The following is a 60,948-nucleotide window of genomic DNA, read 5'->3' on the forward strand; positions in this document are numbered from 1 at the left end:
AGTTTTGATGCGGGTTCTTGGTTTCTCTCGAGAATTCTGGGTTTGTGTTGGTGAATAAGTGAGGAGAGATGACGCGCCTCTGTTTATATCTCCAGGAATGGGATACGAGGAGTCCGCGTTTCAATTTCTCTTAAATACCCCACTAAGTAACCGTTAAACACACGACCTTGCGATTAAACTGCCCATTATCCGTCCAACTTCCACCATCATCCGCCTTAACCGTTGTTATCTCATTAATTACGGTTTAAATTCAAATTTTTGGATTAATTAAATAATTTACTTCCCTCCTTTTCTGAATTAAATCAAACCCGACCCGTCATCCTTCCAAATCGGGTCTGGGGGGCAAGTTGTTTGGGTCCAATTTAGTCCAATTGGGCCTAGGCATTAAATGATCCAATTAAAAGCCCAAGGTCAAGGTTCAACTCTCCAATTGTGCTAAAGTCAAAGGTCAGCCCTCAAAGCAAGCCAATTGGGCTAAGGCCCAACTTCTCCATGTGTGAAGAGGTATAAAAGCCATCAATATTCATACATTCATATATAGATTCATATATTCTCATATATTCAAGAAAAGCCTCAAGCAACTAATTCTCTTGCATAGTGTTCTCTTTCTACACATTGTACTGACTTTAGCATCGGAGGGGCCTTCCTCGGCAACACCCCCGAGGCTAGTTTACGTGTGTTTACTGTGCAGGAAACCTTCGGCCCAACATAACTTGGACCGAATCCAGTCTTCTCCGTTTCAGCGGACCTTCGGCAAGGTCCCATTGTTTTCACCCGAAACAGTAACGAATAAGAAAGGTAAACATAACATTCATCTTTATCATCCGCACCAACTTCAGCTTTGCTCCCTACAACACAAATCAATCATGATCGAGTCAATAACAATAATAACACGGGGATGCCCTAGTTTCTCATAGTTGTTTTTGACATTTTCGTAAATAAATCAACAATTTCATTCAATTGTGAAGCCCACAATAATGAAAAACTTGTTGATTTATTCCCGAGAAACATTAAATTTCCTTAACAATACACGATATCGATATGATACGATTGATATAGTAATAAATTTAATATATACAAACCTTGTGATGGTTATACTTATCGATTGCTTCACGGGCTAATTCGGCGTGAGATTCCACATCATCAACTGCCCCTAAACCACCACAAACTCTTTCATCGTAGTTGTACTTTATCGGATCATCAAAATTCTGAAAATTCATCAATTTATAGAATATCATCAATCATCAATCAATTAAATAAATAAATACAGGAATTGCAAGAAATTTAAATTTAAACATACCTCAAGGTTGTATTTGAGGTGACAATCAACAAAGAAGCCGGTGAGATTATAGTAAGCGAAGTGGTCTTTCAATTGTGAAATCAATTCAAGAGCATCAACTTGAATAGTGCAGGCGTCAGAAACATCAATCACAACATCTTTGAACTTGTTCATAATTTCAATGTAATTCAAGGCGTGCAATTCACGATTCTTGGTAGAGAGATTAATTTTCTGGAACAAATTCTTCAAGATCTTCAACTCATTGTCATAATCACTCTATTCCGCATTCGACAATTCATCATTATCATACGCGTATTTCCTCAGAAATTCATCGAATCCGTCTTCTTTACCTTCATCATTATCATCCACGTATTTCATCAAGAAATCATCAAATCCGTCTTCATATCTTTCAAATTCTTCGTATGTTCTACGCTCAACCTCCATTGATTCAGAATTTCCACACTTTCACCAAGCCCTAATTGTTTTTTCGATTGAAAATTGTATCCAGTCTAAACCTAATTTTTTGTGTTTTTGAAACCGTCTCGTCTAAACCAAATCTTATTCGCTTTCCTATTTTTATAGTACTCAGATGAAAATAGGTCGGTTATAAGGATATACAATTCTACAAGGATTACAGCTCTAGGATATGATTTACCGTTTTGTGAACTGCTAAACATCGCTCCTATTTTTACATGAATGGACAATTTTACCCTTTTTTTAAAGTGTAATATAAAATGGTCCATGACTATTATTATATCATACCGTCCCCTCTAATTTGTACCACGTGAATCCCGAACCCACCATATCGGTCCCCACGACATCCAACCCCACTTTTTTCGATCCACCACCAAAAAATCGCTTTTTTTATTAAAAAATTTGTCAAGTTTTTTTTTTTAATTTTTTATTTTCTGGAAATTTGAGATCTTCCCAAAAGAATAGGTGGATCCGCCTAAAATTTCCGGATCCACCTAGGCAGATTCGGAAATTTTAGGCGGATCTACCTAGGTGAATTCTAGTATTATTTTGGGCAAATGTTTGTTTTTCCATTATTTTTTTTTTTGAGTTTTCAATTAATTAAATTTATTAATTTGGTACTCTATATATATTAGAAAGATTACGTACTCCTTAATAATTCTTTCTTTTATGTTGTTGTCACTAATAACTAGGGGTGGGACTTCGGTCTGGCGGTTCGGTTTGACCTCGGTTTGAGTCGGTTTCGGTTTGGAGCGGTTTGGATTGAAACGGTTTAGTTTAGCTGGCGGGTCGGTTTGGTTCGGTTTGGGTTAGTCACGGCTCGGTTTGATTTCGGTTTATTTCTTTGCGGTTCAAATTCGGTTTGGGTCATAAGCGGGTCGGTTTATAAACGATTTGGATTATGTCGGTTCGGTTTGATACGGGTTGGTTTAGGGGCCGGGTTTACCCGGGTCAATGTCAGTTCGGTTTACAAACGGTTTGGATCAAGCCGGTTTGGTTTGAAGGTTTAGGGGCGGGTTTACCCGGGTCAATATCGGTTCGGTTTATAAACGGTGCGAATCATGTCGGTTCAGTTTGAAATGGGCCGGTTTAGTGGAGGGTTTACATAGTTCAATTGGTTCGGTTTATGAACGGTTTGGATCATGTCGGTTCGGTTTATAAGCGGTTTGGGTCATGAATTCATGATTGTTTTAAAGATCGCGTCATGACCATGATTTAATGAGTTGATACTTATAATACGATAAATCGATAATTAAGAATGTACAAGTATTCAATTAGATTGATCAACAAGTGTTTTAAACTTTTAAGTTTTAATAATCAGATATGTAAATATGTTTATCGATTGTAGTACATACCAATAATTCAATGAGGCAATGATACTTATGATAGTATGATAATGATACCAACCGTACATTCGTACGATATGATATACATAATAATTAATCTATAATTACATATACATTAACAATATTGTATTGAATCAATTTCCATTTCCAAACATTGCATTTCTTATAAATTATAACTTACACGAGATTAAATGGATTCGTTATTTAGTTTGTTACTTTATTTAGATTACTAACTCAAACAACTTAATAATTTAAATGGACGAAATCACGAAATCATGACCATGATTTCTTATAATACGACGAATGCCCATCAATGGTTAGATTTTCATTACTTTATTAGTTATTACTTATTAAGTTATTATTAGTTTATTATATATACTGATATACAGTCACAGACTCACAGATATATATAATATACATATAGAGATGTCAGATATTAATGTGCATTAACTCATTAAGTTATTAACTATGTCGTATTGAATCAATTTCAATTTTGAAACATTTGCGTTTCTTACAATTTATAACTTATAAGTAATAAACTACTACTAATAATAATAATAATAATAATAATAATAATAATAATAATAAATAATAATAATAATAGTAATAACAATAATAATTATAATAATATTATAATAATACTATAATAGTAGTACTGTAGTAGTAAACTAGTAATAATAATAATATTAACAAATAATTATACTAACAATAATAATAATAATAATCTTTCAAAATAATAATAATAATAAATAATTAAAAAACACGGTTAAAAAGACCTAGAAAAGCACAAAGAAAAATCTAGACCGTTAGATCTAGATGAAAATTCTGGAATCTACAAAAAAAAAAAAAATGAACGGTTAGATGTTGAGAATCCTTGAGATTGAATATGGACGGTTGATCAAATGAACAAGTAAAACCTAAACCTAGAATCTCAAGTCCACTCTATCAGCCATTCAGCCGTTTTACTCACTCTCAGTTTCTCTCTCTAACTTCTCAGTTTCTCAGTTCTCATCTCACTCATTCGTTCTGAAATTCTCAAGAATCTCAAGCTCAACTTCTCAACTTTTAAAAATCCTAATTAGGGTTTTTGTTTTCGTTTCATTTGTGTTTTGGATCTACATTTCTGATTTCTCGCTTTACATTCTCGTTTTTTTGTTTTTTCAAATCTTCCTCTCCTTCAATTTGAAGGCTTCAAGCCGTCAAAAGTTCAAAACTCAAGGTAATTTTTTGTTAATTTTTGTTGTTTTCGTTTTGATTTTTTTCGTTTTTGTTTCGGTTTGTTTATTTAGGGTTTTTGTTTTCGTTTCATTTTTGTTTTGGATCTAAGTTCTAATTTCTGACTTTTTCATTGTCGTTTTTTTGTTTTTGTCTTCCTCTCCTTCAAGCCGTCAAACCTCAAGGTAATTTTTTTGTTAATTTTTGTTGTTTTCGTTTTGATTTTTTTCGTTTTCGTTTCGGTTTTTTACTTTTTTTTATTTAGGGTTTTTATTTTCGTTTCATTTTTGTTTTGGATCTAAACTTCTTATTTCTGACTTTTCCATTCTCGTTTTTTTTTTTTCAATTCTTCCTCTCCTTCAAGCCGTCAAACCTCAAGGTAATTTTGTTGTTAATTTTTTCGATTTTTTCGTTTTCGTTTCGGTTTTTTTTTTACTTCAAGTTCTTGATTTTTTCTTTTGATCTCTAGTTCAGGCAGTTCTCCATCTTCAAATCTCCTTCAAGTCGTCAAAGACTACTCAAAGGTAATTACTTTTTCCTTTTCGTTTTTTTTAATACAGTTTTTCTGTTTTTGTATTTGATTATTGTTGTTGTTGTTCTAGTCTATGTTTGAGTTTACTTCTTATAAATCTTCATAGAGATTGCATATTTCCTTTGCTTTATATCTTCTATGAGAACTAGCTAAAGCCATTGTTTGCCTCTCTTATTTGCTTGTCTGTGGTGTCAAATTCATTTGATTGTCTAAGGTCCCAAAGTGATTGAGACCTTTCTTTTTTCTGTTTTCTTGTAGAGAGTCAATAGCAGTTATAAGCTGCAGGTATCTAGAACCAATAATGTACTGCATTTTCATGTATGCAACATGCATCTTGCTTGCAATGAGACAGCTCAATCTGAAAATTCTAATCGCACGTTGAGATCTCAAAATATTTTCACGGTATTTATGTTATACAATATACTCAATATTAATGGTAGTCTTCTATTTTTATTTGTAATGTCATAATTTAACTTTTATAATAAAAAATCTGTTTCAGTTGTGTGAGGTTGATGACGAATGTGATGATTCAACTAGATGCCCTCTGGCTGATCTTGAGGCATATTTGAATGGACCTCGTTCGCGATTAATTCAAGGGGAACATTTTGATGTTCTCAAGTATTGGGAATCTCAAGCTTCTTCTCTTCCTATTTTAGCTAATATGGCAAGGGATGTTTTGGCCATTCCTATTACATCGGTGGCCTCTGAATCTTCTTTTAGTTTGGGTGGTCGTATTTTGAACAAATATAGGGGTAAACTTTTGCCAAAGAATGTTGAGGCATTGGTTACCACCCAAAATTGGTGCCGTGGTTATCAAGCGGATGTTGAGGAAGACGTCCTCCTTATTGGTAAAGAGATTGAAGCCGAAAGTGCTTCATCTGCATAACTGGTATTTGTGTCTCATTGTGGTTTATTTTATCTTGAAAAATCGTTGCCCTTGTCTTTTATTTTCAGACTTGCTGGCAGCATTTTTCAAGACTTTTAAAATCGTTGCCCTTGTCATTTATTTTCAGACTTGCTGGCAGCATTTTTGACGACTTTTAAAATCGTTGCCCTTGTCATTTATGTTGAGACTTAAATAGTTAAATGTATTTTGGTACTTGCTGGCAGCATTTCTCAAGTTTTTGTTAAAACAACCATTGCTCAGTGATGTAAATCTGAGAGCAATTTTAAAAAACAAAAGCTATAATTTTGAAGTTGCTTGAACTTGTTATGAGCTGCTGCCTGCTGGTAGTGCTTTTGCCTTTTGGTTGATGTCTCTGCTGAGTTGTTGCTGCTGCTGTTTTGTTGCTGCTGTTTCTTATGCTTGCTGCTGTTTTGTTGCTGCTGTTTCTTATGCTTGCTGTTTTAATTTTTCTTGAATCATCGTTGCCCTTGTCATTTATGTTGAGACTTCAATGTATATGTACTTGCTGGCAGCATTTTTCAAGTTTTAAGTTAAAACAACCATTGCTCAGTGATGATACGATAAACGTAAATCTGAGAGCAATTTTGAAAAACAAAAATAAGTTCCTGCTGAGTCCCTTCTGCTTATTGTTCCTTGCTTCTGATAAGTTGTTGATCTGTTATTGCGTAAGCTGGTTCCTGCTTGTTGCTGCTATTTCCTCTGCTCTTGGGTGTTGTGCTGCTGCTTCAAGATTCTGCTGCCTTTTGTTTTTAGGATATAGTAGTATACTAGTATTCTAGTATGTTAGCTTTCCTTTTACCGTCTGTTAGGGGTGTAAAATTTTTTATCATGTAAAGGAAGGGAAAGTTTCCCATTTTCTTCTACCATAAATTTCAAATCTAGACATCTAGTTATTCTCATGCAGTTTTATAAACATTTTAGTCCTCCCCCTTTACAAAATACTTGTATAAGAAAGTTTTATAAAGTGATAATGTGAATGATTGTACATTTGTACGCCTTATTGACTAGTACAGTAATATTCTAATGCTTATGCCACTTTTGTAACGCAATCTCATACATGTCCAATCTTATGTTGCCTTTGAGTGTTATTGGATGATCATGAATATCTTTATGAAGGAACAATGAAGATAATTTGGGTGGACTAGCATTATTACTGGAATGAAAATGGTACAAATGATATATCTTGTAATTAAAATAAATAAGTAATCTAAAACGATATTAATAATGTCGTTGGACTAGATCTAGGTGATATAAACCTTTGTATAAACCTAAGCCGTTTGATTAGATCTACATTTATTAACATTAATTGTATTTACTATTTAGCCATTTAGGTTGTAAACAATTCAATTTGAATTAAGCAGTTTGTAATCGGATCAGTTTAAACAGGTTGCGATTCGAAAACAGTTCGATTTTAACGGTTTAACGGGTTATGGCAGTTCAGTTTAGACGGTTAGCGGATTATAACGGTTCGGTTTATATAGTTTTTCCAGCGGTTTAAACGGTTTCGGTTCATAAACGGGTCGGTTTAAACGGTTAGCGGGTTACAAATGGTTCGGTTTAAACGGTTTTTTTTTACGGTTTAAACGGTTTCGGTTTATAAACGGTTCGGGTCATTAACGGGTTTATAAACCATTCGGTTCGATTTTGTTTCGGTTCGGATTTGAGAAGTTTGGTTTGTTATCGGTTTACGGTCCGTAACGGGTTGACATTGAGCGATTCGATTCGGTTTCGGTTTGATATTGAACGGTTCAGTTCGGTTTTCGGTTTAAATTTATCGGTTTATAAACGGATCGGTCCGTGATGGTTCGGTTCGGTAACGGCCGGTTTCACGGTTCGGTTTGAAAAGTCCCACCCCTACTAATAACGTAATCAAATATTTGAAACTCTTTTGAATTGAATCACGTTCTATCAGATTTGTATCGGGATCGTCAAATGGAGGGTGAAAATGGATTAGTGTTTTATGTTGTATTAGTGTTGACAACACTAATCCAGTATCCTATTTTTACAAGTATTCTAGTCGTGAGTATTTATGTGCTATGGGTAAAAATGGAAATCTCTTAAAAAAAATGCGAACGTTCCCTTATAAAATGGGAGCGACGTTTAACAATTTTTTTGGTTTTTTTTTTTTTTTTTTACAAAATTACGGAGTAAGACTCAGGTGGAATACTAGATCTTCAAAAAAAATCTCAATTTCTCAACTCAGCATAAGTCATCAAATGTTTTTTTTTATACCACTGTAGTTTTAAGCCAAGTGCAAGTTACTGTACATAGCCTGTAAGCTTTTTAACTCGGTTTTTTTTTCTGCTTCTATTTATCAGCGATGATGTGACATTTGCTCTAGGGAAGTCTTACGAGTTACAGGGAACACAAATGTATCATTTGAGGTGTTATAGTGAAGTATAAAATTTGCTCCCTTGCCTTTGTAGATTTGCTTAAATAAAGGATTGTTATCAAAATATAGTAAAACGCTCATTTGTTTATTTCAAATCCCTTCATGATAACATCCCCATAAATTTCTAAGCTATTGGTGCGGATGAACATTTTCAGCGCAATATTATTATAATTAGTACGAGTAGTATTGGTAATATGAAATTTATATGGTACACTAGGGTGCTCTATGCTCATTAGTCATTATACATTCGGTGTGAAAACAGAGAGGTAGCTTTTAAAAAAAAAATAAAAAATCAGACAATTCACTTCAATTCATTTCATAGCTTTCAAAATTAAATATCTCCATGTTTGCAATTTACTAATTTTAATTAATTTTAGAGAGAAATTTAGTGTTTTTTAGACAGAAAGTTTCTAGAGAGTGAATTTGAGGAGCAAGAGAAATTTATAAAGCAATACTAACGGATCTTTTCTTACGTGTATGAGTTTTTTTTTATTTTTTATAATATGAATGAAGTATACCAGCATTTCATAGGACAAAGAAATTATAAATAAAAAAAAGAAGTGTAATGTGTTTTAAAAAAAAAAAAATTAAGTACAACTACTCGAGATTAGCTCAATTGAACACAGTAGAAAAACAGACATAATGTGTCAAGTCGAGCTACCCTAAGCAACTAAGCACTCCCTAGTCCCTAAGGCCCTTAGTAGTAGAATACTCCATAATTATCTATATAAGAAGTAAGAACCCATGCCACAATTTAAAAGACGCGCGCTAACTCTCTCTTATTTTTATTCAAAAACGAATAACTAACTCGGTATAATAACTAACTCTAAACAATTCAACTTCTCTCTCTAAAGTTCACTCAACTTCTCTCTAAAATCCACTCAACTTCTCTCCCTAAAATCAGCAACTCAAATACACTCAACCTCTATTTCTAAATTCAGCTGAACAATGGGGGAGAAAATACCAGCTAAATTCATTGCAATGGAGGACAAGACGGCAATTTCTCAAGAAAAAGAAGAGAATGTGGCAATTTCTCAAGAAAAAGAAGAGAATCAGAAGAAATCCTCTCAAGAAATTGCTGAAACGGAGGAGATGAAGATGATAGCTGACGAAAAAGAGGATGATCAGAAAACAGAAAAAACAGAGGAGAAGACAATTTCTCCCGGAGATGCTGCTAATATTCCAGAGAAGAGAAAGATGATCGCCAAAAGAAAAGCTCCAATGGAGGAAAGGAGACCTGATAGAGAAAGTAAGTTTTCTAAGTTGTTTTGATGATTAATATTATTAAGTTAGTAATTGAGTAAAATAACCTTTTCTTGATTATGATTTAATTAAACAACATAGGGTTCGTATGAAAGTGTATGATCAAAGATTATTATTGGTTAATAGAAAAAATCACAGTGTATTTTTGATGCAAACATGAATAAATTTGTTTTTGATATAATGCGCCAAATGAATTTATTTCCTATAATGTGTAATAAATTACATGTGCTACATTACATGTTATATGGACTTGAAAAAAAGTGTCAAATAGAATTCTAGTGTTCCGGCTTTTTTCATATTACGTACTCCGTATTAAGCAATAGAGATATGAAAAAGATCAGTATAATTACACGTTTAATATAATATTGCAGATCGGCTGCGTTACTTCAACTGGGAGCAGAGAGGAATTTTTTCATGTCATGAGCAGCAGTTACAACTTCTGTGCTGGTGTTATGCAATAACGGATTATTTGCAAGCACGATTTTTTCAGAAGTGTGGGGTATGAGGATTAAACTCTCTAAACAAGAACTCATAGACAATTTTGGTTGTGCAAAAGATTTTGGGAAATCTTATCCTTACCCAATTCTGCCTGCTTTCCTATGGATCCAACGAAATGGAATTGGTTTGGAAGAAAATTATAAGCGTTTTTCGGGTACTAAAGGAACTCCGTCAGCAAAAACCTATCCCAGAGTGATAATCAGTCCGGTGCAATCAGAATCCTATGAGGAAAATATAGTTGTCTCAAAATTATCCCAGCAACCTCTTCTTGCATTCATCGAAATTAATTCCGAGGAAGTCTATCAGTGCAACAGAAACAGAAAGCCCTATGCTGTAACGGGAGAGACAAATGCAATTGGTCATGCCGTGCTGTTAACCGGATGGAGTGAATTACCATCGAAGTGTTATTTGGTACGAGACCCTGACAAATTGATCAGGAAGATAAAAAGAGCAAACTTCGACAAAAACGAACATTCTGCAATTTCTGAATTTTTTTACATAAATGATATTTCTATGGTGTATGATTACGGTTAGCAGATGACACACCTTTGTAAATGACATTTTTCCTGTCTATATCATAGTTATCCCCAACTAGTAACAAGAATTCTAGTAAAGAATTGGTCATATCGATGTACCTAGGTATCCAGTTTATTGCTCTCCTTCCCATTTGCATACTGAATTATTGATTCTGCCTATTGATTTACTTGAATATCATATTTTTTTTATTACATCAAGATGAAATATATACTACTTGTAATACACTAATGAGTTTTTATGATGTAGTTATGTAAATGAATCATACTAAGTACAAAACAATCTTTACAGCATTATTAAACACATTCAATTTATTGACAGACATTGACCTTTACATAAACTATTGACAGAGTCACGAATGTATTTGTCCCTTTGATCTGTATATATGAACAAATTCAGCTTAAACAAGAAAGCTACAATCAATTTATATTATTAAAATGAAAATTATCAAAAATACTGAACAATCATCGCGGTATGGTCAATGTTCAGCCAAGTTATACATGGAGACTGGAAAGCCCTGTCAAAGGAGGTTAGAAAACCTGAAAATTGCTTTCATTTAATCAGAATTTACAAGGCAGCTGCTTTTAACAATAGCCAGCAACGTACAATGTATATACATTTCTCACCCTCAACCCTCACACATCTTACAGTTAAAAAAGATAAGGAAAAAAAAAAAAAAGGGAAGCTACAATCAAATTTTAGGGACTAGAGAAAGAATCAAAGAAAACAATCGAACCTCTGCATCTGGACTGTTAATATTAGTCCAAGATTCACAGCTTCATAAAGATCAGCACAAAATCGTGTGGAACAACATAATGCATAAGCTGTAGGAGCGAAACTTGTAAAATAAATCTCCAAGGCTACAAATTTCATTTATCGGTGATGAATGAGCCTAGGTCACTTTCAACACCAACACTCGACTTATCAGATGTACGAACATTGTAACGCTCGTATACTCTTTCTCGGTTTGCTGCCCACCACTGTTCTGCTTGCTTTTCACTAAACCTTTTCCGGCTGCAATAAACAGGGCAAAACAATTATATAAACTTTGACAGTCCAAATGCCCCTGTATGGCTGTATCTGACGAGCAAAGAAAAGTGGCCTACAGACTACTTAAGAGTATGAAATTAACAAATCTACAACTTAAAACACAATCTAAAATAGGACTACAGAAGAAAGAACTCACCTAAAACGAACTCTCTTTAGATCCTTGATACCTCCAGGTAAGGAGACAAATGTAATATATACACCCGGCTCATCCTGCTCAACCCATTCATTCTCTGGACGAGGCTCACCTTCTCGAGTTCTATTACCATTTCTTGTCGCCTCTGTACTAGCTACTCTACTTTGAACAGAACTACGGCTACTAGGGGTGCCTGACCCATTTGAAAACACAAGACCATTGAAACCATATGAGTCAAGGCTAGGTATCTGGTCATTACATTGGTTGATTGAGGGATTTGAGATGTCAGCAAAAGTAGGAGTGGAGGACAACGATGGAAATACAGGAGACTTGCTATTTCGCGTAGCTCCAACAGGTAGCCTTTCAGCCATCTCTTTGAGCTGTATGAAGAAAGATATATATTACTCATCAACGCAAAATCACATCAATGATCAGTAGACAGTTGCAACAAAATAACTATCATTAATTCCGGTGAATCAAAATCAAACTCATAACAGGTGCACCAAATTATAAGAGAAGACTTTATACTTTGTAATGAATTCAAAATAACGTGATAAGTTACAAGAGTCGAGAAAAGTATAGAAATATAGAGAAAGTGAAGAAAATCTAAAAGATACCTGGGCAGTTAGTGATTTGATCACTTCCTTGGCCGCTTTGCATTTTGCAGTCTCTTCACCTGCTATTGATATCGCTTCCTTTAATTGCTTGTTTGCTCTTTCCAATTCAACCTCTTGAACCTGAGCTTTGCGAGTGAGACTTTCAACCTACAAGAAAAGAACAGGATAATTATGACCATGTTGGCAACAGCATACTTCAAAAGTAATTAGACTAAAAATAACGGTTCACTCACAATTGAATCTAGAAATACCAAGTGACCATAAATTTGAACTCACAGATAATCATCCTCGTTTCCATAACAAACTTAATTAACAGATCTCCGCTATGAAATGTAATGGTTACAAATACACAGTAAACTTTCAAAAAGGTGTCTTATCATTCTAGCAAAGCCACTAATGTTTATGATACTTTATAGAAATGCTAAATTGTTCAATGTAAAGGGATAAATCAATAGTCACAGATGTAACATTACAAGTAGAAAATAAGTTCCATACCTGTGCTCTTAATCGGATAACCTCCTGGCTAAGGCTATCATTGGTCCCCTTGGCATCATCAACAGTCACTTTTGGGGACATAAGTCCTGAGAGGGTTGGGGTAGGTGTTGTTGAACGAGGTGGACTTGGCCGTCTAGAGATTGGTGAAGTTGCTCGAGAAACTATTCTGGATCCAGGAACTGAAGCGGAGAAAAATTTCTTTGATGACCCAAACATAGGATTGAAAGATTTGGATATATTAGCTCCCCATTGTGACCCTCCATTTGGTATAGGTGATACACGACTGCTATCATATTCAAACTTCTTGTTTTTCTTAGATCGACCTTCTGAGGAGTCCATTGAAGAGTATCTTGCAAGCTGACCACGGGATCCAGAATCAAGCTTTTCCTCTCTCTCATTAAGCTCAGTCCCTTGATTCACGATTCCTCTTCTACTAGCAGAGGAACGGGTTGAAGCCCCAGTTTCAACTGCTTTCCTAAGTTTAGTAAGGCAATTATCACAGACTCGATAAGGTTTGTTTGGATTAGGTGCCATGGAAGCCTTGAAAGACTTCTTACTACTACATGAATGACAAAATAAAAGCCCGCAATTGTAACAGTTATGTCGTTTTCTTTTGAAATTAAATGGCAAGCGACAGCCAGAACACATTGACTGATCAACACCTGAAACCCACTTATGTAGACATACAGCGGCAGTGAAGTTTGTACCACAAGCAATACTTCTCACTTGTTTATCTTTTAGAGCTTCTACTAATGTAGGGCCATTTCGATCTTCTGTATCCCCATGACCTAATCGTCCATTGGCACCCTTCCCCCAAGTGTAAACTTCAGTTCTTGAGGTCAAGGCAGCAACATGATAAGCACCACAAGCTATCTCCTCCACAAAACACTTTGAAAGCTTTCCTTCCACACGTGTCGGGAGCTTCCCATCACTATGAGGATTACCTAGTTGGCCATAAACAGGGCTGCCCATCGTATATACATGACCAGACGTTGTAAGTGCAACTGTTATGCTATATCCACAGGTAACCTGACAGAAATTAGGCTCTACAAGATCAGCAACACATGTGGGCACAAGTTTTGCCTCCTTATCACCATGCCCAAGTCGGCCTTTATCTCCATCACCCCAAGTAAATAGCTTACCTGAAGAGCAGTTGCTAGACCCTGAGCTGCCCACCATAACTTCTACAACTGCAGCAGTATGCCAAACACCACAAGCAGCTCGAACTGTGCGAAGACCCTTTAGGGACTCCACTTCTCTGGGTATGGAAACACTTTTACGGTCTCCATGGCCCAAAACACCAAAAGTGCCATCTCCAAAAGTAAATAATTGCCCAGCAGAAGTCACAACAGCTGTGTGCCAGGGTCCACAGGAGATGTATGAGACATGTATGCCCTCTAGCGGACCATTCACTCTTTTCGGGACCCAGTGGCTTACATCATTCCCATGCCCAAGAAGGCCAAAATTGAAAGCACCATCACCCCAGGTGTACAATTCACCAGAAAGGGTGACAGCACAAGTATGATGCTCCCCACATGCTACAAGCTCAATGTTGGTGGTGCTGAGGGCATCAATGAGCTTTGGATGTGATACATCAGCATCCACCCCATGCCCCAGTCTGCCACCTGTTTCCTCACCCCAAGAAAAAATCTCCCCTTGCTTGGTAACTAGAGCTGCATGCCATACGCCACAAGCTATGTTCTGGACATCCAACACTACAGCCGACTCTAATGCCTTAGGCAACAAAGAATCCATCTTGTTACCAAAACAACTACCTGTTCTACGCACTCCTCCACCCAACACACCATCTCCTGTACCTTCTCCCCAGATAAAAACATCACCCAGGGCATCCCCCTCATCAAGACCAGAACCTTGACTTGATGAGCTAACAGCACTTGATAGACTGACCCTAAAAGTATCTGCACCCATTCCTTTCATTTGACTATATACACTATCTGAACCTGAAGAAATGGAATGGACAGACATAGCAGCAGAATCTGAAGGGAAAAAACCCTTAGGGGGCGCAGTAAGCATCACATCTGAGACTGCTTTGTCCAAAGCATTTTTAGGGGGGCTGTCGTATGGACTATGAAGACGGAGGTGTTCACTGCTATCCTGATTTCATTTAAATAAAACTCAATCAAGCATGGAAGATAAAATTTCAACAAGGAAATGATACTTTTTTATTACTTCTGTTCCTTTTTTATTATGTAGTACCTTCTGCAAGCTATCTCCACTAGCAAAGGGAGAGTGTAAAGGAGAGCTTCTTCGTGTATAGGTCCTAGGACTATTTGCTTCAGATGGAATGCTATCACTCCTTGATTCTGTTCTCCACTTCCGTTGCTGAGTCCTTGAAATTAAAGCTTTGAGGCCACTAAACCATACTTCAGCTTCATCCTTATCCTTGCAAATCTGATGATATAAAGTAACTTTGAAAATTGCTTGAAGAGAAATAAAGAAACAAAAGGGCCGGAAGGAGAATTCCATATAATAAGGTAGAGTATAGAAAATTCATACCAAATCCAATGATCTATCATTATATATGAGAGAAAATGACTGGTATTCCTTCTCCGGCCGAGGATATCTTTGAAAAATTGGCTGTATGGAGAAGTAATTGATTAGTACAGATCCACTAAACGAATTCAGTCAAAATCGTTTAACACCATTAGGATAATTCCAAATTACCATCAAACAGCAGCTTACAATCCCTCATTCCTTCCCCTACCACCACCCCCAACTAAACTTTATTAAAAACACAAACAATATACCAAGTGAATCACACAAAACACACAGGATATATCGTTATTCAAAAAAACAAAAAATTTACACATTCAAAAATAACTAGATTTTTGGTTTTACCTTTCCTTTTAAGTAACAGAAAATATCATGTTACTCAGTAAGATCTTAAACAAATTGTGTAAGTGACTTACTGTGCGCTGGCCAGAAATAATTCTGGAAACATGGCTCAGCTTCAGGTGCTTCTCCTCTTTCCCCGAGAACCATATCAAAACAGATTCATCCTGTAATCAATATTTCAGTCATAAAGATACTAATGAAAGCATTCAGGGTACTATTACCCAGTCAAATATCTGAAGCAGGAAAGAACAACATAAACAAACAAGTTCATAAAAAAAGTGAAACTTACATTGGATAGCCGGAATGGACAGAACTTTGGTTTTCCTCTTCTTCCATACTTCAGCAGATATGCACCTTTTTTAAGGGCAGTAATCGCCTGAAATGAATCCAGCGAATAGCCTATAAATGATCAAAATGATCGTTGAAATGCTCAAAGGATATTATTATACTAACACAGTGACACCTTGTGTTTGACTCCTTGCAAAAAGTCTTTTCCGGGTGAGAGGACAAACTATACATGTTAACCATCTATTCTCATAACTATGATATCCAGGTGGCCTCTGTTTTGTTATAGAGGGGCAGCAGACAAGAACTACATGCAGAGTTACTGACAGGAGTAATCAAACACTAAGACAGAACCGCATCTAGGGAACTATGGTATGAGACTAAGTCCAACATATTTGAAATTGAAGATCAGCAATTTGAAAGATATGATTCCAAACTGGTGTCTCAAAATTGTCGGCAATGTAACTGTATCTAACTCTCTTTCCGCAATGTAGCCTTTCTAATGACTCCTAAACTTCCCTCTTTTTCTAATATATATTAGCAGTTCTCAATTTTATAAAGCTAATATTAGGCATTATTACAACGGTGGATCTTGCATTTGCGCTCAGTGTACTCTTAAAGACCATTACTATCAGAAACAAAACCATGAAGTAGCATAATTCCTAAGTATAAATCAAAGTGAAGTTGAGTTTAAATCGCAAACCCTTCATATAGGCCGACTGAACAAGATACCAAATGCATGGTTATATCGTCTATGAACATCAATGTTACTCGTATTCTTCATCACCAGAGCAATGTTGTCTAATTAAACCATGGTGATAACGAAACTACATACAGATTACAGACCAGACTCCTAATTGGATGATACACATAACAAATTAGCCTAATTTGAATTGGTCTCAAACAATTCCCATCAGTTAACAAATTCAGCTAATTTGTCCTCGGATTTACTACTAACTAACTCCTAGTTCCTCTTCGCAAAAAGAATGTCATCTAATTTCACACTTGAACACAAATGAACATTCAAAAATCTCTAATTAGCCTAAACACCTAACAAATTAAACCGAATTCGGCTTCAACTATTTCCATACATCTCAACTCCAATCAATCATATTATTCATGAATGATAAAATTATTCATACATTCAATTACATCAAATGCTCATAATAAGTTCAAATCATTTCAATTTCGCCTAAAAATAGCAATTACAACTCTACAATCAAAATTACAACATAATTAAGCATAAAAATTCGAAAAAAAAATAGTAAGAAATTAAGAATTTACCTGCTCAATATCTCTTTCAACAGGACCATTGCGAGTAAGATCTGTAGTCATTTTATCCATCTCCTCAAAAATTGAAGCTCAAACCAGAAATTTCCCCCAAAAATCAAACACATAAAATCCAAAGAAATTCAACTCAAACTCAACTTCAACTTCAACTCATCCATTCTCAAAGAAATGAAACCCTTCCATACATCAAATTCTCAATTAAAATCTTCAATTTCAACAACTTCCTCAAATCAAATTTCACTTCATCATCAAGTATTCCAGAAACCTCGGATTTCCGGCATTATTAACAGCTTAATTTCAGCTGAATTACACTAATAACTAACAAAAATCACACTCAAATACGAACAAATTCGAAATCACAAAATGCGAGAAACTAGTGGATTTTTTTTTTTTTTTTTGGTGAGGGTGTAAAGAAAGTCAAAGGTGGATTGACTAGCGCCGGAAAAAAGAGGAGAGAGAAAGAGGAAAATGGTCAGAAATGAATCAGCGAAAAGGTAGGAGAGAGAATCTGGGAGAGTAAATGATCTGAAAATTAGTTGCAGAGTTCAGAAGAAAGAGAGAGAAAGTGATAGAAAGAGAGAGAGAGAGAGATGAGTTTTGTTAGGAGAGAGAAACTTGAATCATTTACTAATTACTCTTCTTAATATTTAGAATTTGGTATGATAATTATTATTATAAATGAAAACAATAATTATAAAGTGATAAAGAAAAAGGGAAAAGGGGGAAAAAAATTAAAGTCGAAAATTGCTTCATCTATATCTATTTATCTAAATGCACGTAATTATAAACCTGAATGTAATTTATCTTGTTACCGGATATACTCAGAAGAGTGTGTTTAGGCACATTTGGAGAATTTAAACGAGTAAATTAAAACAATTAATGAATGAATAATAAGTTGAGAATTACCAATTTAAATTTTAAAACACTTTAAAAAGTTACTTTATATATCAATCATCTACTCGTTTTATGAAATTTGCATCATCTATATATAAAATTATTGAATAATTTATATCAAAATCACTTGCACTAAATTGAAAGATAACTTAAAATCAATCTAACAATATAAGTTTTATTTGCTCGACCAAGTTAGGTATAACACTATCACTTATAATTAATTTATGAAGTTAGGTTAGAAAAATTATGGCATCCAACATTTGCTAACTACAATCTATGTCATGTGCTATAGTTTTTCATGACATTATTGAGAAAGTAAATATTCAATATCATGAATGTAATCTCAAGGCTCCTTAGTCCCTATCAACAAGAATAATGTCCATGTGCAAAGAATAGATGGACTTTAAGGTCTTCCAAAATGCCCTTGTTAAGGTCCACTTTGATGCCACACAAACTTTAGACAGTAAATTTTATCAAGAAATATGGGGACAAGTCTCAAAATTTCGACAAACTTTTTGTTACATCAAACTGATCAAAATGGTCCTACCCTTTATGTTGCACGAATTATGTCATAATTGAATTGGGTAGTTTGGGTGTATAGCATCTGAACTTTAATTTTATAATTGCGTAAGGAAAACACTAAAATCAGATTTCGCCCCATCCGTTATGAGTGTCCACTGTATAAGTTTAAAGAGGTTTCATCTCAAAACTATATTGTAATGAGGGGAGTAGCCCCTCAGCCTTACAGAGTATACATGACTTTATTTTTTCTTCAATGTAGGATGCATATCCCAGTACTTCTCTTCACTTTTATACTCTTTCAATGTGTGACAACGCTTCCGCTCACACGTGAGTTTGTTCATGGGCTCAACAAAAAGGCACTATCTAAGATATTAAAGAACAGATTTAATTTTATTTGACAAACAAGTGTACACATTCTTTAAAGAGGAAGCTAAAGCACCTATACAAGGAGGAATTGAAAAGAAAGCATTAGAGTTTGCGTACACAACCCACCACATTATTTTCAATTTGAGAGTGAATCTTTGTTATTAGAAAACAACACAAAAACTAATACAATTCTCTTTCAAGTATACAGCTAACGTTAACAATAACCGGCTTTAAATACAATAAGCAATATTCAATCCCAAAAGGATGTATTGTATGTGCAAAAAAGTGGTCCAATCTAGACCAACCCTACTCTAACTAAAATTGACTATACTAGTTAGATTTGTAGTAATAAAAAGTGAAGAAACCTTTTTTTTGATTAAAAACCCCATAGGTTTGCATAATGGTACTATCCAATAATTTTATGAAATAGTTGGACCCAACTTTTTCATGCATCCAATCTACATTTAGAAACTTAGCAAACGTGGGGTGGCAACTTGTTAAGTAGCAAGATCCTACTAGCAAAATCCCCACATAATATAGTACTGTATATTGGGTCAAGTCTAGAATGAAGAAAATAGTGTCCTAAAGATGATAATCATTTAGTTGGATAGTACTGTTGGTTTGTTTGCTTTACAGTACAAGAATGTTAGATTTTCTCTTCATACATATGGTTCCTAGCTCAGTCTTGAAGTACTTCTACTAAGTACAATCATGAGCCGCGGTTTCACTGCAAATAAACTTTGTAAGCTCAGCGCAACGTGTGGATGCCGGTAGCTTAGTTGATCAAATATTATGGGTGTTTAATACAGATAATATGCAGACATGCGTGATGCAAACACAGATACATTCATACTCCACCATACACATACTTTTGAGATAAAGTGCAAGCAAGTCCTCGAAAAAAGATGGGTAGAGATATTTAATTAATTATCTTAGTCTTTTTATGTATTGTGTTAAATTACACTTAATCTAGTTTGTTATATGGGTAAGATGAGGTACATATTATGTACTATAGCTCATCAAAAAGATAATGTGGGTGAATGTTTCGCGGTATGTAAGGTGGTAGTGTACAACTTATGGTGGTATGACTGGTATCAGACTATAAGTTAGATGAACAAATTAAAAGCACCCATGAGATACACTGGAAAACAGATAGATTGATCAACAGTAACAAAAGAAACCTAAGCCGTGACATAGGCAAAACAGCACGTGCAACGTTACTTGCAGGTGCATAACAAAATTAGTTTCTAAACAAGAACAAATCAGATGATTTACACAATATATGACAGGGCCAGGATTGATTGAGTGATCAATCTCAACGACAAAAGTTGATCAAGCAATCTTGCCAAAACGGACATCGCTAAAGGAGCAGAAGGGGGAGGAAGAGAGTGACATGGTTTGGACTTTGATGGGGGGCATAGAGCAATGCTGTTCCATCTAACCAGCTGTACAACCCACCAATGTACTTTCTGAGGGTGCAAACACTTTCATCAAACCCTAACTGGAGCTCACTTGCATTTAATTTCTTTTCGGCCATGCCTGATCTGAAGTTTTACCATGTTTGACAATACATATTCTCAGTCCATAGAGGAGCTAGTTTCTGCAGTCTCATCTTCACTGAAACTCGATGGCATTTCTATTGGTCTGCAAGGAACAAAATTCCAGTTTTGGTAAACAAAGGAAGAAAAGAAAAACATTATATCTATGTTAGTTGCTTCCATACTGTCTGCGAGTTTATCAGGTCAACTAAGTAGTAAGTAACCCTTAGCAAATCTTACATGAACAGCAAATTTGCTAACATAGAAAGCAGGCAAGCAGCAGTGTGATGAGTGAAAAGTTCAGTTATGAATAGGGTCTAGTAGATACCATATCAGCTCTTTACAAATGACATAGAGACAATAATAAAACAATCATTACATACCCCCTCTGTTCAAACATATTAAGAACAAGACATGATTCGATGTTGTCCCCACACCCTCCACGACTCCATTACTTGTTCTAAGCAAGTTCATTTTAAAAAATCCAATCATAAATCATAAATTTCGTGTAGACCTTACGTATATATTATCATACATCTCAAGGTACAAAATTTTAACTTGATATTGGTACTATAACAAAACATAAAATCAAAAAAACGAAGGCAATGTTCAGACAAATACACAATTGTTTTAACTCACTCTCTAATCTGTCTTGACCACTGCGGTGGCTCTTGAGATGATGGTCTCATAGCAACATAACCTTCCTGCAGCAACTCTTCTCTCCCTCTTTTGACAGCCTTAAAATGCATACAAAAAACATCACAACCATATGCAAGAAAATACTTTGTAAGAAATTAACATAGAATTTTGTTGAAGGCAAAATCTCACCCTAAGCTCATTTGGACTCATTTTTGATCTGATTGAATCATGATGATTGACTATCGGTCTTCTCTCCGCATAAAATTCTTCATCCTGCCATCCCTTAAATTATTCTAAAATTCAATATAAAGCTCATCCCACCCACCGATTTAAAAGGCTAAAAAATAATAACATGAAAAGATGCGAATCTAAACACACCTTCATTATCCTGCTAGGTGGTACTCTGTCTTCTTTATCTATGGGGTCCTTATTCCTAATTGGTGCAGCAGACCTGGAATCTAATCGTTCCCTTGAACGGACAGCCACAGAATTCCCGTTGTCATAATCATTCCACCAGGGTTCCTCTGGTTCACTGGTAAATTTTCCGCCATAGGAATCAGATCCCATACCCGATGGTCCATGCTTACGCAGGATACTGTTGTTCATACTGCCATCATAATCTGAGCTTTCTCTAGCAGAATAGGAAGCCACACAAGATGATTTATGTGCTGGAAACACACGTCCTTGATTAGGATAAGTTGACTTCTGTTTAGGTTGGCGGTAAGAGAAACTGTCTGGGTCTGTCTTATGCAAGGATCTGTAATCAGCAGGAGCAACAAACTTGTCCTGATTTCGTATCTGCAACAATAGACAAGTCAGTTTGCAGATAGTATAAGAGCAAAGAAGTAACTATATTTCAATACACACAAAAACTTCCCAGTAAGGCAGTACCCGCCCACAGGCATACATGAAGCAAAAAAGAGGTTAAGCATTCATAATACATATATGATGGGACATTAAATATCACTAGTATTAATTTCTAAGCATTTGTTGCGAATACCACACTACCACATCATGGATATTCAGTTAAATGAGATATTCAATATCATAGAAATTATTTTCTAGGGGCAGAATAATAATTAATTAAAGGGGGGGGGGGGGGGCTAGAATGTAATTAAAGTACATCCTTGAGTACCAACAAAGGGAGTATAGAGGGGGCGGCGGGGGCAGGAAGGGAACAAAAGCACTGAGCTTTTCTTCCTTCCCCTCGATAGATGCTTTGAATTTCAACTTAACTAGAATGTAAATAACAGCAAAAACTTTGCATGAGAGATGTGGAAGAACATAACAATTATATACTCTTTAGCATTTCTTTTTATCTGACTTAACTAAAATATAGTAGAGCAGGTTGCTTGGTGATCAATCAACATCTTCTTTCCTGATTTTACCATATCACAAATACCCAGTTCATTACAGGTGATTGTTTATTTGTTTTCTTGTGTCCATTAACAGCCTTTCCTAGTATAATTCTTAAAACTGTTGCTACACCAGATCCTCTAAGCAGAATGAAGTAAAAACCTGAACCTAAACATGATTATAAAAATAAAAAAAACAAAAAAAAAAAATCGAAAATCCACTTACTGTGCTAAGGCTGGGTCGCTTGTGAATGGCACCAATGTCGAAAGAGCTAGAACCAACAGGTACTGAAACTCCATAAGCGTCTGTAGAACAAAACAAAAGAGCCAAGAACTTAAGAGTTGGTGATGAAATGCAATGTGATCATTCATCGGGATACATGTAATGATGAAAAATTACATAAGACCAGAAACAAATCTTAGACAAGTTAAACAAAGCAAAATACCACACTCAAGAAAACTTGTCCGGAAAAAGTGTCCCATGGTACAGCAACTACAATGAACATAAGGGTTTGGACCCTCGACAGAAAAATCCCATCAAAGCACTACATATTAAAGCGGAATAACTTTTTCTTATTCAACATACCATGAATTACTCATTCAATCATCAAGGATAAAATCACCTCCAGTGGAAGTTAAAGTCGGGACTCCACTCTCTTAAGTTTTAAGTAAAAAACAAGATCAAAATTCCAAATTCTTTTGCATTGATACATTTAAGTTCACAAAAGACATGATAAAAGACCATATGATGAGGAGAACAAACTTACCAGAATTAGCATTCTTGCTTGGTGATTCAAATGCACCTGGAGGAAGTGGATCAAATTCAATCCCAAGGGGAGGACCATCCTCTTGATATTGCCTTCCTAGTTGTCTCTTGACTGCAGTTACAGCAGCATTTTCCGTCTGACCCTTGATTTTCAAGTATCCTGAGGGTCCCACACGCCTCTTGTTTTGAGCTATAAATCCATTTGGTGCCCGATATTCTGTTGCTTCGACCTCCAAAGAACTCCTTTTATGGGGGTAAAAGCTACCCTGCAGAGCTGAATTACTTTCTGAAGATGTATCATCCATCTCAATTCCATCATCAAGCACCCTTTGTTCATAGTTTATCTCGGCGGCGGGAAAATCACTGTTACCAAACCTCCGACTCTCGACCTCCCTCAAATCAGCAAGCCTATAATCACCTTGTTTGGTACTACTGCATGAATCCTGTTTTAGCCCACTACCACGATCTTGTATAACACCACTTGAAAGTTCCTGTCTGCCAGGTGGGTTTAGCTCACCATTTATGATTCTCTTATCCTTCAATCTGCGGTGGCAAAACCATCCAGAAATCTGCTTCTCGGTCAGACCTATATTCTCTGCAAGCTCTGCCTTCATGGACTCAGTTGGGTACTTATGTTCTGGATAAAGATCAAAAAAGGCAAAAAAAAAAGACATCAATCATTTACACCACAATGATAGAGTGTTTTAATTTTGGGAAGGTCAAAAGACAAAAAGATATTAAACCATTATAAAAATCCTCCAAAGCTTGTAGTTGGTATGGTGTCTTGAACCGCCTTCTCTTGTTCTTCTCCGGAAGTGCTTTATTTTCTTCACATTGTACTTCGCTAGAATCTGAAACATTGAACATAATTATTAACAAGCTAGACAATAATCCTTTTTCACGAGATGGAAACCATGGGAAAGTGTGTTTTCAGTATAGACCAAGAGCACTCCAATTCGGATCTAAATAGTGCTTAATACATCTTTAACCAAAATGACACCAAACTAAAAGCATTAAGACAAATAAGCAAAATTTCAAGGAGAGTAATTTATGATGAATTTGATGGCATAACCAGGTTTCAGTTTTACATTGACACGAAGTATTAAAGATGATACTGCTCATTAAGATAATCATAACTTGCAAAAGTATTGAATCTCTAGTCTATACTATACATCCAAAAGACAACAACCAAGACATCGCAGTAGTATGACTAAAGCTTAATTGGAAAATCAGTAACAAGGTGTAACAATATCATCCAAACTCCAACAATTAAACTGACTTTCAATGAGGTCCCAATTTCACATTTCAATTACAATCAAATTTTAGGTTTTCCTCTACTAAACAATAAATCCTCAATATAATTACGCATTTAAGGAGCAAATCTAACAAGCTCGTTAGGTATATAAGTAAAAAGAACAAATAAAACACAATGCAGGTTCACTCCAATGTGTAGATCGAAATCGGAACAAACACGACGATAATCACCCATAAGCTTTCACATAATTTGCCCTTCCGTTAAAGGTATCACTCCTTGAACAACAAGCAATTTATTACACACAAAATGGGTTTTTTTTTCATCCAAAAAGGTGATACCAATTGAAATAGATTTCCAATTGACAAACAAAATAATCAGTAAACATGCCATCAACATACACATAATAACAAGATTAATTAAGCATTCTAAACAACAAAAATTAGCAGTTCATATACAAAAAAACAGCATAATAATAAGCAATAAAAACTGGCTTCCCTAAACATAAAAAACCCCCCAATTCCCAACAAAATTCAACAAAAATACATCAAGATTACATGAAAAACATGCAAACCCAGATCAAAAACAATAATTTTACACAAATTAAACTCATAAAATTGTATGAAAATTCATTAAAACTTCCTCCAAATTGACTAAACAGAATAAAATGCTGTAATAAAAATTAAAAAAAAAAAAAATCCAAATTTTAACGATCTAGGGTGGATACATAAAATTCCCATTACCTCCCATGTTGTGTATACAACTCCAAAATCCAATCAAACTTTTAGGGTCAATAAAAATTTCCAATCTTCTTTTTGTTCAAAAGTTATTTGTGGTTTTAATGGGGTCTTCGAATCTGGAATCCTAAATCAAGAGAAAAATAGAGGAGAGAGAAAGAGAGAAGAGGGGTCTTTGAGAACAAGGCAGATATAAAATAGCATCTTCTGAGTTTCCCATCAATTTATGGAATTAGTAGTATTTTTTCTTTTCCAGAATTTTGATTTCTGTTCTCGGATTTTGTTGTTTTAATCCAAATTAAGGTGCGACCCTTCACTATTCGTGTTTGTGTTAATTCTTTTTTTTTTCTTTTTTTTCAATAGTCGTTATACACAAGGAAAATTTGATTTTTGCTATCACTGAGTTACACCATTTTGACTTTTGTTACTCATTTAGGAACCGTTTGGTTAGGGTTAATCATCACAGGAAATGAGAATCAACTACCCTCAATTCATTTTGTTGTTGTTTGTTAAGCACTTTCTTTCACTCCCTTTACCCTCTTCATTCTCCCAAATCCCTCTAACTTCATTCCCCACCCCCTAGACTTTTCCATTCCCATTCCCTAGCCACTAATATCCACCATACCACCACCATCCCACCTACCCAAATCACCGGAAACCCGCACCACGGCCAGCCACCCCACCCCTCGTTGCACCTCCCTTCCTCTCGCCGTCAAACCACGCACTCTCGAGACCCTATCCCCATCCCTGTACAAACCTAAAAAAAGCTTTCTTTCTCACTGTAAAACGGTCGTTTGGCCCTCCACCACCATCGAAACCCTAGGCGCTAGGTTTCGAGGGTGGAGGAGGGTCGGGCGACGGGTTTTACGAGTTTTCGAGGCTATTTTATAGGGTTTTCTAGGCTAGGGATGTTTTTGCTTGAGGGGAGAGATGTGGGGGGCCGGGGAGGGGCGGAGGAGGGCCGACGAAGGGCGGCGAATGGTTGGGAAGGTGCGGCCGACGGTTTGACAAGGAGGGGAAGGGGTTTTTAGGGTTTTTCGCGGGTGGGTCAATGTTTTCAGGGGAGGGGGAGTGCTTTCCGGGGAGAGAGGATGGGCGGCGAAGGGTGGGAAATGGGCGGCGAGGGCCGGCGAGTGAGGCTGGGTGGTGGTTTGGTGGTGGGGTGGCTGGAAAAGGTTTCATAGTGAAGAAAATAGGTGGTTTCATAGTTGTGGTGTGGTGGTTTGATTGGTGGTTTGTTTCCTTGTGTTTTTGTAAAACAAACAACATTGTACTTGGAATGGTTTTGCTTTCCATTCTCCTTCTTTACCTTTGTTCATTCTATTCCGTTTACCCTCTTCGAACCAAACGACCCTTAATTTTTTTATAATATTTCACTACCACCTAAAAATAAGTGGCCCCAAAAAATCTCTTTGCGCCGGTGACCCCACTCCCTCTCCTTTCCCCCCTTCCCACTCTCGGCGCCGGAAGTTGCTCAGGGAGAACGCAAGAAAACCTTCAATCTACCGGCGAGAAAGCATCAATTGTACCCTCCTCCCAATTACTCACCCTTTCCCACTTTCATGTTATCTGTTACTGACTCTTTTCATCATTATCAAACCCTCCTTTCTTTATAAAATTCCAACTCCAGCTAAATTACCCGTATTTCTTCATCTTCCTACCTTTGCACCACCTCCACCACAACTACAACACTACCTGGTTTCTATTTTCAACATCCATTACATCAATTTTATAATCATCACTTAATTTATCCACCAAAAATAATGCATCCTCCTCCCAATTACTTTTACTTTCCAAAATCATATCTTATGTAGGAACAAAGACTGATTTGAGGCCATTGTTTCCAGTAATTGGAGCAAGAGTAGGAGAGAAAATCGGCGGTGGAGTAATGATGGAATCAAGGCGATGGAAGAATTCCTCATTAAAACAGACTAGAATTCCGTCGAGGCATGAGCGGTGTGGGTGGGGGAAAGGGAGGGGGAGGGGTTGCCGACATCGAGGATCATTCGAGCGCCGACAATCGTCACAATTATTACTGAAATGAGAATTATTTTATTTATAACAATGAGAAAATGATTTCATTTCACTAATTTATTTGGACTAACTATTATTATCTCCTAAAATCCACTCATTTAAGCTCAAGTAGGAATATTAGTCCTATTAGGATTAGGAAAACTCATTATCAACATTAAAGCCCTTGAACCCATTCCCTTAAATCCCCCACAAAGCCCACAAACTCTTTCTCTCTGATTTCACGCCTCTTGCCTCCCCTGTTTTCACGAACATCAACCAGAAAAAATATAATAAAAAATTCCTTCGACTGCTCAACTGCCTAAATCACCGTTGCTCTGTCGGAAACACCGTCGCCTGCTGCCACCGTCGCCTAGCCGGACGTTAGTTCTTTTTAACTTTTTTTTTCTTTCTTTTCAATACACTTCTCTTTATTAGTTTCAAAGATTTAAACTTTCTATGATTTAATCATGTTTATTAGAGTGTGATTATGTATATTAGTATATAGATGGTAAAAGATTGCAAATTTACTAGTTTATGTGCAATTGATTTTCAGATTTATGTATTTAAGACCTTGGTTTTTCATGGTTTAGGGCTTAAAACGTGATTAATTGAGATTTAATTAGTTACTTTATAGTTATGTAGCCGTGTAATTCTAATTGGATTTCCTAGTAATATTGTGAATTTGTAGTCTCTATAGCAAATTTTAGTATTTTTTCTTTTTCTTGTGCAAATACTATAACAATTTTGTTTCCTCAAAAAAAAAAAAAAAAAAAAAAAAACTATAGCAATTTTGTAGTTTTAACCTTTAGACTCTCTCCTCGAATTTACCTTCCACTAATCTCACTACCTCTGTATTTTATTGCTTTCTCAAATTTCTGGTAAAATTCAGCGCATAGAGAAATGAACCAAGTATTTAAAACGGGGCGGAGTATTAGGTAATTTAGTATGACATTTTTGATTCGAATGGCTCCTGACCTATGCGGATCAATATTTGAACCCAACCGCCACTTAATTAAACAAACCAAATGTTGCTATTCTAAATACTTGGAATTTTTTATATCTCGCAGATAATATTCCAAAGTTTTAGTTAACAAGTGATGGAGGTAGTATAACTCAACACTATATCTTAGCCTTGGACATTCCAGTTTTCATGGCATTTTATTTTATGTCTGATATTTGATATCTTCTCAGGTGCTTATTGGAAAAGCCGAAGCGGTAAGGACTTTTAAGTGGTTCATGGCCACTGAAAAAGATAGCTTTGGGCCCTTATGTAAGGACTTATTGCTTGATATATTTAGTAGACTTTCTGGGTGGGATCTAATCAAGTGCAAATGTGTTTCAAAAGAATGGTACCGAATCATCACCTATGTTTGTGTTCCTCAATTGTCAGCCAACACTCCTATTTCTGGAGTTTATTATCGTGTTTCTCGGGTCTCTGGAGAGTTGCTATGGGTTTTTTTTCATCATCGTCTTGAGAACTTAAAGACAAGCTCCTTCATCATGTGGCCTATTGTGGCTCTAGTCACTACATAGACTGTGATCTTTTGAAGTCGTTTTCCGATCCCTCTCCTGATCAAACTCGTTTACCTTGGAAACGGCCGGATCCCTCTCTTAAGAATGTCCCTGGCATGTCATATTCAAGTATTTTTCCATTTAAACACAGTGGACCTGATTTATTGGACTGTTGTAATGGCTTGCTTTTGTTTGTCCAGCGTCCCAAACCCCAATTCTATGTGTGTAACCCAACAATTAGACAGTGTGTCCCTGTTCCTCTTCCTCCACCTTCTGTCCATCTTTCTTCCCTTTATGCCTCACTAGCTTTTGATCCTTGTGAATCCATACACTACCGAGTTATTGTTTTATCCATTACTACTCAGCCGCAATGTTTGCATATTTTTTATTCCCAGTCTGGAGCATGGATGACACATGAGGTGCATATAGAGCTACCCTCTTCAGGGAAGTGTTTTCAGTTAATCAGACACTCTGTATACTTGAAGGGCATATTGTATAGGTTATCCTTGTTGAATAAAGTTATATTTTTTGACCTTAATCGGCTGACAATCCGTGTTATTAACAACCCATGTAAGACACCTCCACCTCAACCAGGATGCATTGCGGTTTCAAATGGACTTCTCTCCTATGTCAAGCGAGAAAAGGACTATGTGTGTGTGTGGTTGCTTGACGACCCCAATGAACCCAATGAATGGAGTTTGAAGTATAAACTCTGCTTCGATAACCTTCTGGATTGTGTGTTGGAAAAGAAAATGGGTGGTATTCTTGTTTGGTTACACCCCTGTGGATTTCATCCAACAGAGGACATATTATTTATGAGCTCTGCAAGTTCAATCTTGGCGTATCATATTGGAATCGGCCGTATTCAAGAAGTGCGGAGCTTTAGCTTTCTTGGTGAAGTCTCTGGTGGATACTTCTTTCCTGTCTTTATGCACAGAAACACCTTTGTCACATTAAAGAACTGGTGCAGGGGGACGACTACTGAAATCAATGTGAGTACTGATCTGATCAATTATGTAGTTTCTTGCCATATACTTGTTATGTTTTTGTGCTGGTTTTGTATGTCTTCATTGTGCTGGTAGTACTGTTTCTGTCAGTTGTCACAATGCTGAAGTTGTACTTGCACTTCATTTTTATAGTTATCATTGTTTTGTGTTTTAAGGTATTCTACACTTCTACTATTGTATCAGATATTCAGAACGTGAGGACAGTGGAATAGTAATCTTAGTATATGAGTGGAATAAATCGTGTATTATTACAATATAAAATGACAATCTCTTTTTGTTTTCTTCTGAAAATTAATCCATATACTTGTAATAATACACGATTAATTTTTGTGGGATTAGGGCTTTGTCGTTGAATGTGTTTTAACTTCTAAAGTGTCCTTGTTGGAGAAAATTTGGAGTTCTAGTATGCATAGTGACTATTGGAACTTGTGCTTCATCTAAGCCTACCCTCCCCACTTGTATCTTATACTTCCTCCGCTGCATATCACTTGCAACACTTCGACCAAAAAGCTCTGACATTTTTGGTCAAAATATTGCAAGTAATATGGAGCAAAGGAAGTATAGTGTATGTTTTAGGGCTTTCAGCTCATCTTCTTTTCTCATGGACAGAATTATGAAGAGGTGCATGACAATTGGTGTTACGTAGAGCAATGATTATTCAGTGCATGAAGCGTACGAGTTTGTCTTAATTTATTTGTCTGATAATAAAATGAGTCGCTTTGGGATGACTTATATAGCCCTGAGTCCCTGACCTTTGGATTCACCAAGAATGCTGCAGAGTGACAATAAAGCTGGAATGGAATGTACACTACAAATATAAGGGTGGGCTGTCTGAATAAATCCCCTTTCTGATTTATTTACCATGTAGCAGCATCTAATAAAACGATTGTTTAGTTTGCGTCTATTCTAATGTTATAGCCTAAAATTCTCAGTGCGGTATTGGTATTGTTTGAACTTGTTTGTCATTGAATTATAACTAGATTTCGTGCCCGCACGATGCCGGGGTTTGAATTTATGAAATTAGTATAGTGATTAGTATTATGAAGGTATAAAGGAGGCTACATGGTTGCGAGGTCTTGTCATGGATCTTGGTGTCTCACTGATAACTTGCTATTTGATACGATTTTAGGGTGTTTTGAACCTAGTTTACTTGATATAAATTGCGTTTTGGTTCATTTTTACTCTATTATTATGCAATTTTTGTGTATCCTATGCTTCACGGGTTGTTGGTGTTTTTGTTGAGATTCTAGGTTCAAAAGAACGACCAAATGGAGCCCATGGATACAAAGCCGAGGTTAGAAGCAAGAAGATGGATGAAAGAAGCCAAGGAAAGGAGCATTATAGAAGAAAAGATGAAAAAAGGGGTTTAGAAGACCCTGCACGGCTGTGCCAGACCTTGCACGTCCGTGCAGGAGGTTCCAGAAAGCTTCAGCAAGCTGCCAAGGCCTGCACGGCCGTGCTTAATCTGGCACGTCCGTGCAGAAGAGGGTGCACGACCGTGCCAGACTTTGCACGTCCGTGCAGAAGTGCTCCAGAAACTCAGAACATTCTGCCAAGGCCTGCATGGACGTGCCAAATTAAGCACGTCCGTGCAGATGTAGCTGCACGTCCGTGCCAATATCTGCACGTCCGTGCGGAACTGCTCGATTCTTAGCAGTACGTTCTGCCTCAATTCTGCCCCCTCTGCACGTCCGTGCCAAACTTGGCACGGCCGTGCTTAGCCTTGCACGTCCGTGCCAAATCTGGCACGTCCGTGCAGACCTGCAGTCGAACTCCTTCCTTGTTTTCTCCGTCCTTTTTATTTGGGGGTCATATAAATCCCCCTTTAGAGCTCATTTGTAAAAAAAAAGAGGGGGGAGGCAGTTTTTCAGAGCTTTTCTCTTAGTTTGTAGTCTTAGAACATTAAATTCTCAAATCATTAGTTAGTTCTTAATTATTAGCTTGGAATTATTCAAATTCAATCATTGTAGAAGACAAAATCCACCATTGTTGCTCACCTTGAAGCTTCATAGTAACCATTTCTTACTCATCTTTTCTACTTCTCTTTACTTTGTTGTTAATTATTTGCTAGTTCTTGCATGTTTTGGATTGTTAATTAGCTTAATCCTTAGTTTGAATTTGTTCATGAATTGCTTGAAATCTTTAATTGCTTTAACCCCCATGGATTGTGAGTAGTCTAAATTCTAGGGTTTAGGCAAAACCCTCAATGTAGTCACTAATTACTTGTTGCATGTGCTAATTTGGTTGTTGTGGGATGTTAATTAGTTGAGCTTAAGTGGTTTAATTGCTTAGTTCTTGTATATGGCCATTGCTAGAACTATTTATCCAAGCTTTCTCAACGAAGGATCGAGAGATGAACTTGAGTTAGCTCCCTTATGCTTGATTGACCCGAAATGCCATGAGAATAGGGATTACCGGTCAAGGGAATGTTTATGTCATCGTGATTATGCTTTAACACTTGTTTTATGCTATGTAACCACGAGAGTAGGTCGTATTCATGATTCAAGTAATCCCTCTAGCTTGAGAGAGTAGTTGGGTGCTTTAGATGACTTCCCCTAATTTATCCCATTAATTTACCTTGATTGTTGCATGCTAATTGTGATTTGTGATGAAGTTGAGTGGTATAACCCAAGCCCTAGATTCCTCTTAATATTGTTAACCTCCTCTTAGCTTAGTTGAATTGTGTTAGAAGAAGTTACTAAAAACCAACCCAATTTAGAATTCGTTTAGCTTATTTAAACAGTAGTACTCGGTGGTTGATTCAACGCCTCTCTTGGGTTCGACCCTTTCTTACCCTTACTATTGTTAGTGAGACCAAGATAGGAATTATTATCTTTGGTAGGCTCGACGACGGCCTATCACTCACAAGGAGTTACTAAGGTGTTTTCTGATAGCCAAAGTGCTATCTTTCTCACCAAGAATGATGCTTATCACAACAAGACCAAGCATATCTCAGTCAAAATTCACTATGTCAGAAATACAATTGCAGAAGGAGAAATTGCTGTGAAGAAGATTCACACTTCTGAAAATCTTGCAGACATGCTCACAAAGCCACTTCCTACCACTAAGTTCAAACATTGTCTGGACTTAGTGGGTTTCCATTCTATCTAAGGCCTTCGGGGCCCATACGACGAGCCCATGAAATTTGGTCCAAGGTGGAGATTGTTAGATGTGGCCCAAAATTTCATATGGACCAAGTTTTAAAGAAGCCCAATACAATTCTTCTTGCTTCTAGAGTATGTCAAATATTCTACAATTATGTTGATTATTCTAGAAAAATGGTCAACTCTCTAGAAGCAATATTATCATGCAAGCAAATCTAGAAAATTCTTCATACATCTTGAGGCATCCATTTCCACCAACCTAACCAACTTTAAATAGTTGGAGTTTGGCTCATATTGAGGCATCCAACCAATATACATTCAACCTCCATACAAATTAACCCACTCACAAAATTACTCATCCATTTACACTAGTCTTCCTAGTCAATCTCCTCCTTGTAATTTATTCCACTATTTTCTTTTCTTTTATTTTGAGGGTTTAATTGTAAGAGTTGTATCTCAATACCCTATTTATTGGGGTAACTTTGTACTCTCATTTTATTATAGTGGAATTTTTTGGTGCTCGTCGTCGTGGGTTTTTTACCTCTATTTAGAGGGTTTTTTCCACGTTAAATACCGTGTCTCCTTTTATTGCTTATCTTACATTTTACCTTTAATTTCTCGTTCTATTTTACATTTCCGCTGCGTGCTCATACCCTAACAATTATTGTGTGCAAATATTGAATTGTTGAATGCAAAAGTGTATTAATGTTCTGCTTAGCTGAATTGCATTTCGTAAATAGTTAAGGTGTGGTTTTTTAGCTGAATTGCATTAAAAAGTGTATTAATGCAAAAGTGTATTAATGTTCAACTATTTACTCACTGGTTCACCTGAAGATTTTATTTGAGGATGGAATGTGTGGTTAGTGTGAGTACTCACTGGTTTACTTGTAATTTTCAAACATTAACTAAGACTGCATAAGAAGTTGTAGTAGCACATTAGCAGATCCATTGGTCCATTTTTCCTGAACGAAAGTCAGGTTTTATACATTGAGTTGCACAAGCCTATTGAACGAAAGTCAGGTTTTTTTTTGGGTCTTTCAATTTTTGTGATAAAAATTATATTCATCATTTTCAATAGATAACCAGAAGTGAAGAATGAAAATGCTGCTTTGGTAATCTCTTCTTTGGAAAAATGACCTGCATAAAGAGTAAGTGTGGCAATCTGAAAACTTGGGCATGATATCAAACCGGTCACCCACCTCAGGATCTTGGTGTAAATCACACTCCATGTGATTGAAAGAAACCTAGGATTTGAACAATTCTTCATGATTGTTGGAAAAGGCTTTAGTTATGTTGTCTTGATGGGTAATCTAGTTGTTTTCCTCATTTTGGATACCCTTGATTTTATTTATCCCTTTCCTTGTTTTTACACGTTTGAAGAAGTTGCTCGTGCATCAATCTATCCCATATTGAGTTTTGCTCTATGTTTCCAGTAAAAATGCATATCTTCAAAATTATTTAAGGTGATTCCACTCTTTTTCTTGTACTGAATACACCAATCTCTACAACCTAGGATAGCAGCTTGTATCTTTCTTTGGACTTCATGCATGCTCAAGCCATTCACTTGCTTATTCCATTCTATGTTATTGGCTTCTTCCATATTCAGACATCATGCTTCAAGTTTATAAGGCCTTCTTTTCTTGCGGAGTGAATGACTAGAGTGCAAAACTATGCGAGCATGATCTGAGATATGATTTTATATGAAAGATTAGGAAATTTACATTGGATTTTTATATCTTATTGTCATATAATCAATGCAGAGAAGTCAAGGCAATGGCTGCAATGTCTCACCCTAATATCGTCCGCTACTACTCAGCTTGGGTTGAGAGGGAGATAGCTGGTAAATTTTTTGAAGCTGGAGAGGAAAAGGGGTCATATGAGGAACTTAAATGCATAGCTGGTCCAATTCTGTACATTCAACAAGAGCTATGCTCAAGGTAAATCATTTTTTGAAAAATGAATTTGGTTGTATTCGTGTGGGTTGATGGCTTGATGGGCTGATGGCACTTAGCTTTGTCTGTTTTGAAGTCTGTTTTGTTAATTGTTTCACGTGATATATGTTACAATCCGAATGTCCGATACGTCATTTTAGGATACCAAGACACCGTCTTAACTTTGGATTTGGATACAAATACGACAATAAAATTTTTAACAAGTTTTGTTTTAAAATATATTGCTCGTATTAGATTGTATGATGTATTGATGTAGTACTTACTAGGCTTGTACAAAACTATCCGAAAATCCGATAATCCGATCCGCAACCGATCCGAATTTTTGGATATCTGATCCGAGTTTTCATTTCGGATCGGATATCCGATCCGAAAAAGCGGATATCGGATGCGGATTTGGATATTAATTTTCAGAATTTCGGATATCCGATATCCGAAAGATATCCGAAATATAAAGCCTAAAATAATATAATTTTTAAATTGTTCATATAAAACTAACCCTGTATTATTAACTTATTGTAATATTCTTAATATATTTGATGATAATATTAATTGCAAAAGGACTACTATTTTTGTTAAAATATTTTGTACAACATAGCGATAAAAAAAACGGTAAAATTAGTGAAATTTAGAAAGTAATCATAACAATTTTACTTAATATTGGATAATGGATATCCGAAGCATCCGATCCGAAAATTTTGGATATCCGAATATCAGATATCCGAATTTTTCAAATCGGATTTGGATATCAATTATTGATATCCGAGTCTTCGGATATCCGATCCGAAATGTGATTTCGGATCGGATATCTGATCCGTGAACAGGCCTAGTACTTACTAACTTTTTTTGCAGCTCTCTAAGTGACTTGCTAATTAATGGGAGTTTAGAGGATAAGAAATCATATGATATCTTTGGAGATATTATTTTTGGATCATATTCATCAAAAGGGTGTGAGGCATGGGGATTTATCTCCAAGTAACATTTTTTTTGACAGAGATGGAAAAGCTAAGATTGGAGATTTTGGCCTAGCTTCTTTGGCTGAATCGGGGATTTTCGGAGAATATAGCCCAAGGGCTATTGGTGCCTATTGTGCACCCGAAGTCAGTGAAGGCAATTACAGTCTTTCTTCAGATATATATAGTTTAGGAATTATTCTATTAGAGATGCTTAGAGACTTTAAGACAGACATGGAAAAGGCTCAAGAACTTCAACATTTCAAAGATCATTCTGAGCTACTTTCTCCCTGGCATGTTGACAAGAAGGAGGAGAAGATGGGATTTATTTGTTTGCTGACTAATTCTGATCCATCTCTTAGACCTTCTCAGGAGCTATAATCTCATCTTTTGAGACTTTGAGGGGAGGAATTAAAACTACGTAGTATAAGTATATAATTTCTTTTTTGTTAGAGGAATAAACTTACTGTATTGAGATACTGTTGTAATAACTTCTTTTATATACTTGATTTTTAGTGTGTATAAAGACCAAATGAATATTTTCATCTATCTAGTTGCTGAACAGGGTTTAATCTCATCCTCATTTAAGTGTTTAATTTCCCCTACAAATAAACAATTCAAAGTTTCCAGAGTAACATTTCCTATATAATATTAATATGTTAGATTTAAAAAGCAGCAAAATCAGTAGAAAAAGAGCTCCGTTTCCTATTATGGGGCTGCTGATAATGATATCATCCACAATTCCATCAAAATCTTTTACAAGGGTACTGTGTGAAGGTGCATAAGTTAGAAAAGGCCCCGAGAGTTTGAGAAATTCCGCCCCCTAAATAAACATAATTCAGGAGCTGCAATCTAACTGTTTCTTCGTCGAGACTCTTCTATTCCTCTTTCTTACTAGATGCAGAGTCGCTGTCATCTTTAGATGACGTATCCTCGGCCAACTTTGACTCGTCGAATTCCATCAACTGCACATACGCGAAGCAGAAAAATCAGAGAAAGCAGGAAGTGAAGCAGATAAAAAAATTGAGCACTCAGAATTAATACACGAGTCTCACAATAGTCATAAATCTTGTCAATAATAGGAAGAAAAAAAGAAGAAAAAAAAAGAGCTCCAAATGCCAAAAATCTGGCATTATCATATGAGCAAGAAAATGATTCCCCCGACTTTCATATTCAAAGAAGCAAACTTGGAGCGATTAAAAGGCCCCCAAGAAGCATTTTTCCAAGGAAGAACTTACTTTTTTAGCCAATTCACTTCTTCAATCATATCTTCTCCCCCCCACCCCCCCTGTTTTTACTGGCATTTTGCATCAAAACAATGAGCAACCTACTTTATTCGGACACTCCATTTCACCAAAGGTACCTAAGTCAGATATTCAAAATCTCGATATGCTGTGGAATGTGGTAGCAAACTTGGAGCGATTAAAAGGCCCCCAAGAAGCATTTTTCCAAGGAAGAACTTACTTTTTTAGCCAATTCACTTCTTCAATCATATCTTCTCCCCCCCACCCCCCCTGTTTTTACTGGCATTTTGCATCAAAACAATGAGCAACCTACTTTATTCGGACACTCCATTTCACCAAAGGTACCTAAGTCAGATATTCAAAATCTCGATATGCTGTGGAATGTGGTAGCCCCCCCCCCCCTCTTTTTTTTCCCCTTAAATTTGGCCAGTGTGAAAAGTCCTCTTACAATTAACAACACACAACGTCAACACTCTTAACAGCATTTTAGCCTGTTTTATCTGTAACTATTACTGCTAGGGAAGAAGTCACAAACCGGTTTAATATCACCATTCCACGTCACGTGTACAGCCAAAAATCCAATGACGGCTGGTACAATGTAAAGAAGTGCAGGCTGAAAGGAAAATTAAGATTATTAGAAAACTTAATGTAACCTGGCTAATTCTGCTTTATAATACACAAGAAAGATTGGAAAAATTAAGTCCACAAGGAACCAATAGGAAGGTAAGTAAACAGTTGCGATGGCAAGGAAGAAGAAAGATGCACCTGTGCAGCTTGAAACCAATTCATCACAACAATTGTAAGGATCATGCCAGCTGCATACCCGACAAAAGCACTCTTGAAGTATTGGCTTTCTTTCCCTCTCGAAACATCAAATCGTAATGCCAGCGCCACAAAGATGCCTAAAGAAGTCACAAACCAAAATCAAATCATTAATTATAGGGAAACGCCTTTGTTCATATTACACTACAAAATGTCATTTTCTAAAAATGTGCAGGAACTCATGAAACCACGCAAAAACCCAACACCCCCCCCCCCCCCACAGCCCAAAGGAATATGCATCCATAGTAAAAATGCCTTTCCACATCCAGTCTCCAGTAGTAGGAAACTAGGAAAACTTCAAATATGGTCAGATAACCCATTTAACAGCAAAACACAAAACACAAGGGAGCATAAAGTGATCAGTCTCCCAGCAACAGCCTCCATATGAAAGCAGTATAGTCATGCAAACTTCATCACAGCAATAAATAAGAAAGCAAGGTTTATTGGTCAGATTAGGAGAAAGGACAGCTGAGAAAAGGAATGAAGAAAGAAAGTGCAGGGTCCATGGCTGTATGGTACTAATAAACTACACCACACAAATACCGACTACGCAGACCTAAAATACCCTCTATTAGTGCCTAGCTTTCCTGGGCCAAAGTCAGATCTCAAGCAAACTACAGAGATTAAAAGATGCCAGCCCACAAGTTAATCTTCACAGCTACACAAACTCCACATATATTCCACAATGCCACCTACATTAATTGTAAAATCGAACCCTATACTTTGCAGACTAAGTCGCTAACACAGACTTTGCAAGAAACAGGAAACATTAATAATTACAAATCACTAAAAGAATCTAAACAATAAATTTTCCTACTCTCACCAGGGATAACAATATCTCCTAGTCCCAACATGGAATATGGTCTCGCTGCATCTGCTGTGGGAAACAAAAGCTGCAAAGTAAATGAACCATTAACAACAATAGAGAAAGCATACATCATGTAATTCAAAGCAATACACAAATTAAGGCACTGGCTAAGAACTTACCTTGATAGGTGCATCAAAGGACTTGGCTACACTAACCATAACTGGAGTAAAGAACACCCAGAAGATATCATATAGAAAAAGTCCACCCTGTAGATTACCAATAGTTATAAAAAAATGTAAGCTGAAGAAAGGATGAAATTTACAAAAGCCAGAACAGATGCCAACGTTCAAAAAACCACAAATCAATAAAAACTATCCACTCCAATGAAAACCATGCACACAAAGACTATTCTTTAAACATTAAAAGTAGAACTTGTTACAAAGAGTAATTTGAAGGATCTAAAGAGAAGAAGAAACTCTTGAACGAATTCAGGAAACATTAAGAACATGCAATTTACAAAAGCACATACAATATGAGAAGCACAGCATGGTCATTATCATATTGGTGTACTTACTAATATCATAATCATCTTTGGGAGTTCAGGCAAAAGATGTTTAAAAGAACAAAAGACAAAAGTGCTGCCTCCAATTCTACACTAAGTTATATTTCTTCCTGCTGCACTTGTTATTCTCTCGTCAATTACTTTCCCTACATTCCTATCCAAGACTGAAATCAATTTTTTGTAGTATGATCATGATGTTCAGACCTTCTATATGTTACATAAAGAATTTTCCAAGTCTCAAGTAAATCATTGAAAAATAGGCCAGGAGTCCCAATAACTAGCAATCAGCTACCTTAATTTATTGATGTCTATAAAGACAAGCAAATAAAATGTTTTATATGCACAATATTGTGCAAGGCAGGCAAGAATTTGGACAGACAGGTTCAAAAACAAATAACTAACAAAGTCACTCAAGGTATAGGATGACTTTAATCACAAGTACACAAATTCATTGACACCTGCTAAGCATATAGAGAAGCCCAGAGAAAATCAAGCAATACTTGAGCATTTACAAACTCAACATATTCTTGGTCAGAAGTAACATGTTGGCCAAGTACAGAAAGCCAAAAATTTAACAGTTACCAAGAGAATGGCACCAGTCTTGAAAGAGCCAAGTGAAAGCATTTCGATTCCCTGAATGTTAAGGGGGGGAAATAGTTAAAATCTACAAAAGGAAAGGGCTAACTAATAATAAGGGACTGAGTGGGCAAAATCAATAAAGTTAACACTCTAATGAGCCTAACAGTCAAACCTGAATGCAGAATGCCAGGCCCAAGATATTGTTGGCAAGCCAATGCTTCTTTGCAGCATACCAGACACAAAAGAAGAATCCAGGAATTGCAGCAACTACTTGAGACTTTGTGAACTCAATCTCCAAAGCTGTGGGGCCAAACAAAAAGCATCATTGTAAATACTACAACCAACCACACATGAAAACCTCATTTTAGGTAAGGTTAACCAATAATCTACTTCATCAAGCAATACAGCAGTATGTGAGGACACAAACACACAGAGGGAGATAATTTGACATTTGAAAAAAGAGCACACAAAATGGCTGTGCAGGAACGGGGACGTATTGTTAAAATCCAATATAGTGGAAATAGAAATCTTACAACATAAATGAACTACGGCGAGAACTTTTCCCATTTCCTTGGAGTAACTCATAACAATTCTTAGTCATTCGACACATTATTGAGGGTCATCCAAATATAAGACACATATTAGTAGGAAATATAAATAATAAAATAGATTAAATATACTCCTAGCTATATGGAAGAAGAAATAAATATTAACTCAAACCAGCACCCACCAAAAACTGTTCATCATGTCCTTTTTTTTCTTCCAAGCAAAACCATAACAAAAATTGAAGCGATACCCAGATACGGAGTAAAAAAAATTCGTATAAAATTATAAGCCTCGTCCATAATACCACAGTGGCAGATTAAAGAAACAATCACATAACAATAATTAAAAACCAGCAGCAAACCAAAGAAATAATAATGATAATGTCAAAAGCTTCAAAAGGACTAAAGGGCAAGTAACATACAGCGGAAGTAAGGGAAGCGCCAGACAATAACATTTTCATTCCAGTGCTTTGGAAGGAAACGCTTTATTGCAGGTAACAATGTTGCACTGTAAAGGACAACAACACATAACAGAGCAAAAATAAGTTTAAACTAAGGGATAACCATCGACAATACATTTGGAAGATATTGTAGCAATAGGGTACACCATATGGTGAATACTTACGAAAAAGCTAATATTCCAAGAAGAAAGAAATAGCAAGTTAGCACGGCATTGACCAAGTCCTTTGAAAAGAATTTGAAAAGTAAAAACAGAGATAACAGCATGGCACTCCCAACCAATGGAAATCTCATAGCATGTTCATTGGACATAGTCTCCTGTATTACACAGACAATCATATAAACAAATAAGCAACTTATAAGGTAATAGCCGCCTCCACTATCTGCATGTAGAAAACATTCATTGTATAGCAGCATTGCATATAATTCAGTACTTACAGTTGGTGGTGTGTCCTTGACTGACCGGTAACAGCCAACAAATACAGCAAGACAAGCTGTTAATACCACGTTTACATTTGGATTCACCTTCACAACAAGTGGTGCCAAAGATAAGCCTGAAAGACCAGCAAACCCATTGAATCATACAATTTTCTATTTCCTCTAGTAAAAAAAAGGGTGTTAAAACACAAATCAGAGCATCAAGGAATTGCAAAAGAGTAACTAGATACTAATTACAAAATAATATGAACTCAAATCTCAAGAGCATCCCTTTCAATCGCACCAACCCCCGTCATGCTACCACAATCACATCTAATATCAACACCAACTAAAAACCAACTTGCTCGAATATAACCATGACAGTTACAAGAAAAAGTCAGTCATAAGCTCTACACAATTAGCCTACTAAACAATTCAGCAACCTGGCATAGCAATCTGCTACTAATACCATACTATTTCAGCAACATTTTTATGTAAAAGCATGGAGGAGTAAGTTTATCCCACCCTGCCCTAGTCCACGCCCCCGCCCCACGAACCAATATTGTATGCTCACCAACCCCGAGGCCAGTTTCATTTATAATTTAACTATCAATTCAGAGTGCTAACTACAGTATCCAGCCTTCTTTTATCCTAAAATTGTCATATATCAACATCATATGCATGCCATCCAACATACCAATTTCAATTAAAAACTTATCAAATGTCACTAATCAAGCCATTTCATATTCATGACCAAATTAAGTCAAGATAAAAAATAAATAAAAAGATACTAACTTTATTATACATTTAAAAAATTAAGCATGAACAATAACTCAAATTATATCATAACAATCACAGAAACAAAATCACAAACCTGCAAGGGCCAGATTCGCTAAACGTTCAAGGTTCTTCATTACTCCTCCAAAATTCAACACTTAATTCAGCTTAAATTTCCCAAATTCAACGACCAAAATCCCGCAATTCAAAATTACTTCCTATTCTACAAAATTACACCTGCAAATCAAACAATCGAAACCAATCAACACCCAATTAAATAAAAAAAATTACCCAATTTTTAACCAAAAATCCAGACAAAGAAATACCTTTGGAGAAGTAATTAGATCTGATAATTAATTTTCCCAACCTATCTCTTCCCCAAATCAAATCAAAATCGCGGATCGAAGAACTTGAGAGAGACAAAAAAGGGGGAAGAGGAGAGAGAAAATTAGAAAAATTGAAGAACTAATTAAGATGATGTGTTTTATAATTTTCCAGATTGCTAAATTGAGATCAAATCTAAAAAATAAAGTTTGGAAATTAAATTAGGGTTTTAACTAATTGGGGGAATTTTTTTTTTTTATGTAATTTAACCGTTAGTTTTGGGGTGATAAATTTGATAGAAGACATGTAGTTTCACTTAAATTGGGTGACAGACGAATCAGTGTTGAAGAGGTTATGACGTGGCGGTTTTTTATTGGCTGTGAAATGTTTGGTTTGAGGTTTTGTCTGTAAGGTTAGATTATTTTGTAGCGGGTAAAATATGTTGGAAAATCTTTATTCCACGTCAGTAATTTACGTGTTGATGAAGTGGCGAGACCAATCAAAGAATGCCATGTCAGATTTTAAAAATATCTCACTAGTTTTTGGATTTGTTTTTTTAAGAGAGAAAATTAGGGCAAAACGACATTGTGATGTTAGAATTTAGAAGTGTTGAAGGTTGACTTTGTTAATACTAACCATTACAATTAAGAGAGTATTTCACTTAAAAAGCTCGTTTTTCATAAACTTATTCCATTAAATAAGCTCTTTCTATTAGTTTATTCAGCATTTTATATAGTGAAATTACACTTATATTCTGATTTAATCAAAACCCCACAATTGATCATTTTGCAAACTTAACAAACTATAAGCAATCAATTGTTTACCGAATACTTTTATATAATTAGTTAGCTAAATTAGTTAATACGACCATCTAGTCAAAATCAATTGACACCATCATATTCAACTTTCAACTTTTCACCAAACACGACATTAGTCTTACACCTTAATATTATATTGATGAATTGAAAATATTTTTATCGAGCTAAACTTATTTTTACTAAAATTTGTTTTACTAACCTTAAATTTAATGATTAAAACTTATTCAACGGATTCTTTGTTATATTTGTTCACTAGAGTTATTTTTTTTACGAAACTAAACTTATTTTTACTTATTATTACTCTCTTTGTCCCTATTTTATTTTAGTTTTTCCTGATTTTACTATTCATGGTCTTCAAGACGCAATATCTCCATTTCCATATGCGTAAAGGAAATATAAAATTGGTTTTAATAAAACATACAATTAGACAAATTCAATAACATCTCACATGACTGCATCATTTATTGTAGATTAATGATAATTTATAGTCAAAGAATTCAAAATTCGACCCAAAATTTAGTAATTGGGCAAAATCATTGGGATAAATGGAGTAATTGAATACGGTGAAGTGAACAAGGTCGAAGTATTAATTTCCATTTGCCATTTTATTGCATTGAATGAATTCTTCATTTGGTAACACAGGTGAACCGTGAACATATACTATGATTTGTTTATCCATATTGACGAAATTTGACTAAAGCAGTTGATTTTTTTCCCCCTCTTAAGCATAAATAATGAGATACATGTTCGACATTTCAAGTGGACCTACTCACCTCTTAATTACTTCGTATTAAAAGTGTTCAAAATACCATTATAAAAAAAAAAAATCGTGCATGTTGTCTATACAAAATTCGAACATACAACCTTAATTTTGTACAAGTAGTCATGAATTCCAGGTAAAATACAAGTATTGAGTACTACTCCGTACATACTAGCAATCATTTTTCATGTAATAACCAAAAGTGTCCAAACCCAAGCTAACTAACTTAACTGATGAGATTCAAATTTCGACTAAACTACACTCGACCCGACTAGACCGAACCGAACTGAACCGAACCAAACCTTTCAACACGTTTAGATTACTCCTACAGTCCTACTGATGTTTTTTTGTTTTCTGGGAAATATCATTCACTCCTCCATAACCTCTCCAATTTCCTTCTATGTCGCGCTTCACAGGCAGCTTGGCGGTTCAACGCCTAATCTTTCACCAAACAACTCTTCGATTTCACAAATCTCTCTACTCAAATTCATCCCCAATTTCTCAGCAACCCATTTCACCAAATTCAGTACCATCTTCTCTAACGGTCGACAAAATCCTGTTGAATTTGAAGCTTGGTAAGTCCACTCACTTTCATAACTATCGCACATTAACCCCTTTTGATATTGCTCAAATTCTGTATCAATGTCGTGAAAATCTGCATCTGGGTTTGAAGTTTATTGATTCTTTCTTGTTTAATTGCCCTAATTTTCGACATTCCACGCTTTCTTTGTGTGTTATGGTTCATATGTTGGTTAGGGGTAGGAGGGCATCAGATGCTCAAGCTTTGATTCTTAGAATGGTTAGAAAAAGTGGGGTTTCGAGGGTAGAAATTGTTGATTCTTTAATGGGGAGTTATGATCAATGCGGTTCGAATTCGGGTGTTTTTGATTTGTTGGTTAGGACTTTTGTGCAAGCCAAGAGGTTGAGGGAGGCTGCTGAGGTGTTCAAATTGTTGATTAGTCGAGGGGTTTTAGTGTCGATTAATGCTTGTAATAGTCTTCTTGGTGGGTTAGTGAAGGTTGGGTGGGTTGATTTAGCATGGGAGATATACCGAGAAAATGTTAAATATGGAGCTCAGTTGAATGTTTATACATTGAATATAATGATCAATGCTTTGTGTAAGGATGGTAAGATGGGGAATGTGAATTCCTATTTACTAGAAATGGAGGCCAAGGGGGTGTTTCCTGATAATGTTACTTATAACACTTTGATTAATGCATATTGTAGGGATGGGAATGTCGAAAAGGCTATTGAAATGATGAATTCGATGTCGAGTAAGGGCTTGAGAGCTGGGGTGATTACCTACAATTCAATATTAAAAGGGTTATGTACAATGGGAGGGTATAGTAGGGCTAGGCAGATGTTGAGTAATATGAGGCAAACGGGATTGTGTCCTGATACTAATAGTTACAATGCATTGTTGATTGAGTGTAGCAAGAAAGATAATGTTGTGGATGGGGAACAATTATTTGATGAAATGATACACCATGGTGTGGTTCCTGATGTAATTAGTTATACGTCACTTATTAGTTTGTTTTCGAAAAAAGGGCAACTTGATCAAGCCTTGATTTATTTTAAAGAGATGAAGGACAAGGGGCTGGCTCCAGACAGTGTTTTATACACCATTCTTATTGGTGGGTTTTGTAAATCAGGTGTTATGTCTGAGGCGTTAAGGATGCGTAGTGAGATGCTTGAAAGTGGTTGTCTTATGGATGTGGTGACATACAACACCATTCTGAATGGCTTGTGTAAAGAAGATATGCTTGGTGAGGCTGATCAATTATTTGATGAGATGTTGCAAAGGGGTATATCCCCTGATTTTTACACATATACAACACTTATTCATGGTTATTGTAAGGCTAGGGACATGGACAAAGCAGTGGTATTGTTTGAAACTATGATTCAGAGGAACCTTAAACCAGATATTGTAACGTATAACATCTTGATGGATGGTTTTTGTAAGCAGGGTTTCATGGAAAAAGCTAATGAAAAATGGGCTGACATGGTTCATCGAGGAATTTACCCTAATCACATTTCCTATAGTATTTTCATTAATGGATTTTGTAGTGTGGGGCGTCTTAATATGGCATTTAAGCTTTGGGATGAGATGGTTAAAAAAGGTATTGAGCCAACTATTGTGACCTGTAATACCATCATTAAAGGCTATTGCATATCTGGAGATGTAGCTGAGGCAGAAAAGTTCCTGGCTAAGATGACAGCAAAGAGCATTCTTCCTGATAATTTTACTTACAACACTCTTATACAAGGATATATCAAAGAAGAGATGATGGACAGAGCTTTTGTCTTGTTTAATCAAATGGAGTATCAGGGGATATTACCTGATGTCATATCATATAATGTGATATTAGATGGTTTTTGTAGACAATCTAGAATGGAAGAGGCAAACTTGATATACAAGAAGATGATAGAAAGAGATGTAAATCCAGACAGATCTACTTATACAATGTTGATTAATGGTTATGTTAGTCAGGATAACCTGAAAGAGGCCTTCAGGGTCCATGATGAAATGCTTCGAAGGGGCTTTGTGCCAGATGATAAATTCTGATGCACTTGTCAGGGAATTGAATAAGTTGGACAGATCACAGATCATCACCTCTCTGGTTTGGCTGTATGGAATGCAAATGAAACCTGATAATACTTTTATAAGGTAGCTTGATTATATCTTTTTTTGGCCTGCAATAGTGTTCCTGCTTTGATTGCAAGTTACAACACTCCATTTTTTGGATAAGTTGTCTTCCAGCTCTTAATGTTGCTATATTTTTCACTCATGCATTGTGGTGAACTTACACACCGTTTGTGTTTGCTTGTTTCCACTTTCCAGGATCAATTTGCGAAACTGCACTTAGGAATTGCAGGTTGCTAAACTACTAGGAACTTCTTGTTCTAAGTTATAAAGTCTGGAAAAGAGGTATATGATTTGCTGCTTGTCTTATGCTGCTAGTATTTCTGACTTTTTGCATTATAGAGTTATAACATATGCACTATTTTCGTGTTGAACTGTTGTTTGTACTGTTTGTACCATCAGTTTGATATTTTCCTTTACTGTTTCTATAGGTATGTCACAAGGGCTAATTGCTATGAAGGTGAATCTCAGGTTCATGCCTCTGTGAGCAAGTATGAAGTATTCTGCAGTTTTTATATATTTATGGTACTTCCTTCTTAACTAATTCCTACGTAGAGAGATATGGCATGAATGTTAAAGAGAGGAGAGAGAAAGGTATAAACATATAATAGAATACTTAATCCAATATGTTAATACTTAATCTCGTTTACCCAATATGCTAATACTATCCCGGTATCCCTCAATGCCAGGTATTAACATAATGGGTCAACGAGGGTGTGCATGCCTGGTGGCACGTATACCAGCTGATCCATAGCTATTTGGTCTGTTTTTACTGCTGATTGGAAAAAATCTAGTCTTTTTCGCAGGCTTGGGATCTTATATTGTTATTGACTGTCCATCTATGTTCAAATTTCAGGGGTTAATAATGGAAGTCGTGTGGTTGGCAATTTTTTTGTAAAATTTCTATTTATGACTCGGCCTCCATCCAATTCACAAGCGTCAGCTAACGAATAGCATGTCTAGTTTTTTACGTGCATTGCAAAGCAAGTTGAGAAGTTTACTCCATTATTTCAAATGGTGAGTACTTTATAAGTATCAAATTATATTTATAGCCAAGTAGGTTGTTTCTTTTGGCCTTGGTCTAAATTTTCAGCAGATTTTGGACCTATTCATTATTTGATTATTCACGTTGATGTAATACAAACTCTAATCTTAGTTACTGACTAATTGTGACTATGATGCTTCATCCTATACATTCTCAACATGCATTTGATTGTCGTTTGCCCGTTCATCTAAACAAAAAGTCTTGTACTTATCCTACTAAACAAGTTTTCTGATGTGACTTTGATTAGGTCATGACTCATGAGCTGCTTATAATCTGCTCCCTTTATTTTCCATATCATGTCATCAAACTAATCATAAAGCTGTTTCATTTTTCATAATTTTGACCGCCGATTTTCAATTTATTGTGAAGTTAGTTGGAAATTGGTTAAACTAATTCTGCAGAAACACTGATGCAGTTTTCGTTACTTTAGGCAGAAACACAGACTATATTACTCATTTTGCTCTAGATTTCGATTTACAACTTCTTGTGAAATCTGGAATCCTCCTAAGTCTTATGTAATCTTGACCCTTTGCATTGCAACCTGCAGGCGGATGATATTCGAGACCTCAAGTTGGGTTGTGATTTCCCTTAAGGTGACAAACAAAATTATGCCGGCTAAGATTGCTTTCTTAATCTTTGTCCCCAAATTTAACATATTTCAGAGTCTAGCGTTGTAGCGCATTGCACATGTACTATTGTATATAGTTTTGTATTTGATACTCCTTTCGCCTGGAATTAATTGTGATGATAGTTTAGACTATTACACGATTTTACTTGAAGACTCGACATAATATTAAATTGCTCCTACAGTTTCCTACTCGTACTATATTAGGACATTTTCGAACATTGTAAAATAGTGCATGTGACTATTAAGGTATTATTCTATTGCATATTTGTGTCTAAACCGAGTGGGATGATGTAAATCTAAAACTATCACACATTCATACTAGTTGCCAATACTATCCGCCAATAAACTTTATAGGAATTTTTTTCCCTTTTATTTTCTTCTTATAAAATTAATTTATACCTCATTTTTGGCGTGTCTTAAATCTCTAAATCTTTGTTAATTGAACATTTACGAATAAAATGTCAATTGAGTGTGAGGTTGGGGGTGTTGTTTGATGGATTCTCCTAACCGTTATGTGAAATTTTGACTCTAATAATTGTGTTTTTGTTTCGCACACAATTAATACTTTTCTATTATATCACAAACGTACATTTTAGTACGTTTATATATTATTATAATAAATATTAATATGTTTATTATTTTATAGTCGTAATTGTTTTGTTTAAAACTCCGTGGTATTTACGAGAGTTTACTTATTCTTGTAGATTTATGAAATCCATTTAATTTAAATATATAAATAATAATTAGACATCATGATGATATTATAATGATGATAATGTTAGAAATGGCTTTGTTGGTTTGGATTATACTCAAAGTAGGTGGTATGCATACGCTATGCTCACCCACTAATCTAACACTTTCTTTTTTTTTATACGTATTTTCATTACATCACTTGTAAGTCGCATGAAAGGAGAAAAATATTATAAGACTTTTTTTAAAATAATAATAATAATAATAATAATAATAATAATAATAATAATAAATTATTTTATTTTATTTAATGCTAGAAAAATGTTGTAGTACTCGTAGTTGTTATTGATGTGTATTTTTTGCAAGCAAATAGTTTAAGAACATAAATTTTTCATAACGCGTGGAATAAATGTGAGTTGTTTGTTATGGTTATTGAAAGAATAAACAAATGGGCAACAAATTATATAGGGTGTTGAAAGAATAATAATTCTTGCATTAGGCATTACATTAATCAACACCCAATGTGTTTGAAATTAATCATCTCATTAATTAATTGTCTAAAATATAGACTATAAGTTATAACCTAAAATAATTTCAAACTAATAACCAAGTAAAGATTAGACTATAGAATCCACTTAAATCTGTAAAGATGAACTGAGTTGACCTGTGAAGAATGTCGATTCATCAGGGTTCTTTTTCTTACCGGCCAAGCTATGATAATAATCGTGAGCGGATTTGGATCAGAGTAAAGGTCCAATACAATGTGTCATGGTCGAATCAATAACGGCCTGCAATCAAGCACCTAATTTTGCAGATAACCATGATGAGAAGAAGAGGAGGGTTGTGCATGTGAATGAATTAATTGAATTGAACATACAATCCGAAAATGACATTGTTTTTGACCAAAAAAACATAATGATATCAATACTATTTTACATTTATTTATATGTTTTAAGTTTCACCAATTCAATTGAAATTGTAACACATTTTGGCCCGACCATTAATAATGGCAAAGAGGAGGCGCATGAATAAAGCTTCATCACTTTCCCAAGTATCTTGTGCATCTACATACATATTACATAGTGGGCTGCTTGTGCTTCAGTCTACTAAGGGATGCAGTCAAACTGCCCGTGGTTAATCTTTTGTTACTTTTGATCATTGTTTTCTAAGAGCGTCGTGATAAGTCTAATAACTTCATCTCAGAGATGGGCAAAATCATTCAATATCGGATTTTTATCTTCCAATTTTATACAGTAGTCATAAATCATAATCATGATAGAGAATATACACATAATGCATGTTCTCTTGTACGTTTAAGATATTATTTTACGTAAATACAAAATATGTTTCTTTGTTGTTATAAGTTATGACAAGTCCCTAGCACAAAATTATCGTTATAATAACTCATATTAGATCAAGGAGTTCCACATAATCGAACATGCAAACTATATATATATATATATATATATATATATATATATATATATATTTATTTATTTATTTTTTTTTATAAAAATGTCCATAATTTTTTAGGTGATTGTTTGACAATCAATTATTTGTAAGTGGGGTGAATGAAGTAGTGGGGTGTGATGATTATGGTCAACTCTAAGTATCTGGGGTGGTGGGTAAGTAAACTAATTACAGGCAAGTTTATTTTCAACAACAACTGATCATATGAAATTATGGAACATGATTGGTAAAGTATTCAACTAACTATTTTGGTAATACTTGGTAGTCTATATTCATCATTTTCGAATTACCATTTGGATTATCAACTACTCCCTTCGTCCCTAAATTACATTCCTCTTTCTCTCTATATATGAGGAATAAATGCTAGAAAGAGAAATGTAATTTAGGGACGGAAGGAGTAACACTTTTTTTAAAAAATATTGTTGTATAAAAATTTTCATAATATTTATTACCAGGAGCTAGTGCTAGTAATTATTGAGTGGATGTGAAAGAAAATCATTAGAACTGTCTTATAGTTATTATTTTTTTTTACTTGCAAGTTGTAATGCCATCAATAAAGATATTTGAATTGCATATGAACTGAATCATGTCATTTTAATTCATGATTTTCAATTGTGTCACTTTATCATTAACATCAAATAACCTTTCATACAACAACACACTTATCAATAATAATCAGTGGATTCATTGATGTTAGTTTTTTTGAAAATTCATTATTAATTCGACAATTTGTACCTTTTTTTTTAATAATTATTAGTCTGTTACAAACTACTCCGTATTTGGATTATAACTTTTATAATTCTATACATCCGTCATCCATTTTAATACTTTTTAAAAAATTATCTTGTTACCGTATATATAATTGTACTTATTAATTTATCTAGATATTAATAATTACTTGGAAATTTTGTAGGGAAAAAAGGTTAAGGAAAGCATCCCTACACAATTATTACTAAGATACCAATGAATAATGATTGAAACGTGACACTTAGTGGCTCTTAATTTAAAGAAAGGAGAGTCAAGATTTTCCAAAATTATTGGTAATATTGACTCACTTGATGAAACAAGAATCGTTGACCTTTTTAAAAATTTTGGACACTAGCTTGTAATGGCACCTCAACTAGACTGTGTAACCTATAAGTCAAATAATGTATTCAATGAATTTTAATTTTAAGAACCTAATTAATCTTATTTCACGTGACAATGGAGTAATAAATAAAAAGAACATGTAAAGACTAAAGAGTACAACTTGATATTCAAGGTATTCAAAATTCTGATTATTTAGTTTTGAGTTGCATTAGTATTCAAATAAGGTATATTTGTTGTTTCATTCACGGTATTCAAGCTTTTAGACAATTACTAGTAGTTGAATTGGATAACTCGATCCTTTACCTAAGCAAACAATGTTAAATTATTACTCTCGTCAAAAAGCTATTATAACATGAATTATATATAAGTTAGAAAGTTGATCCCAAGCCAATACAATCAAACATTCTAAAGCAAGTGTTAAAAAATAATAATTATGAAACCATTTAAATTAGTCTTATCTTTTAATTGCCTATGTCCTTCATTCACTAAAGGGACAAAACATTGGCATCTCATACACTCATGCGTGATTGCTTACAAATTAATAAATTAATCCAACATTAGTATCTAATTATCTATTTCAAAAGTTGAGATTTAATTAACCCCCTAATCATGTAGTACCTCTACATGATTAGCTGTCGATTTTTTCGCTCCCGAAACAAGCAACTAAGCACATGACAAATAGCACAATTAATAATTAATTAAGATGACTTTAGTCGCTCAATTAATTGACTATACTAAACCAATTAATCATAATCATACATATCCAACTTCCTTGATAGCTACAACATCAATGACCAGTCCACACACAATCATTTTCATATTATCGATTGATTATCTAATCTGATCTAATCTGAATTAATTTACGACCAATCCCTTTCAAAATAATAGTGATAGTGCATGCAACTTATAACTCTTCAAAGCCGGCATAGCTGACCACCGTCCCTTTTTTAATCCCAAAATTAACCTCATTTATATATACTAAAAACAAATCTAGACTTTTTCCTACCAAATACTATACAATAATATTAAATTAATATGTCCCACTTTAATAATTAAAATTAAATTAAACTTTATGACTTTTTCTAAAGTCAAACTTATGTAATATATATACCCACCTCTATATATATATATTATCTTGTCTTGTGCTTCTTCTTCATCCCCCCAAATATTGCCTAATCTCATACCATCTCTTAAAAAAAATGGTTAATTTAGAAATATTAACCAAATTTAATCCAACAATATCATGTTTTAGAGGAGCTTCATTGTTATTATTATGTACAAATCCAAGAATAAAGCTTATATTATGTGAAGGTAACACAAAAGTATTAAAAGGGCGTACAAAAATCAAAGCAGGAGAGATCATGTTTGAGTTTCCGGATTGTGTTGTGTGTCACGCAGACTCCTTCATTCTAGGTCGTCCGATCCCAGTCCTAGCCATCCACGACTACCTCGTGGCTGGCCGTACATACTTTGTCCTCCCCCTTGACCGCCTTCCTCGTGGTGGACCACCCCTCTCCGCGGCCTCCTTGCAGTCCCTCTCAACACCTTCTCCTAACAACAACGGTAACAATAACAATATTATTAGTAGTTGCCCTAGTAATAAAAGTAACAATAATAGTTATTGTAAGTTGTTTAGTGGTGGTAATGACAATGGTAATAAAAGTCCTTTTGAGTATATTAAGGATAAAGATGGTAGAGTACTTATGATTAAGGTTGTACCTGAGTTTATTACTAGGATTATTACTGCTAATAATAATAATAATAATAATAATAGTCCATCTAATAGTCCTAATAATACACTTATATGTACAACACCGGAGTTGCAAAAACAATATGAACAACTTGTTAGGGCTAAAGATCAAGGATGGTCTCCAAAACTCGAAACGATTTCCGAGCACAAGATGAGAGCTTCTCCTACTTCTAAGTTATTGAGATTGGAATGGATACAAATCAAGCTAAAATAATGAAAAAATGTATTTATAGTTTTCTTTAAAAAAAAATTAGCACATAAGTAGTTTTTTTTTTAGAAAGGTTTTAATTTTAGGGTAGCTTTTTGGTTGGTGATCTAGAGTGATCAATATTTTTTTATTATGTGATTATGTATATGATGCTAATTTAATGAAAAGTTTAGCATGCATCATGATATATGGTTTATTTTGGTTAATGTTGTACATATAAATTATACCTAACTCTTTATTTATTTTTTATTTTTTATATGAAAAAATGTTTATATATTGTTTTTGGATGAATATAGAGTGATATTGAATATATATATCGTATGTTGATCCGATCTTACATGTAGTTTAATTAGTATGAATTAATCATGTGATCACTTATTAATCACCTGCATTATGCCATCGTAACACTACACTATCTACTAATCTACTATCTAGTAGTAGTGTTGTTCTCTCAAAAGTAATTAAAGCATGTAATACCTCCGGTTCATATTATATGCAACTTTGATGTATTATTTCTGAGATATAAAAATTTCAAAGTTGCTATAACTGGTATGTATAAGCTAGGTAATGCAATGTCAGTAAAGTTTTAGGCAAAGCTAGAACTTTTTTTAAGCATACTCGAGCGGCGTAGCGACATCGATCTCTTTCAATTCATTGTTTAGTTTGAATTGATCATTCAGAACGAACCCATACATTATACACAAATTTTTATATGTGGTTTGCCATATATACCATGTGGCCGAGGTTACTTATTCTGAAGTTACATTACAGTGTGGTCTGACCACTTGGATAAGTAACCTCTGACCGACTGAGTAAACCCTAAATAAGTAATCCCTGAGCGATTGAGTAAACCCTGAATAAGTAACCCCTAGAAAAAACCCCACCGAACATAAAAAAAATCTAAAGAAGTGTTTTATTAGTCTTGAGGGTAGTTAATGAACGTGTTGCATATGCCCATTAGGGTGTTCTAATTCTAATGGTAAGATTTATGAGTTCGTTTTGATTATGTGTTGTTACAGTTATTATTAATGCTGTTTCTTCTTGATGACGACGATAACGATAATAGTAGTTGTAGACTTGTGGTAGTATGTTAGAAACTTCATAATGTTCCAGCTGATTCAAAACTATATGTAGATCGATCGTTTTAATTAAAATAAAATTAAGTTTAGTCAATTGTAGTTGAACTAAACACACTTTTATCATAAAGTAGCCTTTAAATTAGTTGCAACATTCAAAATATCACAAGTTTTTTCTAATCTTAGAGAATAATTGTAATTTGAGGAAAAACTACAAGTTTTGCCATGATGAACTACTCTCTCTGACTATTATATGTTGTCAAGATTGACATAGTAATCATATGCTTTACTTTTTATACCCTAAAACCTAGTTTGTAGTTTTTAATTATTTATTTCCAATAATATCACATGTATCTTGCAAATCTAATATATATATATATAAAAGGGAGTTTTTCCCCGAGTTTTTAGAGAGCCGCGTAGGATTTAATTTTTTTAGCGCGCCACGTAGGATTATAAATTTAAGTTGTAACCAATTAAATAAGAGATTATTAATTTATTTTACAATTAAATAATTCAAATGCCACGTAAGCAAAATTGACGAATGAGATTTTAAAGTTTAAATTAATTAAATACAAAATATTTTCTTTTGAGATTAGGAATTTTATTCTAATATTTTTAAACTAATATAATAACAATTTTAATAACATAAATATGAAAAATATTTTTTTTTTTTTAAAATGCTAACAAACCGTGCATCGCACGGGCTTCATCTAGTGAATACTAATTTTAATTCAATTTATTTGAAGTTTCATAACTTTTGGACATGGGTGAAAGATTGACCGGATATTTCATAAGAAATTTGGATATAATGAGGTGGATAAAGTACAAGAATGATTGTAATAGTCTTCTCGAACTATGCTTCTCTAAAGGGTTGAAACCATGAAATTTGTTCTACTACCTCCGTTACAGGTTATGTGCAACGATTAGACATTTCTCTCTCTGCTTTATGTCAAATCGTAGAACATAACTTGTAACAGAGGTAGTATTTGTATTGACGAAATGTCTTAAGCCTCCAAGGGCTCTAATCGTACATACGTAGTATATAATATCCCGTTCATGTCATATAAGTATATAACTAACCTGTGTTCTACGTAATTATATTATATAAGTATATAACTAACCCGTACATAGTATTTGCCAAATGCTTATATCAACATTAGTTATCATTTTTTAATACTTAAACTGTAAAACTATCTGTTAGATAATATGAAACTCCTCAGCTTGGAGTCGATTCCATTGATCTCAATATATAGGGTTACAAGTGTGAGTCCTAATCACGTTAGGAAATCTCAAAAGATAATTACACAAAATATACAAAATATATCCAACGATAACAGAATTTCTAGAATAATAATCCTATATTCTATCACACCCCCACAGTCGTAGCGGGAGGAGGACGTACGCTGAGACTGGACCTGAAATCCATAAATAGTTGTCGGGGTAGGCCTTTCGTGAAAATGTCTGCAAACTGATACCGAGAAGGAACGTGTAATACCCGTACATGCCCCAACGCCACCTTTTCCCGAACGAAATGAATGTCCATTTCGACGTGCTTGGTGCGTTGGTGTTGTACGGGGTTGTGAGATAAATAGATTGCACTGACATTGTCACAATAAACAAGAGTAGCCTGCCAGAGAGGACAATGTAGCTCTAAAAGAAGGTTGCGGAGCCAACATGCCTCAGAAACAACATTTGTGACGCCCCTGTATTCTGCCTCTGCACTTGATTTGGAGAGAGTATGCTGACGCTTAGATGACCAAGAAATAAGGTTGTCACCCAAAAAACAACAGTAACCGGAAGTGGAGCGACGAGTGTCTGGACACCCGCCCCAATCTGCGTCAGTATATGTAATCAAGTTTTTAGGAGCCGAAGGATATAAATGTAACCCATGATCAATGGTACCCTGAATGTATCGCAGAATTCACTTCAATGCATCATAATGAGCCACTCTGGGATCATGCATGAATAAACAGACCTGCTGAACTGCATAAGTTATATCAGGGCGAGTAAAAGTGAGGTACTGTAAGGCACCTGCAAGACTGCGATAGAGTGTTGGATCATGAAACTGGGGTCCAGCATCTGCACTTAGATTGGATTGAGTATCCACTGGAGTTTGTGCAGGTTTGCAACTGCTCATACCTGCACGTTCAAGAATTTCCTGTGCATATTTTTGCTGTGACAGAAACAAATATGAAGGTGTACGTGTAACAGCAATACCCAAAAAATAATTCAAAGGACCTAAGTCAGTCATCGGAAACCCGTTCGGTAGATGAGAAATAATATTCTCACGTAGTTTATCTGAGGAAGTAACCAACACAATATCGTCAACATATAGAAACAAATATGCCATATCATTCCCATGCCGGAAGATGAATAAAGAATTATCCATTTTAGCAATGACAAACCCCATCTGCAAAAGATAGTTAGCAAAACGCTGGTACCAAGCCCTTGGAGCTTGTTTGAGGCCATATAGAGCTTTGCGAAGTCTGCAAACATATCCTGGAAATCTCTTATCAACAAACCCAGGGGGTTGATGCATATACACACACTCATTCAATTCACCATGCAAAAAAGCATTTTTCACATCAAGTTGGTGAATAGACCACTTACGAGCCATAGCCAAGCTCAACACCGTTCGAATAGTGGCCGGCTTAACAACCGGACTAAACGTTTCATCACAATCAACACCTTCAATTTGAGACCTGCCATCACAAACTAAACGAGCTTTGTGTCTTTCAAGATCACCATTAGCTTTTAATTTATGACGAAATAGCCACATACAATTAACAATGTTCACCCCCGTAGGCCTTGGAACCAAATCCCATGTCCCTGTTTCAATTAAAGCACTATATTCATCATGCATCGCAGCATTCCAATTTGGGTCGGAAAGGGCTTGTTTGTGATTTTTAGGTAGTGGGGATCGAATGGTGGTAGATAAGCCATATTTGGGATTGGGTTTAATTATTCCGTGCTTAGACCTTGTTTGCATTTGAGGTGAAAGAGGCGGAGGAGTAGTCGGAATAATAGGTGTGTGGCCTCGAAGAGGTGGAGGTGTGTATGGGCGTGATGTGGGTGTTGGAGTGATTGGGTCAGTTGGTGAAATAAGGGTGTTGGGCTGATTTGAGTGAGGTGGGCTAGGAGGTGAGTGTGGGGCAGAAATGGGTTGTTGGGCCGCTGGATTTCCAGCGTGTGCTGGCTGACTGGGGCTGCCCAGTTGGGTTGCTGGCTGGCCCGCTGGATTTCCAGCGTGTGCTGGGTTTTGGAGGAGAGGCAGAGTGGACCGCAGCCCACTTGCGATATGTGGGGTTGTGCCGCAGCCCAACTGCAATGTGGGCTGTGTACGGGGTTTGTGATGTAAATGTTGCAACAATGGTGATGGATCATCAGAAGCTAGAAAATCATAATCATGAGATTGAAAACTAGAAATATTTGTAAAAGGAAATGTGTTTTCATCAAAAGTGACGCGGCGAGAGATTATAATTTTTCTAGTAGTAATATCCATACACCTATATCCCCTATGGTCAGAAGGATAGCCTAAAAAGACACATGGGGTGGATCGAGGGGCAAGCTTATGAGGCATGGTTGCCGATAAATTTGGGAAACAAAGACACCCAAAAACTCTAAGATGGATATAAGACGAAACAACCCCAAATAAAGCTTGAGACGGAGTAATGTGATTGAGAGTTTTGGTAGGTAGAATATTTAATAGATAAGTAGATGTCTCCAAGGCATAATGCCAAAAAGAAGGAGGAAGAGAGGCATGAAACAATAATGTACGCTTAACATTGTTAAGAGTTCAAATCATGCGCTCGGCTTTGCCATTTTGAGAAGAAGTGTGAGGACATGAGAAGCGAAAAACCATTCCATTTTTGACACAAAATAATTTGAACGGGTCGTTATCAAATTCACGACCATGATCACTTTGAAAGGATTTTATAGGGCGTTCAAATTGAGTTAGAACATATTGTCGAAAATTAAGAAAGGTTTGATAGGCTTGAGACTTATACATAAGAGGAATGGTCCACACATAATGAGTAAAATCATCCAAAAGCACTAAATAATATTTGTGACCCTTTTCACTACGGATAGGAGAAGTCCACAAATCAGCATGAATAATATCAAAAGGAGAAATAGTAGTGCTATTGGAATTATAAAACGGAAAACGAGTATGTTTTCCTAATTGACAACCTACGCAAAAATTGGAGTGAAAGCTCCTGATTACAATCAATCAAATTTTTACTCCTAAGAAAGTTAAAAGATGGTGCCCCGGGATGTCCTAAGCGGTTGTGCCATGTGGTTGGAGACAAAGCTGTGAGAGAGGTGGCTAGACAAGCTGATGGTGTTGTGGTCACTGGATAAAGGTCCCCGGTACTATTGCATCTGGTTATTAGTTTCCCCGTTCGAAGATCCTTCACAGAAAAACCATTGGGATCAAACTCAATAGACACGGAATTATCAGAAGTAATTTTCTAACAGAAATTAAATTTTTGATAATTTGGGGAGTTAAATAAACATCACGTAAGGTAAGAGATTTATTTGCAATATTAGAGTGACCATAACCCGTTATTGGAATGCGTTGACCGTTACCCACTTGAATATAATTAGAAGTGCTTAAATTAAATAGGGGTAAGAGATTACCGGCATTGTTTGTCATATGAGACGAGGCTCCGGAATCCATGTACCAAGATGGATCATAGTTTTGAAATCCCATCGTTGCAAACGCATTGCCTAGCTCTGTCGGTGTCATGGTTGGGCCATACTCCGAGTTTGAATTAGCATAACCGGGTTGTGACTGCTGTGGTGGCCCAGAATTATAGGCTTGTTGTTGAGGTCGTTGCTGCTGCATTGGATTAGCAGGACGCGGCCCAGCCCACTGCTGAGGATGTGGGTACGGTGATTGACCCCATTGAGGGGGGGCTTGCTGGGCCTGATTTTGTGGGCCGGCCCACTGCTGAGGGGCGCCCCATTGAGGAGCATCTTGTTGTTGCTGTTGATATTGTTGTTGTTGTTGTGGTGTCCCTCGACCTCGACCTCTGCCTCTCCCCTTGCCACGGCCCCTGCCACGACCAGGTGGTGCGCCACCACGGCCAGTCGACTGCTGCTGCTGGGATGTCGACTGGGCAGGAGTTCCGGACTGGGTTGGTGCTCCGGTTTGTGCTACAAAAGAAGAAGCCGGAGTACTTGTGTCGTTTGCTTTACGAGATTCTTCAAGCAAAAGACGGGATCTGGCAGTTTCAAAAGAAGGCATGGGTTCCGTCTGTTGAATCATTGCAGCCACTGTATCGAAGTCGGTATTGGTAAGTCCCGAGACCAAGCGAATCACCATTTTTTGCTCCGACACCGGTTGATCAACATTGGCCAATTGATGTTTTAAATTCTTCAATTCACGGCAATATGAAGAAATATCTGAAAAATTGGAGAGATGCAAGGCGTTGAATTGATTTTCAAGATATACGGCTCTAGTAGTTTTATTGTCTTGAAAAATTGCCTTGAGTTTATCCCAAATTTGCTGAGCCGTAGCCCCTTTTTCTATAACCGTTTCAAGTAAATCCTTAGATATTGTGCCATATATCCAGTTCTTGACAATAGAGTCAAGGCGTTTCCACATGTTATCTGATAAATCTGTCGGTTTAGGTGTTTTAGAGTCAATGTGATCAAGAACATCGTATGCGTGGGCATGACACTCAAATAACTCAACCCAATTAGAGTAATGTACTTTCTCTCGATCAAGAATAAGAGGGAAAACGTTTTTGATATTGTTTACACCTAAAGCTGGATGATAGTCAGAAGAAGAAGAAGTGGAACTCTCGTCATCTTTGCCCATGTTGGCAGTAAGAAAGTAGGTACACCAATGAAATTACAAAGAAAAGAATTGGGAGCAAAGTATGAATTGATTAATAAATCAATTAAGGTAGTGGAAAGAAGACAGATGCACCAAGGTTAGACTTGCCGTGGGAAGAAGACAAAGAAGACAGGGATGGCAGCGAAAAAATAAAAATTTGCGAAAGCTGGATCGAAACCTAAAGTTGTGATACCATGTTAGATAATATGAAACTCCTCAGCTTAGAGTCGATTCCATTGATCTCAATATATAGGGTTACAAGTGTGAGTCCTAATCACGTTAGGAAATCTCAAAAGATAATTACACAAAATATACAAAATATATCCAACGATAACATAATATCTAGAATAATAATCCTATATTCTATCACTATCCTTTTTTATTTGGCAATAATCTTAAAAACACATTTATCAATCTAATTATGTGTAAAAAAAAATGGTGGGCAATGGCTTAACAATGAGATGAATGCTGATTGTTGGGCCTCTGAAATAGCAGGAACTCGTGTAATGGGCCATTAAAAAAATCCATATCACAACAATTTTGGGACCAAGTATCCTATCTTTCGACCCAAATCTCCTTAAATGGGCCTTGGGCTGGTCTTCACATCCTAGCGGATTA

The 60,948-nt window shown here is 35.7% G+C and overlaps 7 protein-coding genes across 14 annotated transcripts; 3 read left to right on the plus strand and 4 right to left on the minus strand.

Annotated features, from left to right (window-relative positions):
- Positions 1-733: 733 nt before the first annotated feature.
- On the minus strand, positions 734-1,840 carry LOC110701504. The gene is made up of 3 exons (XM_021879145.1): positions 1,301-1,840; positions 1,083-1,208; positions 734-848 (listed from the first exon to the last, which is right to left on the minus strand). The coding sequence occupies exons 1-3, from the start codon at positions 1,451-1,453 to the stop codon at positions 771-773; spliced, it is 357 nt and encodes a 118-aa protein (XP_021734837.1). The 5' UTR covers positions 1,454-1,840; the 3' UTR covers positions 734-770.
- Positions 1,841-10,948: 9,108 nt separating this feature from the next.
- LOC110700960 lies at positions 10,949-17,957 on the minus strand. The gene is made up of 9 exons (XM_021878519.1): positions 17,161-17,957; positions 15,881-15,967; positions 15,666-15,755; positions 15,253-15,333; positions 14,953-15,147; positions 12,736-14,850; positions 12,241-12,387; positions 11,627-12,003; positions 10,949-11,454 (listed from the first exon to the last, which is right to left on the minus strand). Exons 1-9 carry the CDS (start codon positions 17,218-17,220, stop codon positions 11,310-11,312), a joined length of 3,297 nt encoding a protein of 1,098 aa, XP_021734211.1. The 5' UTR covers positions 17,221-17,957; the 3' UTR covers positions 10,949-11,309.
- A 2,097-nt stretch (positions 17,958-20,054) lies between these two features.
- Positions 20,055-26,532, minus strand: LOC110700961 (homeobox-DDT domain protein RLT1-like). 2 transcript variants are annotated; one of them, XM_021878521.1, is made up of 8 exons: positions 25,242-26,532; positions 23,990-24,097; positions 23,248-23,883; positions 22,707-22,786; positions 21,504-21,923; positions 21,315-21,398; positions 21,126-21,223; positions 20,055-20,592 (listed from the first exon to the last, which is right to left on the minus strand). In XM_021878521.1, exons 1-8 carry the CDS (start codon positions 25,246-25,248, stop codon positions 20,526-20,528), a joined length of 1,500 nt encoding a protein of 499 aa, XP_021734213.1. In that variant the 5' UTR covers positions 25,249-26,532; the 3' UTR covers positions 20,055-20,525. The 2 variants fall into 2 exon arrangements, with proteins under 2 accessions (XP_021734213.1, XP_021734212.1); XM_021878520.1 differs by having other exon boundaries at positions 21,315-21,407.
- Positions 26,533-26,555: 23 nt separating this feature from the next.
- Positions 26,556-36,281, plus strand: LOC110700963 (probable serine/threonine-protein kinase WNK7). Of its 5 annotated transcripts, none has more exons than XR_002507309.1 (3): positions 26,557-29,752; positions 34,632-34,808; positions 35,673-36,281. XR_002507309.1 is itself a non-coding variant. In XM_021878527.1 (3 exons), the coding sequence occupies exons 2-3, from the start codon at positions 34,645-34,647 to the stop codon at positions 36,152-36,154; spliced, it is 504 nt and encodes a 167-aa protein (XP_021734219.1). In that variant the 5' UTR covers positions 26,696-29,752; positions 34,632-34,644; the 3' UTR covers positions 36,155-36,281. The 5 variants fall into 5 exon arrangements, 4 of the variants coding, with proteins under 4 accessions (XP_021734216.1, XP_021734218.1, XP_021734219.1 ...); XM_021878527.1 differs by having other exon boundaries at positions 26,696-29,752; positions 35,815-36,281; XM_021878524.1 differs by lacking the exons at positions 34,632-34,808; positions 35,673-36,281 and having other exon boundaries at positions 26,556-27,628; positions 28,440-30,367.
- A 101-nt stretch (positions 36,282-36,382) lies between these two features.
- On the minus strand, positions 36,383-42,572 carry LOC110700962 (signal peptide peptidase-like). Its single transcript, XM_021878522.1, has 12 exons — positions 42,313-42,572; positions 42,084-42,223; positions 41,231-41,346; positions 40,959-41,110; positions 40,756-40,841; positions 39,961-40,088; positions 39,792-39,842; positions 38,827-38,913; positions 38,663-38,732; positions 37,783-37,919; positions 37,553-37,630; positions 36,383-36,738 (listed from the first exon to the last, which is right to left on the minus strand). The coding sequence occupies exons 2-12, from the start codon at positions 42,121-42,123 to the stop codon at positions 36,652-36,654; spliced, it is 1,032 nt and encodes a 343-aa protein (XP_021734214.1). The 5' UTR covers positions 42,124-42,223; positions 42,313-42,572; the 3' UTR covers positions 36,383-36,651.
- Positions 42,573-43,883: 1,311 nt separating this feature from the next.
- On the plus strand, positions 43,884-48,467 carry LOC110700964 (pentatricopeptide repeat-containing protein At5g01110-like). 3 transcript variants are annotated; one of them, XM_021878528.1, is made up of 5 exons: positions 43,884-46,556; positions 46,731-46,817; positions 46,964-47,057; positions 47,389-47,549; positions 48,125-48,467. In XM_021878528.1, exon 1 carries the CDS (start codon positions 44,289-44,291, stop codon positions 46,452-46,454), a length of 2,166 nt encoding a protein of 721 aa, XP_021734220.1. In that variant the 5' UTR covers positions 43,884-44,288; the 3' UTR covers positions 46,455-46,556; positions 46,731-46,817; positions 46,964-47,057; positions 47,389-47,549; positions 48,125-48,467. The 3 variants fall into 3 exon arrangements, 2 of the variants coding, with proteins under 2 accessions (XP_021734220.1, XP_021734221.1); XM_021878529.1 differs by having other exon boundaries at positions 46,964-47,023; XR_002507310.1 differs by having other exon boundaries at positions 44,377-44,463.
- A 3,964-nt stretch (positions 48,468-52,431) lies between these two features.
- On the plus strand, positions 52,432-53,601 carry LOC110700965 (uncharacterized protein DDB_G0286175-like). The gene has a single exon (XM_021878530.1). The coding sequence runs from the start codon at positions 52,654-52,656 to the stop codon at positions 53,416-53,418; it is 765 nt and encodes a 254-aa protein (XP_021734222.1). The 5' UTR covers positions 52,432-52,653; the 3' UTR covers positions 53,419-53,601.
- The last annotated feature ends 7,347 nt before the right edge of the window (positions 53,602-60,948 follow it).

The sequence above is a fragment of the Chenopodium quinoa genome, unplaced genomic scaffold (assembly GCF_001683475.1).
Source record: "Chenopodium quinoa cultivar QQ74 unplaced genomic scaffold, ASM168347v1, whole genome shotgun sequence".
Lineage (NCBI taxonomy): Eukaryota > Viridiplantae > Streptophyta > Magnoliopsida > Caryophyllales > Amaranthaceae > Chenopodium > Chenopodium quinoa.

Coding starts and splice junctions, on each gene's coding strand:
- LOC110700963 (XM_021878524.1), top strand. CDS start 28,877: ATGTCATATTCAAGTATTTTTCCATTTAAACACAGTGGACCTGATTTA.
- LOC110700961 (XM_021878520.1), bottom strand. Junction 21,408..21,503: donor CACCTAGCAGGATAATGAAG/GTGTGTTTAGAT, acceptor GAATAATTTAAG/GGATGGCAGGATGAAGAATT. Junction 21,224..21,314: donor TGAGTCCAAATGAGCTTAGG/GTGAGATTTTGC, acceptor ATGCATTTTAAG/GCTGTCAAAAGAGGGAGAGA.
- LOC110700962 (XM_021878522.1), bottom strand. CDS start 42,123: ATGAAGAACCTTGAACGTTTAGCGAATCTGGCCCTTGCAG. Junction 40,842..40,958: donor CTTGGAATATTAGCTTTTTC/GTAAGTATTCAC, acceptor TGTCCTTTACAG/TGCAACATTGTTACCTGCAA. Junction 36,739..37,552: donor GGAATGGTGATATTAAACCG/GTTTGTGACTTC, acceptor GCGTATGTGCAG/TTGATGGAATTCGACGAGTC.
- LOC110700965 (XM_021878530.1), top strand. CDS start 52,654: ATGGTTAATTTAGAAATATTAACCAAATTTAATCCAACAATATCATGT.
- LOC110701504 (XM_021879145.1), bottom strand. CDS start 1,453: ATGAACAAGTTCAAAGATGTTGTGATTGATGTTTCTGACGCCTGCACT. Junction 1,209..1,300: donor ACCTCAAATACAACCTTGAG/GTATGTTTAAAT, acceptor ATGAATTTTCAG/AATTTTGATGATCCGATAAA. Junction 849..1,082: donor ATAAGTATAACCATCACAAG/GTTTGTATATAT, acceptor TTTGTGTTGTAG/GGAGCAAAGCTGAAGTTGGT.
- LOC110700964 (XM_021878528.1), top strand. CDS start 44,289: ATGTCGCGCTTCACAGGCAGCTTGGCGGTTCAACGCCTAATCTTTCAC.
- LOC110700960 (XM_021878519.1), bottom strand. CDS start 17,220: ATGGATAAAATGACTACAGATCTTACTCGCAATGGTCCTGTTGAAAGA. Junction 15,756..15,880: donor GTCCATTCCGGCTATCCAAT/GTAAGTTTCACT, acceptor TATTGATTACAG/GATGAATCTGTTTTGATATG. Junction 11,455..11,626: donor CTAAAGAGAGTTCGTTTTAG/GTGAGTTCTTTC, acceptor TGTTTATTGCAG/CCGGAAAAGGTTTAGTGAAA.